The 71,258-nt window shown below is 47.8% G+C and overlaps 4 protein-coding genes across 7 annotated transcripts in view; 3 read left to right on the forward strand and 1 right to left on the reverse strand.

The window, feature by feature from the left end:
- Positions 1-569: 569 nt before the first annotated feature.
- On the forward strand, positions 570-29,552 carry LOC116939023 (guanine nucleotide-binding protein G(I)/G(S)/G(T) subunit beta-1-like). 3 transcript variants are annotated; one of them, XM_032946891.2, is made up of 11 exons: positions 570-786; positions 2,790-2,883; positions 4,904-4,942; positions 7,660-7,766; positions 12,304-12,367; positions 14,452-14,558; positions 17,054-17,109; positions 18,251-18,317; positions 19,319-19,520; positions 25,131-25,347; positions 25,978-29,552. In XM_032946891.2, the coding sequence occupies exons 2-11, from the start codon at positions 2,827-2,829 to the stop codon at positions 26,082-26,084; spliced, it is 1,023 nt and encodes a 340-aa protein (XP_032802782.1). In that variant the 5' UTR covers positions 570-786; positions 2,790-2,826; the 3' UTR covers positions 26,085-29,552. The 3 variants fall into 3 exon arrangements, with proteins under 3 accessions (XP_032802782.1, XP_032802781.1, XP_075917493.1); XM_032946890.2 differs by lacking the exon at positions 12,304-12,367 and adding an exon at positions 13,318-13,381 and having other exon boundaries at positions 573-786; XM_076061378.1 differs by lacking the exons at positions 570-786; positions 12,304-12,367 and adding exons at positions 1,412-1,510; positions 13,318-13,381.
- A 6,533-nt stretch (positions 29,553-36,085) lies between these two features.
- POLR2H (RNA polymerase II, I and III subunit H) lies at positions 36,086-40,465 on the forward strand. Its single transcript, XM_032946899.2, has 5 exons — positions 36,086-36,222; positions 38,241-38,324; positions 38,461-38,554; positions 38,862-38,945; positions 40,295-40,465. Exons 1-5 carry the CDS (start codon positions 36,150-36,152, stop codon positions 40,410-40,412), a joined length of 453 nt encoding a protein of 150 aa, XP_032802790.1. The 5' UTR covers positions 36,086-36,149; the 3' UTR covers positions 40,413-40,465.
- A 3,646-nt stretch (positions 40,466-44,111) lies between these two features.
- On the forward strand, positions 44,112-50,921 carry MICOS10 (mitochondrial contact site and cristae organizing system subunit 10). Its single transcript, XM_032946901.2, has 4 exons — positions 44,112-44,399; positions 48,797-48,844; positions 49,984-50,093; positions 50,692-50,921. The coding sequence occupies exons 1-4, from the start codon at positions 44,336-44,338 to the stop codon at positions 50,725-50,727; spliced, it is 258 nt and encodes an 85-aa protein (XP_032802792.1). The 5' UTR covers positions 44,112-44,335; the 3' UTR covers positions 50,728-50,921.
- A 12,571-nt stretch (positions 50,922-63,492) lies between these two features.
- Positions 63,493-71,258, reverse strand: part of LOC116939032 (potassium voltage-gated channel subfamily A member 3-like) — a 20,281-nt gene continuing 12,515 nt past the window's right edge. For both annotated transcript variants that reach the window (XM_032946905.2, XM_076061398.1), the window contains one exon: positions 63,493-67,595. In XM_032946905.2, coding sequence (XP_032802796.2) covers positions 66,090-67,562 — 1,473 coding nt within the window. In that variant the 5' untranslated portion in view covers positions 67,563-67,595 and the 3' untranslated portion in view covers positions 63,493-66,089. The remainder of the gene's footprint in view (positions 67,596-71,258) is intronic.

Below are 71,258 nucleotides of genomic sequence, written 5' to 3' on the forward strand. Positions count from 1 at the left end.
CAGGTAGATGTGTGTGTGTGTATTGTAGCAGGCAGGTAGGTGTGTGTGTATTGTAGCAGGTAGGTAGGTGTGTGTGTGTATTGTGGCAGGCAGGTAGGTGTGTGCGTGTGTGTGTATTGTAGCAGGCAGGTGTGTGTATGTATTGTAGCAGGCAGGTAGGTGTGTGCGTGTGTGTGTATTGTAGCAGGCAGGTAGGTGTGTGTGTATTGTGGTAGGCAGGTAGATGTGTGTGTGTGTATTGTAGCAGGCAGGTAGGTGTGTGTGTGTATTGTGTCAGGCAGGTGTATGTGTGTGTGTATTGTAGCAGGCAGGTAGGTGTATGTGTGTGTGTATTGTAGCAGGCAGGTAGGTGTGTGTGTATTGTAACAGGTAGGTGTGCGTGTTTGTATTGTAGCAGGCAGGTAGATGTGTGTGTGTGTACTGTAGCAGGCAGGTAGGTGTATGTGTGTGTGTATTGTAGCAGGCAGGTAGGTGTGTGTGCGCGGTGCTTCCGCGGATTTCTAGGCGCCTGTGAACGTCAGTGCTGCCGGGTCCGGGGTTTGAGTCGCTTAAGCTCGTAGAGGCGGAGAGAGAGAGAGGGAGGGCGTGTGTGTGGGGGGTGTGAACGCAGAAAGACTTAACACAGACACACGGCTTAGAGAGAGAGAGACGCTCGCACACACACACACGGTGGGGTAGTGGGACAAGGCGAGAGAGAGACGCTCACACACACACACCGGGGGTAGTGGGACAAGGCGAGACAGAGAGAGACGAGGCTCAAGCAGTTCGAAGAGCGGAGCGCAGCAGGTGAGTTGGACATCACCGCCGTCTCCTCTGTGTTTATCGCTCTTCCTGTTCGAAAAGTGCCGGCCTTAATAGGTGCTCGCGAACACGAGAACGAGAGAGATGTTTGTTGTTGTTGTTGTGATCACACACTGGGATTTTGTGTTTGTGTGTTTGTGTTGTTAGTTTGTAGAGAATTCGTTTTTGGTCGAGGTCAGGACGTACGTCGAAGTGTTCTGGTTTCGTTTCGTACGTGTGGTGTGTGGCGTGTGTGTGGTTGTATCGTTTTTACCTTTATACAGTGTGTATATTTAGATATATTTCCACGGGTCGATCTCTCTCGCTTTGTGTTATGTGTAACGATATGTCACGATGAACGTCATATATGTAGGATATGTTTTTCGCAGGACTTCAAAAAAAACTTCAAGCGACATTTACACCCTTGACGCTTTCCCATGCGTTCTGCATTGAGATAATCGCGTGGCAAGGCAATCCCATATATATTTTTTATATTTCTTAAAACTTTTAATTCTCAGAGCCCGATTTAGCCAAATTAAGTTCAAAACGAAAAGTAATGACGCAGCTTTGCGCGCGCTGTGATTGGAGGCGCAGCGGAGACAATCGACTTCACTCCACTTGAAAACCCAGTTTAGTCACAGGACAGCAAGCTGCCTGGATTGGCACACAGGACCACAACAGTGCTGAACTCAGCTCTTCGACCTCTGTAACGTTGAACTTCCTTCGAACCGTACGTGGCCAACGGCGTTAAAATCGGTGGTGCGGGATGATGGTACATCTCTTTTTTTTCTTCTTCTTCTTCTTCCACGCAGAGGAGATCTATCGATCTTTCTCGCTCTCTCAACTTGGTTGTAGAAATACATTGGCAAAAATTGCCGCGGGCCTAATTTCGTCACGATGTTGCTGGGGTTTTTGTAACGTCAGAGCACGCGTGAGTTTCCCCCCCCCCCCGCCCTCTCTCTCTCTCTCTGAAGATAATGTTGCCGAGAGACCAGAGGCTTTCTGTATATTTGCTTTCTGGAAGAGACCTACCCCCCCCCTCTACCCACCCACCAGAAGCTATTGCCATCGTCTAAAGGTCCAATCCGGGGCCGGTCCCTGGTGATCTGTCGTTTTCCACAGACCATGCCAAATCAGAGGTCGGTCTTCCGTATCTTTTTTTTCCTCTACAGAGGGCCCCCTCCGTATCAGAGTATTGTCTGTTAGTCTTTTGGCTACACAGGATGCGTTTGCGAATGTAATTTGCAAGTTTCATCCTTACCCGTGGATCGATAGTTCAATTTGAATGTGCAATTGTATTGTGTTGTCTTGCTGTGGTCTGGGACTGGTTTTTGCTATTTTTCTGCCTTGTCCAAACTTGGGAATTGGTGTGCTTAAGCAATTTGAACTTATGTACTTAATCTATTTTACGTATTTATTTTAGTCATTTGCTTACCTTTCCAATAATTTGCACTCCTGTCGTTTTTGGTATTTGTTGTAACTTTCTGACCCGCTCCTACTGGACATCTGTGGAAAAATAGCTTCATAGCTCATGGGATTTCTCCAGGATAAATAAAGATTTATGATTCTCAGGATGTGTCATCCATACTTCTGAAACTATGGGACACTTTGCGTCTGTAACGTGTAAACACAAAAGCCATCGGTTGAGTGACTCATTCTGACTAGCGTAAGACCGTGGGTCTGTCAGTCGGCTGTCTGAAGAGCCCAGTCAGTGACTGGCCTGTCAGCCTCTTTTCTAGGGACCCATTCGGAGAGACCGGGACCGTCTACACATTGTGTAAATACTCGACGAGAGACTGCACCGTCAAATAACTAGTCTCTCGAGACCACTGCCATTTTAAAGACTTCACCAGAGACCGGGGATGATAATGATAATTATGATGACCAGCTGGACAGGGCGGTTACAGCATGTAGCCACCTGTGCCAAAAAAGGCGATTTGGGCCCGAGAGACTCTGTGAGGCTGTGTTTGACGGGACACGTTGCTGCTGCTGCTGCCGCTGGTGCGCAGGGACGGTGCCTCGCTCTGACCGCACCGCTCGGCCACCATGAGTGAGCTGGAGAAACTACGCCAGGAGGCGGAACAGCTACGCAACCAGATCAAGGTGCGCACCCTTGATCTACGAGTAGCATCATCAGCCTCGCCTCGGCACTATCACGAACAACATCGTTGGCACCATTGGCATCATTCTCAACATTGTCGCCACCACCGTCAGCACCAGCACCACAACAACACCATCGACGGCACCATCAGTGGCGGCGGCAGCTTCTTTTACGTCATGACCGCCATCAACGATACCATGAGCAGCATCCTTTAAATCACCATCGGTAGCATTACCAGTCCCATCAGCAGCGGCTTCAACAGCAACATCAACCAGTACCATCGGTAATTATTTTTAAACATGACTATGAATATCAAAGACATCGCCAGCAACATCAAAGACAAAGATCCACCGTATAGCCTGTAACAGACTGTTGGGGCAAGTGCTGTTAGCGAGGCGCACCTATGAAGGCCGGCACGGCACGGCACAAGAGACGGTGGGTGGCCAGCACCACACCCGGCCACCTTTGTCTCTCTAGTGGCGATGTTTACAAAACCGCACCAGGTACTCAATTGAGGCTCAGTCGACCTAGAGGACGCCCAGGACTGGTTAAAATAATTGTTACTGGTGGTGGCCGTGAGTGGGAATCGAACCCAGGTCGCCGATTTCGTAGCGCAACATCCTAACCGCTGCACTACTACTTCCCTGCGGCATCTTCAATGCGACCACCACTAACCACCACCTACACCACTGTCACTCATCACCTTAACCGGCACCACCGCTGAAATCCTCGTCATCATCCTTCAAGTTCATTTCATCGATGCCAACTCGGCGTGTAACGACGCGTCGATATGTCACTGACAATCGATTCTTGCACTCCCAACACAAATCAATTAATTGTGCGTGTTCGCGTCAATCATTTCCCATTTATTCACATTATAGATGAATGTTACATTTCGGCTCGTGGACTGAACAAAACTGAGAATGCGACAGCAAACAACACGTGTTAAAAAAAGTGAATATGAAGGCTTTCACAACCAAAATGACGATCCGTAATTCGTTTATTTTGGGTTGCATTATCGTGTATTATGCCAGTTTTTTGTTTTATTACCACAACCCTATAGAGTATATCAATTAGTCACATGGGCAAATGTGCTAGTTGATTTGTTTTTTTCAGAAAACCGGAACATTTGTTTACAAGCAATAAAACGTAAAAATATTTTTCAAAAGTTTGCAAAGAGCGAATCGTAAGGCGTAAAAAACACAATTGCACAAATAAGAATTAATTATGATTGGAAGGTGGCCGGGCGGCAGAGAGATCCGAGCGCCAAGCTGGTACCCCTGGGACCCTGGGGGCCACTCGTGATCCCACTGGGGGCCACTCGTGATCCCACTGGGGGCCACTCGTGATCCCACTGGGGGCCACTGGTGATCCCACTGGGGGTCCCCATGCGTGCAGATATGATGGCCTCGGCTCGTTCACCAAACGGCCCTGCACGTAATTTCGGCTTGAATCTTATCTCGAGAGCTAGAGGGAATGGTTCTGACTCTCGCGCAACGAATATTACCCCTCTTTGGCAGAGCACACGTGGGAAGGTGCTGCCCCCGACTGCGTCGAAACATTATTTCACAGGCGGTAGCTCTGTGATATCCACTTCTGCGGGGGCTGTTCTGTGACATGAAGGGTTGCACTGCACTGCTGTGCGAGCAATCCCAGTGGGTGCTTTGTCTCGCGACGCGACGCCGATAGCTGCATTCGGGAAATAAAGTGGGTGGTGAAAAGCTAAAGTATATTGAATCAGGTCACGAGCTCAATTCCTGAGAATTAATCTACTCGCTGTGTGGGGGGGGGGGGGGGTTGGGAAATTGTTACATTGTATAGAATTTGCGAATTTAATGTTGACAAGTAATAAAGTGGCAGATTTTTTTTGTTTGCCATGTTAAGGGCAGGACCACACACACCACCACCGCCGCCACCACCACCACCACCATTGCCATCAGCATCGCCATCAGCATCGCCTGCCGCGCGTGTGTGTGCCCTTGGTTTCTCAAGATCCCTGCCTGTGCCGTTTGTGTGTCACAGGAGGCCAGGAAAGCATTTGCGGACACCACCTTCGCACAGGTACGATTGCCCCTTCTTTCCTGTTTGTAGGTTTAACAGTTTGATATTCAGTTTAACACGTAGGCTTTCGCGACCAATATTATTCATAATAAAGGTTTTTTTGGGTTAGATCGCGTTATTTATAAATGTGTCGTAACCCTCCACCACCCGGCACGGCCAATCAGCAAAATAAAGTGTCACGTTGACAAAAGACAATTAGTTCACTACTTTAGCCCACCGGTGTGTTGAAGAGTGAATCCACAACATTTACAGTTTGAATAGTACGACGTTTCGCTGGTAATTACATCCAGCATCATCGGACAATTCGCCAGAATGGTAAAGCCCTCCACTTACTCTCGGTCTTAAATAGAGCAGCAGGGTGATGTCATCATTTAACTCAGTTTGATATTCTTTAAAGATAATAGTTTGCCAACATTATTCCAAAAACAGGCAATATTTGGCCAACGTTCCCCCCCCCAACCCCACAAAGGTTATAAGTATACTGATAAAAAAATAACATCATTTACAGCCCTTTGTCAATCCACTGCTGGATGAAGCAATGTCGGTTATGGTGATTAGTTCATCGTACTTAGCCACGCTGGTAAATGTACATTGTTGAGTAATTAATAATATCCAAGCAAGTGGTTATTTGGCTGACCACCAGACTGGTCACATTGGTTGGCTATCGGCATGGCCAACAATCATCATCTTCTTGCCACAAATGAACCACGATGCCATGGCTATCTCGTCAAGGAGAATGAACCATCACGCAAACTCTGCTCATCCTTGCAGCGGCTTTTGGCTGAGCCATTGAACATAGACGGTGGTCACTGCATCGCGCACTTTCAGATCTGCTTCTGCGGCCGTCTGGAACGCTCTTCCTTCCAACATGAGGAAGACACTGGAGTTATGCACTTTTAAATCATCTGGATTAAAAACTAATTTCTGTAGAACTGATTTTTGTGTTTAGTTTGTTATCTTCCCTCGCACCTCCGGTTATTGCGGTTGGCTCCGGGTCTGTGAATTAAGTGAATTAGTAGGTTGCCCTTGCCCTCACTCTTATCCTCACCTTAACAACTCACTGCTCACTGTTAATTCGAATTTGTCATTGTACCATGACAAATCTAAAAATAATCTGCCTGAGCCAATTTGCGCAGGGTCCATTTGTGTTTGTGCGACAACTTGCCATCTCGCTTGTGATGCGGTTGTTTTTGCTCTGTTTTCTATTTGCTTCATTGCTGTATGTTATTTAATTTGTGCTGGTTTTGGCATTTTGCTGACCCATGCCAGTCGTGCAACTTAGACTAAACCTGGTCTCTCGAGTTCTCTCCTGTTTAAACAAAGTAAACTCAACTAAGTACGTGTGGTATCACATGGTTGAAGTCAACTAAACTAAACCAAGTATGTGCCGTACATAGCACTTTGTGGGAATTCGACATTTCGTGCCCTGTGAAGAGACGGTTCAAGTGCCCCGATGCAAAGGGTTCGATAGTTGCTGCAATGTTCTGGGTTTTCTCCTGCATGTGTAAACACTTTTTAACTGGCTGAAATTAACGAAATCTGTAGAGGACTGCAGAGCTTGGGCAATTGTTCTCGCTGGCTCACCGCGTGGCTCACTTCCCGCTCGTCTCTGCTTCCTTAGCGATTGTGAAATGCAATTGGCAGGAGCGACGCTATATAAAACGAAACATCACTTTTACTGTGATCAAGATTATAAACGTTTTCCATTAATTATGCGAAGTCATTGTATTCTCTTCACTATTTTGAAGATTTTCTGAATACTATGAATGTTATATATTTGGCCAGCGCAGGGGTTCGACTTGTGCCTTACTTTAAGGAGGGCGTGGGTTTGATTCCTCACTCAGGTGCCTTTCTGTGTATGGGTTTTCTCTGATTTCTCTAGTTCCCTTCCATAGCAAACAAACCATACTGTGTAACTGGTATTGGCCAAACATCCCAAAGCTGAACATTTCCTCAGAAAAAAATGTCTTAATTGGGATCACACATAGCAGCAGCAACATCACCGTCCTCCTTCAAACACCTGGCTGTACCCTCCTTGAAAGAATCTAGAGACTCGGTGAGGTTTTCCTGGTTAAGCACAATAATAATGGATGTGATTCACATACCTGTCAAACCCTTATCAGACCAATTCAACCCTTAGTGGTCACCCCGTGTCCTTATAGATCTCAACATTCATCCTACAAAGTTCCATCACAAGGGAGAAACACAAACTAATAGACAAAAAAATGCCCGTATTCAAACGGCTGTACGCCGTATGGACCTGAGAACTAAATTTCCCTGTACAAGAATACGGATGAAGCGTATGGGTTGACAGGTATGGATTTACATCCACGCATGCATTGACATTACCGCTCCTGGTGTGTGTAACGGTGGGGAGTGGCGGTATCCCGGTAAACGTGCCCAACGTCGGCTCAACCTTGGCGCATGGTTGGATTTTGTTGGCATGGCCCAACGGTTCCACGTTGACTGGCAGGGTAGTTGGCACACAAACGATTCCCGCTCGCATCCAACATCATTGACGGATATCCGAACCGGTCCTGGGCCTCCCCTGGGTCGACTCGGCCTTAAATGAGCGAACATCGGGAACTGGGGAGACACTAGCGGACGGACCTGCTGCTGGCCACCACCCTCCTTTGTGTGTTGTGCCAGCCTCTACAGGTGGCCCAGCAGTGAGTTAAAGGCTACCTGGGGGAACGTTTTGTTTTGTGTGGCTGTAGGTCACAGCCAGCTTGGACCCCGTGGGGCGGATCCAGCTGAGGACTCGGCGAACTCTGCGCGGTCACCTCGCCAAAATCTACGCCTGCCACTGGAGCACCGACTCACGGTACACACTGGTGTATACACACATACACGCACATGTGTATGCGCGCTCGCATATCTACAACGGCAATAACAACCACCGTTCGGCACTAAGTGGCAGTGACGTCACCACGGTGCTTGTACCAGGCTATGTGCATGTGTGTGTGTGCATATTTATATGCACACACACACATGCACATATCTTCATGCACATATACACATGCATATTTATACATGCATGTATATACACATGCATGCATATACACATGCACACATGCACACACATGCATATAGGGGCAATCCATTCAGTACGTACGCATGGAGCGGAGGGGATGGTTAACCCAAACGCGTACGCTTGCGTATGGGGGGGTCTACTGACAATGTACGCGTAGGAAACGGGGCGGGGGGGGGGTGAAGCCTCGATAATAATTTGTCTACATTGGCCTTCAAATGAGTTAGATAGTCCGGAGGGTGGACGATCTGTTTGCTTAAACACATTAATCTTTTCAATCCTTGATCGTTTCTGCGTGGATTAAATATCGGCCGTTCTATAGGATTCGGCGGTGGGGGGTGCGTCAGGCGTTCGTACGCAGGTGGGGGGGGGGGGGTAAAAAGTCCACGTGCGTACAAGGAGGGGGGAAGGGGTCAAGTTTTGACAGATTTTTGCGTACGTTCTAAATGGATGGCCCCATACACACACAAAGACAAAGATCCCCCGTACAACCTTTAGCAGACTGTTGGGGCAAGTGCTGTAGGGAGCACCGATGAAGGCTGGAAGAGTACATGAGGGGTGGGTGGCCAGCACCACGTCCGACCGCCTTTGTCTCCCAAGTGGCGATGTTTTTGCACACCGCACCAGGTACTCATTTGTGGATGAGGACCGATTCAGATCATTGTCACTTTGTGTTGGGCAATGAGCGGGAATTGAACTCGGATCGCCGGGTTCGTAGCACAGCGCGTTAGCCACTACACTACCGCTTCCACACACGTACACACACATGCACATACACGCACACACGTAAACATCTGCTCTTGTGAGAGATGATGTCGTGTGGTCTTTAAGCTCCACTTTGTAGCAGATGGCTCGCTATGGTAAATTCACGCTGAAGTTATGAGTGACCTTAACAGAAATCTGTGTACTCTGTGAAAACCGGCTCATAGCCTTAACAGACTAGCGCGGTGCACTACGAACCCAGCCACCCGAATTCAATTCCCGCTCATGGCCAACACCAGTGACGATGATCTGAACCTGCCCTGGGTCTCCCCTACATCGACTCGTCCTCAAATAAGTACCTGGTGCGGTGCGTAAACATCGCCACTTGGGCGTGGTGTGGGCCATCCCTCATGTGTCGTGCCGGCCTTCATAGGTGCTCGCTAACAGCACTTGCCCCAACAGTCTGTTAAGGTTATACGGGGCAGGGGGGGGGGGTCTTTGTCTTTTGTGTCACACGTGTAGGCTGTATGTGCTCGTGTGGCCATTTGAAATCGAGCTTGTCACTGTGAATGCAAATCCTCGTGTTTTGGTGTGTGTATATATAGACTTGTGGTATGTGTGTGCGCGTGTGTGTCACTATGATGACTTCACCTGTTTACCCAAATTACCTGGGTCTGTACCACCCCTCCTCCCCCCCCCCCCCCCCCCCCGTGACCTCTTCCCATTGAGCCTTCACTCCACGCAGCCTCGGCTTGAACCTAGCCTGGCCACCCCAGGTCAGCGATGACATCGGCGGACCTTGGTGGCTAATGATGGCTGTTTACTGTCGTTGAATCAAAATAAAAAAAAACAACGGAAATATGTATTTACACTGGAGGAATCTGATGAGCTACAAATCTCATTTTCACAGACTTGTTCCATGTGTTCCGTATGTTGAACGACACTTTCTGGCCTTTTGCTCGGCTCACAATGCAGGCAAAGGGGCGGGGGCTACCACGACAGTGGGCGTGGCTACATGGAGTTTTTGGGTGGAGCTAGTGGTTGAGTGGGCGTGGTTGTAGAAAAAAATGGGTGGGGCCGTTTGAAGGAGGGAGGAGCTACCAAACCCGGGCATGTGTCCTCGCTGAGCCTCCCAGATGTGGTAGCTCTTACGTATGTACGTTGAAACTGATTTCGTACCGTACGTAGCCAACCGTGCTCATCAGAGTTGCAATGATATGAAATACAGTGAACTAAATCATCCATTCTGCTCATAATATAAAAAAAACTGAGCTTGGAGTTTCTCGTGTGGGACCAGCAGGGGGTGAAACTGCAACACAGCTCACAGGCCTGAGGCCAGAGGGGCCCAAGCGCCGGGCTATGAGGGCCTCATTTCATTCCTTACTGCGGGGCCCATGCCATCCAGGCTCCGGCACCGCGTGGGTCACCCCTCGAAGCAGCAGTTTCCTTCCGCACTGTTGCATCACTGCTAGCGATCGTTTGACTTCTGGGGGCAGCCGTGGAGCTTACAAACATTTCACAAAAAATCGTGTGTAAAAGCTACTCAACTTTTGTGCATTCTGCTAAAAAAAACATCAGAAGTTAATAAAGAAATGCGTTGTGGGCCACTTGTCTTCGCTTATCACCAAAGTACATTTGAGCAAATGCAGTGATGCAGTGATAAACAGCTTTGTACCGGTTTCATCCTCATTACGAATTATCGCTGGAGTATCGTCACCAATGCTCGCTACCGCAACATTTGCCTCTCGGCTCATTTGCTTGGTATTCGCCAAGGAAGTCTTCAACTGAAAACAATTGTCTCAGTTGCTCGTCGCACATGCGATGGTGCCTTTCAAACGCGTTCCGCTCGGCGTGCGGTTCATGCAAAGCGTGTTCCGCACAGGCTGCTGCAACTTGAATATCAGAGGGAGACTTCCCCATTGAAACGCATCGCTTGATGTTGCACTGTTGCTCTTTTTCCATGATAACCCACAAGGTTCCACCCCTTGCTCACAGGCCCTGCTCGTGTGAATATCATTGCCGAGTCATGCGACTCCCTACGTGTGTTTGTGGAATTGTGGAGGAAGTGAGAATGATTTCGGGTTAAGCTTGAACACGAAGCTCATTTGATTTATATATTTTTTTTACACAGTTGTTGAACACAATCCCACAGGCCCCAAATAGTCGAATGGTCAGGAACAAATAGCGCTATTAAAATTATAATGGATAGGGAGATTCTTATTATTATTATGAGAGCTTTGGAAAAGCAATGATGGTAATGCATTCCAAAGCGCAGCAGTGTGAGTGAAGAAGCCGAAAGAGAAGTGTTAGACCTGCAGTGTAGTGGGTGTATGTATATGTGTTGAACTTCTTTCACACCTCTTGATTGGAGGTGCGGGTGGGTGAGTGGGGGTAAGTGAGTGTGGGTGCAGTTTTGACCTGCAGTGTGGTGGTTGAAGACGGCACGGATGAGACAAATCAGTCTGGTAGACAGAGTATTTTTTTTACCGTCATATTTTCAATGTTAACTCAATCATCTGCCACACGTTTTTCCTGGACCTCACGCGATATGCTCGCGGGCAATCCACAGTCACGTCATCCCAAGAACGATGCAGGCGTGTTCGATTTGGCAATTAAATGGCGTTATCTTACGTCGCGTACCACACTGCCATGTAAGAGCATTTAGGCAATGGGTGCATTATCGAGCGTCGTGGTTCTCAGATTTGTCTGATTATGAGCATTTTTTTTAGCTAATTCTTTTACACGTAACTTTCACACAGAGCACCAGATACACAAGGAAAATAAATACACGTGTATGTCAATGTTATACGAGTGGACGTAAGGCCATGTAGCCACCATGCGACAGTCTCGCCTTCCAGCACGTGCAACAGGTCCACCCGGCATGCCCCGACGCACTGCATAGCTGCCGTCCTGGTCAGCAGAGACCCAACTACATTTGTGTCAAATCTCAACTCTCAATTGACATCGGTCACTCTCACAAGCATCCGCATATGCAGCCCACGACTTAATTTCATAACATCCGCACGTGGTGTTGTCGTTTATTGAACGCTGCAAGCATCTTGGGGTTGCGCTAATTGGGTCCTAGAGGAGAAATACATTTGGCCTGGCACCGCTGTTTCTAATTGTAGTCGCGCCGAGTCACTTCTCTCAATGGAAGGGCCCTCTCTTGCAGTGACGGAAGTGGCCGAGCTGTGCGTCGACAATGTGAGCTGCTTGTTGTGTTTAGTTTGTTGTCCATCCACCGCACCTCCGATGAGCACGATTGGCCACGTACGGCGCGAAATCAGTTCGACATACGTGGTTGCCCGCCAAAGGTATTTATTTGAAAGTCGTATTCAGTCCTTGGCAAGGAATCAGTTGCCCACCCATTATCTGTGTGTATGGTATTAGATTGCAACCCAAACTATGGACTGTACAGAAAACCACTGTAATCCGCACTTCTTCAAGGCAGAAGGAGGAACAGCAAAACTTCACAAACTCTCTCGTGAAGCCCTCTCGTCGTGGCCAGCAGCAGACATCGAAGTTGGCACTTAGCTCTTGAACGCATTGCTGCTGCCATACGCAAGAATCTAATATATTCGCTACTCTACGTGTGTGTGCATATGTCTGTCTGCGTGCCTATGCGTAGAAATCTAGTGAGTGCCTCGCAGGACGGAAAGCTGATCGTGTGGGATACCTGCAGTACCAACAAGGTATCGCGGTGTGCACGTGTATGCACAGCGTGTACCCACGTGTGCGCACGGCGTGTACCCGCACGTCGTTCCACCGCCCTCCCTCCCTTCCCAGTCCATCGCTCCTGTGCCTCCACATTTGCGTCTCATTTGTGTTTTGTTGGCATTCCCGTGAGCGCGTGTTGTTGTGTTCAGTGGTTCACCTGCATACATGCGAGCACATGTGACAGGACAGTTGTGTGTGGGTTCGTGTGCATTTTTCCGGGTTCATTTGCGTCTTGTATTTTTGTGATCATTCGTATTTGCATTTCCTTCACAGTGTTTGAACTTGCGACCGTGTGTGCGCGTGCGTGTGTGTGTGTTTAACCTCACTGTGCCGTTACAAGGTCCACATCTCGGTGTTTACAAGGTGCTGTGCATGTTGCCGATTTCATCACATTTGTGTTTTTGCTGCATCTGATTGACCATGCCATGTGTGTCTGTGTCTGTCTCCATCTCTATCCTGTCCACCTGCTTGTCCACCTCCACCTCCCAATGTCAAAACGTCTCAACACCTTCACCTTCCAACACCTCTTCCTCACAAAACCACTACCTTCCAAAACATTAACTTACCAACGCCTATCATGCCTCCAACAACCAATTCCTCTACCTAACTACACCTAAACCTACATATGTCTCTACCTATCTTAACCTTCATTAACCAACACCTCGGCCTCCTGATATCTCCACCTATCAACACTTCCCAATGTTTCCACCAACAAACTCCTCTCTCTGCCAACACCTCTATTTACCAACACCTCGGACACCCCATATCTCCACCTACCAATAACTCTACCAACCAACACCACTCTCCCAATGCCTCCACCTACCTACACCTCCAATTATGTCCACCTACCTTCTTCCTCATTGTCTCCCCATTCTCTCCACCTCTCATCTGTGTTCCCTACTCGCCCCCTCTGCTTTCACCCCAGCTTGTTAGTGAGTGCATCCCAGGACGGCAAACTCATAGTCTGGGACACGTATACTAACAACAAGGTAACTAGGCGAGGCTCTCACCAGGCCTCACTGCAATTTGACAGTGTTCCTTGAAAACAAAATGATACACCATACCCTTTTAGTAATATCTTAATGCGTCACCTACAATGACCTCTTGACGTCCGGAAATTGTGACCTCACTCTTAATGATCTCATGAATATGTATGTGAATCATGTATACATTTTTTGTTACCGATTGATGCCCAATTACCCTGGCAGCATGAACATACACCAAAACATTTTTTATTTCATTCTATATCTGTGGTCCGAGCCCAGTGGCGACCCTGTTTAATACTGCCGGGGGTATTAACAGTAAAAACTACACGTCGTCTGCTTCATAATGGACGTTCGAGATCCCTGAACGTTAAAAAAGTCAGCAATGTGCGCTGGCATCACAGTCCATATTCGCCAAGAATAAGAAAAAGAACTCGCAAATTACTTAATTGCGAAAAAAAATAAGCCCACACGCAACAACGTGCAGGGCCCTGAGACTCGGGCTGTCCTGGGTCAATGAAGGACAATATTGTTGCTATTATTATTAAAGGCCACACGTTGTCACGGTGGAACAATGGAAGTAACAGCAGAGGTGTTTGGTTAGCATCCCTCAAGAGTCTACCTTGCACACGCGCCGCCGTTAGTCCCACAGTCAGCCATTTCCCCGTGGCTGTCTGCCAATTGAGACCGCGTATCTGGTTGAGACAAAATTAAGTGGAAAACCAAATTAAATCACGTGTGCTCTGTGCACCACATGCATTTGATGACCGGGATTAGATCTTTAGCCCGCTACTCCTGACAACCCAAGTTTAATCGCGTGCTGATGAACCCCGGATTCAAACCCACGAGTTTGGCGATGCTGGTGCAGTGTCGCTAACTCAGTCATGAGCCTCATTTTTGAAAGCGACACACCCAGACCCAGGACTTAAATCCAGGCCCGGAGGGGCATTGGGCTCAGGTGACCCTGACATGTACATTGTGGGTCCTCTTAAATCACCTCACCCCCCCCCCCACGACTTTATAATGTGATGACCTTGACCTCATAAGCTGCTGACCTGAAGCCCAATCACCACCAGGTCCATGCCATCCCGCTGAGGTCGTCATGGGTCATGACGTGCGCCTACGCCCCCTCGGGGAACTTCGTGGCTTGCGGAGGCCTCGACAACATGTGCTCCGTGTACAGGTGAGCGGGGAGGGGGGGGCATTAGGCCAGGGCTATGGCGATGTATAGGTTAGGGTGGGTGGGTCATTTCAGCAGGTTTAGGGTTAAGGATGGGGTTAGCGTTATGGGTAAGGTAAAGACACGGTCAGTGGTCACGTTAAGCAATTGGAAGGTCACGAGTTCAATTACTTGTTGGGCGTGACTCAGCCAATCATCTCTCCGGGGTGAATAAAATAAGCACTTAGTGGGGAGGTCAGCAATCCCGTGGAATCACTTGCTCCTGCCATAGTAACATTTGAATTTCACTCACTGGCCCAGGGCTCTTCGTGGGAGATGAGCGCAACCTCAATGCTCATTTAAGCAGGGAATCAATTTTTATTTTAAACTAAATTATTCAGTGATGCCGCTGTGTTGGCAGTGGTGCGCAAGCACAGGACAAAAACTCCCAATGCATCCCATCAAGAACACCGTATGTGTGCGTGTGGCCTCAAAGGAAACTATATAATGGGCAACGTTTCCGGCAATGGCCCTTTTTCCACAGCACGTTTTTTTAAAACATGTTTTATGACAAAGTACTGTGCATTATAGACTCTAAGTTTTTAAGTCAAAATCCTATAGTCTAGATCGGGCGTCAGCAACCAAATTAACAAGAAGAGACATTTTTTTGTTCGAATTTGGAAAAAAAACCTGGATCATTTCAAGAGCCACAATGCAAATGTGAATATGAGACGGTGGTCCTTAATAAATAACGTTACGAAGCGATCCTCAAAGAGCCGCATGCGACTCCAGATTCGCAGGTTTCCCGACCCCTGGCCTAGATGCTCTCTGTGGCGGTGATCTCATTGGCAATCCCTTACGAATGCCATCATGAGGAATATTTTGTGTTGCTTACGTTACATAGATTCATATAACGCCTCATTCCAGGGTGCTTTACGACAATTGTAAAAATTGTACGTGAGATGATGGTGGTTGAAATAAAGAGTGGGGTTTTTAATAAAAGTGGTGGTGTTGCTATGGTGACGGTTAGGAAAACAGGTGGGAGTGGTTAAGGAGGGGTTGTGGTAGGCCTGGTCGTAGCTGGGGGGTAGGGGCAGGGAGTAGCAGTAGCATGGGCTAGGGAGAGGAGATGGGGGTTGTTTTAAGGGAGGAATGGAAGTAGGTTAATTGTCATCTCGTGGTGGTGCAATGTTAACTTCCTCGCCGGGTATACAGGAGGTCGTGGGTTCGATCCCAACCCTGACACCTGTATACTTGGAGTTTGCATGTCTCTCTCTTCCTGTGATTGCGTGGATTTTCCCTCCACATTTAGAAACATGTATTTTAGAGTATTTGGCTGCGATAAATTTCCACATTATAAGCCACTTCGTTGAGCTGTTATTTGTGACCAGGTCACTTCTGCTAAAGAGCCATATAGCTCAGTGGGGCTTACCTGGTAAAATAAAAATAGTAAATAACTTCACGTGCAGTGGGAGGTATTTTTTTGCATGTGTACACCCAAGATCCCACGGGGAAATAACAACCCCAAAGTGATGGACCATAACAGATGTAGTTCTTCTCATTACTATGTTTACTTATCTACTGTGACTCTTTTGAGATGTCTGACGAGCGTGGAAGACTGGACCACATACCCTCGAGATGAGAGCTCTCTCTAATTTAGGCCCTTCTGCCGGCAATGCAGTGAACAGTAATTTTCAAGGGCTGTACCTTTATCTTGAGAGTTTAATGAAGGTGTGGGTTAATACATTTATATCCACATTCAAATGCAGGGTTATGATTCCTGGTTCTCTCAACCACTCACCTGGTGTTCAAACTAAATTAAATTATTGAAATTTGGCCATATAAGGCCAACGTGGAAATTTATAGCAGCCAAATACTCCAAATGTATTTTTTTATAAATGTGGAGGGAAAAACCGGAGGTACCCAGAAAAAAAATCCACGCAACCACAGGTAGAACATGCAAACTGCAACTGTACAGCAGGTGTCAGGATTGGGATCTAACCCACGACCTCCTGTATATCAGGCGAGGTAGTTAACATCTCGCGAGTGACAAGTTATTAATTGTGTGAAGATAAAAGTAGATGGTGTATTGATGACGACAAATCAGGCTGATGATGATATTCATTGCACAATGGCTGCATTTGCGTATGTGTTGCATGCGTTGTGTATTCACACGCTTGGGGAGCGGTGGCACAGTGGTTAGGCCACTGCACTATGAACCCTGCGAACAGAGTTTCGATTACTGTTCCCGGCCCACATCGGTGACGATTATCTGAACTAGTCCTGGGCATACACTAGGTCGACTCGGCTTGATGTGAATACCTGGTACAGTGTGTAAACACCAGCAATGGGGAAACAGATCTGGCCAGGCGAGGCACTGGCCACACCACCCCCTCGTATGCCGTGGTGCCCTTCATAGGTGTTACTCGTTAGTAGCCCTTGTGTCAACAGCCTGTGTAGGCTACACGGGGGATCTTTGTCTTTGTTCACACACTTGTCTGTGGTTTTGTGACCCTCAGTCTCAAGTCGCGTGAGGGAAATATAAAGGTCACGCGTGAGCTTCCCGGACACAATGGTACGCACGCGCACAACAACAACAACAGCAGCCGCCATTCGCCACTAAGTGGTGGCGACAACACTACAGTGCTAGTGCCAGGCCAGGTGCACTTTGAGACCATGTGAAGTGTCGAAGGATTGCTTCTGGCAGGAGGTCACGGGACAGACCCAGATGTTATGGGTTAACTGTCTGAGGTGACTGGCAGAGGCGCACATAAAGACAGAGATTGCCCCGCATTGCCTACAAAGGCTGTTGGGGCAAGTGCTGTTAGTGAGCACCTACTAAGACCGGCCACGTTGCAGGAGGTGGGGATTGAATGGGCGAGCGTCACATTTAAAATTGGTGCTGTGGTCTGTTGTGGGGCTACGTTTCAGAGAGCAATGGAGGCAAAATCAAGTGTTGTGCTGTACTATTGTCCAATGTCTACGCCCATTGCCTCTATATAATGTCTGCAAATGACATGTGATTTATATGTTAATGCTCAAACCTGTAAATGACGAGAAAACGGATTTGTAAAATAAAGCGAGTGCAGGCCGGAAAACCATACATTTCAAACCATAAGTTGTTTGAAAACGTTGGACTGCTGGAGCGAACAAAACTGCACAAATGACACAGAACAAATGATAAATGCCACTGAGAGATGGTAAAAACAAGATAGAAAATGTGTTCCCCATTGAAGTCGTGAAGGCCAATCAAATCGCCTGAAATCCATGGCTTGTGATTCGTGTGCCACAGACGGCTACATTTACTGGCCTTGTGCTCGACTCGGAATGTAGGTAACAGGGTGGGGGCTACCTGAGCAGTGGGCGTGACAACGTGAGTTGTGGGTGGGGCTAGTGGTTTAGTGGGCGTGGCTATAGAAAAGTAGGTGGTGCTGTTTGGAAGAGGGAGGACCTATCAACTTGGCATGTGTCATGGCTGAGCCTCCCAGAAATGTGGTAACTCTTACATATTGATGCACATACAGTACATATGCTCTACGTATGTACGCTGAAACTTATTTTGCACCGTACGTAGCCAACCGTGCGCATCGGAGGTGTGGGGGAAGGACAATAAACTAAACACAAAAAGCAGCTGCTCATGGATAGGCGAAAGGTTAACCTGCTGGTGTTTTTTTCAAACCCGTTGTTTGCGTTGCGTCTCCGCGTTTTGCCCTCAGGGTATCTCTCCTGCTGCCGCTTCCTCGACGACACCAAAATCCTCACCAGCTCCGGAGACACCTTATGGTTACTACGAGCAACAATAACACAACAATACACAATACGTTACAATACAGCACAAACAACAGAGAACTCCTTTTTTTACAGCAAACAGCGACAACGACATAATTTCAGAAGAGCTGTTCATACGGCCCTGGATTATGTAACGCTTTCCAACATGAGTCTGTTCTTCAACGAGCTTTGCATTAGCCCATTTTGTGGCAGCAGTTCGTGTCCAGATTTTTGGACAACCCTTCAATTTGGCTGATTTTTTGTCCATCTGGCAAGTACCCAAGACTCCACGTATCTTTATGTCGTGCACAGGTTGCTTCATATTTGATCGTCTCCATTCGTGCCTCCCACCCCCACCTTTGTTAATGTATAACCACTCTCAAGCTGACTTGGAAAGCGTGAATACCGCAACAAATGAAATGCTACGACACCACAGCAACTTCAATAATGGTGCAACAGCACGGCAACAGTTTATCAAGCACAGCGATGCAACAAAATCGTACGACGCAACAACAACATTACGCCGCGTAGATGCCACGAAATAATAATTTAGCGCCATTGTGGAGAATATTAAAACAAAATTTATTGGCGGCAATTCATCTTCGTAATATCTGTTCCACCACTAAAAAAATATGTTTTTTTAATGTGTAGTGACAGATATATTAAGGTGATATATTGTCTGCTAAAGCATTTGGTGTAGATGAACCTGAGGGTTGCTCATCTGCCCTCTGCTATTGTTGGAGGGTGACTGCCTCAAACTACCCAGTAGCGTCTTTCATGGGCCTCCTCCACAGAGGCCGATCTTGACACCGCTGGTACTGGTCATCGGCAAGTCCACTTAGATCCTCTCACACCACATCAGCTCCATCTCTTGTTTTAGCCTTTGCCGTGCCCATTTAGTACCCTCTATCCGGATGAACAAAAGCAGCCTGGGCATACGGTGGCTTTCACGGGTCTCACCAGTGTTTCACTGTTACCCCACTGTGTCCCCTTCCCCTCCCCCGCTCCCCACGCAGCTGCCTGTGGGACATCGAGACGGGCCGCCTGTCCTCCACATTCATGGGCCACACGGGCGACGTCATGTCGCTGTCGATGTCCCCGGACGGGCGCATGTTCGTGTCGGGCGCGTGCGACTCGTCCGCCAAGCTGTGGGACGTGCGCGAGGTCAAGTGCCGGCAGACGTTCACGGGGCACGAGTCCGACATCAACGCCATCAACGTGAGTGGCGCCACCGCGTGCGCTGCCCCATTAACGCGCTTGCAGCCAACGGAGACCCGGCAGCTTCTTGTGACTATAAAATGCATGGCCGTAGTGGAGATAGCGGCGATGGTGGCATTGGTCCTGATGGCGGTAGTGGCGGGAGTGGAGATAGCTGCGATGGTGGCAGTGGTCCTGATGGCGGAAGTGGCGGGAGTGGAGATAGCGGCGATGGTGGCAGTGGTCCTGATGGCGGTAGTGGCCGTAGTGGAGATAGCAGCGATGGTTGGCAGTGGTCCTGATGGCGGTAGTGGCCATAGTGGAGATAGCGGCGATGGTGGCAGTGGTCCTGATGGCGGTAATGGCGGGAGTGGAGATAGCGGCGATGGTGGCAGTGGTCCTGATGGCGGTCGTGGCCGTAGTGGAGATAGCGGCGATGGTGGCAGTGGTCCTGATGGCGGTAGTGGCCGTAGTTGAGATAGCGGCGATGGTGGCAGTGGTCCTGATGGCGGTAGTGGCCGTAGTGGAGATAGCGGCGATGGTGGCAGTGGTCCTGATGGCGGTAGTGGCCGTAGTGGAGATAGCGGCGATGGTGGCAGTGGTCCTGATGGCGGTAGTAGCCGTAGTGGCGGGAGTGGCTGTGGTGGCTGTGGGGGCCGTGGTGGCCATGGTGGCAGTGGTGGCTGTGGTGGCGGTAGTGGCCATAGTGGCAGGAGTGGCCTTGGTGACGGTGGCCGTGGCGGTAAGGGCCATGGTAGTGGTGGCCATGGTGGTAGTGGTGGCAGTGGTGGCAGTGCTAATGACCCTGGTGGCAGTGGCAGGTGTGGCGGTGGTGACAGTAACCATGGTGGCGGTGGCTGTCGTGGTGCATTGGTTAGCGCATTGTGTTACGTGCCAGGCGAATATTTGAATTGAGCCTGGGCCCTTTTCTAGGTCGACTCAGCCTGAAATGAGTACCTGGTGTGGTTTGTAAACATCTGCACTGGGGAGACAAAGACAGCCGGGCATGGTGTTGGCTACCTACCACCTCGTGTGCCGTGCCGGCCTTCATAATTGTTTCTAACAGTCCTTGCCCCGACAGTCTGTTAAAGGCTACATGGGGATTCTTTGTCTTTGGTGTGGTCTGACTCGTAACCAGATGAGAGGACACGTGATTATCATCAGTAATTAATCATCAAAAGGCTGGCTATTGCATTCTTAATTTAAGCTGACAAAACACATACAATGCAACTGCTATTAGCCAAACATCCCAATGCTCGAATAATCACCCGCAAATTACTCTATCGGGATTACATGGAGTAACGTCCCTCCCACCCCCCCGCTAAGTGTGAAAAGTCGGCAGAACCCTCCATGATAAAGAGTCTCAAGACCCGTTGCAGCTTTCCTGAGTGAACAAGTTTCAAGAATAAAATGCTTCTCTAAAGACAAAGCAAATGGTAGCGTTATGAAACGGGGCTCCTGTAATCGCATCGCAAGTGGACGGTTGGAGGAGAGAACGCGGAGGTGGCAGAGGACTCTGTGTGCCTGGGCAGCGATGGCCGTGATGCAGTGGGCTGTGAGAAAGGGAGGTCAAGAAGAGCAGCGTTGCTTTAGCAGGCAGGTTTTTGATTGGCTAGCGAAACCACTTTGGAAGAGGAGAGAGATAAGAAAATAGTGTTTGAGGCAGCAGTGCTTATTTGTATTCCTGTGTGGATCAGGGCCATAACTAAGCAAACACAGGTGTCCGAGACGGATGATAGGAATTTTTGCGGCAAGATGGGATAAACAATGTTGCAATTCCGGAATTGATCGTGGTGGTGAGATGTTAACTTCTTCACCTAGTGTACAGGAGGTCCTGGGTTCGATCTTAACTCATGACCCCTGTACATTTGGAGTTTGCACGTCTACCCCGTGATCGCGTGGATATTTCCCAGGGTCCTCCAGTTTTTTCCTCCACATTTAGAACCAGCAGCGTTCATTTATAGTATTTGGCCGGTAGAAGTTTCCACAAGGGTAAGGCACTTAATTGGACTATCGCTTGTGGCCAGGTCGCTTCTGAAATAGAGCTACATAGCTCGGTGGTTGTGTTACCTGGTAAAATAAATAAATAGTTTAATAGTTTATAGGTAAGTGGTTGGAGGTATGATGCGGAAAAGGTCTCGCTGCGTAGGACGTGTGTGGAGGATGGAGGAGGAGGAGGGGGGTCGGTTCCCAAGACCGGCATTGGAGTGCTGTCCACGAATCCGGCAACAAACAAACAAACACTCTGAAGCAGACCTAAGACGAGATGGTGGGAGACTGTTTGAGCTGATCTTGGAGTCCCCGTGTCTCCTGTGCTGCAGCAGCATGTGGGGATCTGGCGGAGAGGTTGGGAAAAGTGTTGGCAAGGTGCGGTGGCGGCTACGGCTGTGGCCATGGAGGCCTCTTAAGCTTGAGTAACCTTGACCAGATCACTAAGAACGCGCCCGTTCTTATCGGATCTCGGAAGCTCAGCAGGGTTGAGTCTGTATGTATGTACGTTGAACTTCTTTCGCACCGTATGTAGCCAACCGTGCAAATCGGAGGTGCGGAGGAAGGACAGCAAAAAGCATTTTCAAAGAAATTAGCTTTCAATCTTGGATAGTGCTAAGCTGACCCATCAGAGTGCTTGCAGGGCTACACAGTGGGCAGCAGAGGGCAATGCCGTAACTGTCCATTGTGTGTCCGATACTTCCAATGCATGATGGTTCGTCGCATTCACCAATCCGCACTGACCAGCGGTTTGCGAAGTACACATGGTCAAATAACCCCCATGACCTGCACGGCGTGAGGAGGCCCTCATCCAGCAGTGGATTCATCGTTATCATTATCACCACCATCATAACAACCGTGAAGACCAACACCCTTACAATCATTACCGTCCTAACCATCGTTACCATTATAATAATGATCCCACTCATAATTATCACCATCAATCACCCCTCCTTATCTCATTCGTATTGCCATGAATAGGGCACCATTGTTTATTTATCAAGTAAAGTCTCACTAAGTCTGCAGGGTCTTACATTGCGATGTTTGACATATTACATTATTGTGAGTTTTGTGTCGTCATCATCTACCATCATATTGACCATCACCCCTCCGGAGCAGTAAGAAGGCTCTAGGACACAGCAAATAGTGAGCGGCAGAGACACTGTCTGATGTGGGGGCTCACACAAAATGTGTGCGTGTGTGTGTATGTGGTCACGGTGGGGAGCGGTAGTGTAGCAGTTAGAGCGCTGCATTACAAACCTAGGGACCTGGGTTCGATTCCCGCTCACGGCCAACACCAGCGACAATTATCTGAACCGGTCCTGGGTCTCCCATAGGTTGACACAGCCTCAAATGAATGCAGTGTGTAAACATCGCCACTGGGGAGACAAAGGCGGTCGGGTGTGGTGCTGACCACCCACTCGTGTACCGTTTTGGCCTTCATAGGTGCTCGCTGACAGCACTTGACCCAACAGTCTGTTAAGTCTATACGGGGGATCTTTATCTTTGTGGTCAAGGTGTGCTTGTGTGTGTTGGAGCGCATGTGTATTGGTACGCGCATGTGTTGGTGCTTGTGTGTATGAATGTATGTTGAACTTCTTTCGCACCGTACATAGCCAACCGTGATAATTATCGGAGGTGAGTTCAAGGTGTGTGTGTGTGTATTGGTATGTGTGTGTTTGGTACGTGTATGTTTGTGCGCATTCAGAGATGTTTGTGTGTTTGGAGTTCGTGTTCAGAGTGCGTTCATGTGTTCAAGACATATGTTAATGTATGCTTGGGGTGTCCGTATATGGGTAAGGACAGTACAGCTCCTCGTGGCCGTGGTTACTAATTGACGCGACATGGTCTCGTAAGGATAAGCACGTGACCTAAGTGGTCGTAAATAATCATTGAGAAAGGGACAGACAGGCCCAGATGAGGTGAGAGAGAGAGAGAGTTCGGGAAAAGGGGCGTGGCCGGGTCGAGGAGTGGATAAAAGCCGGCGTGGAACAGGGCTCTGGGCTGCTGCTGTGGTGGGAACCAAGGGAGAGTCGTCGTCGTCTTGGAGTGGGTCGTCTTCATCATCTTGGATCGGGCATCTTGTGGTCTTGGAAGGCTAGAGTTACATATTGTCTCCGTGACTACTACGCGTCCGCTCCTGTGCAGTCAGCCAACTACATGGGGGGCGTTGCGTAAGTCACAGAAGTTACCCAGCTGTATATAGTCCAATCGCGGTTACCCGTTAAATTATCAGTGAGTCGGCGGACTTTATTCACAATAAAGAAATATATAACTGAACAAGACGGTGTCTCTGAGAGCTACATTACATATGTATGGTACGTGTGCTGTGTTTTCACTGTGTGTGTGTGTGCTTGGATTGCATTTATGTGTTCAGGACGTGTGTGTGTGTCTTTGGTGCATATGCATTTTTTCGAGGGGTGTGTTCGAAGCACATGTTTGGGGTGTGTATATCAGCTAGGGGTAGTTTAAGGTCTGATTACGTGGGAAACATATGTTAGAGACCAAAGGATTTTGCAAAAATACGGCTTAAATGCTTAATGTTCAGGAGAGTAGATTGTGACACAAACCCCTGTCCATGTGTATGCACACATACACCTGTTCTTAACCCAACACCGCAGTCGAATCATTCCCGAATTCCCATGCGAATCAAAGGTGCACGTATTCCCAACGAATCCCGTTGTACATTCATGGACTTAAAATTATTTTATTCAATCTACATTGTCAGAGCGATGATATCATCTCTCTGACCTCTATCTGGCTCAAACGTTATCTCTCTCCCTATCTCCAAGCGTATCTCCCTCTCCCCCACTCACTCACTCTCCCACTTTCAACTCCACTCTCTCTGTACAGTAAAACCTTGGATTGCGAGTAACTTGGTCTGCGAGTGTTTTGCAAGACGAGCAAAATTGTTAAAATGAATATTAATGTGATAAACGAGAGAGGGTCTTGCAATACGAGTAGTGTACGTATACGCTTTGTCTGCTGAGCGTCACGTGATCACAACTGATATACAAGTGCTTTGATAGACGAGTGCTTTGGATTACAAACACGTTTCCGGAACGAATTATGCTCGCAATCCAAGGTTTTACTGTATATTTACTCCGTATTCTTTTCACCATCTTTCCATCCATGTCGCCCTCTCTCTCTTCTCCAAAGACAAAGATCCCTCGTGTAGCCTTAACAGACTGTTGGGGCAAGTGCTGTTAGCGAGCCACCTATGATGGCCGGCACGGCACCAGAGGGGGTGGACGGCGAGCATCACGCCGAACCGCCTTTGTCTCCCTCGTGGCAATATTTACACACCTCACCACGTACTCATTTGAGGCTGAGTTGACTTAGTGGAGACCCACGATCGGTTCAGATAATCATCACTGGTGTTGTCCGTGAGCGGGATTTGAACTCGGGTCGCCAGGCTGGTAGTGCAGTGCGCTAAACGTGACTCCACTACTCCCAACACGCGCGCACACTCTCTCTCTCTACCTCTCTCTACCTCTCTCCCTATTCCTCTCACTCTCTGGACATCCGTGAAAAATCTCTTTACAGCTCATCGTATGCCTCCAGTATGAATAAGATTCTGATTCTGTTTTCCCATCTCTAACCCTCCCTCCCTCCCCTCCCCCCGGTGGTCTCCGCGCTCAGTTCTTCCCAAATGGGCAGGCGTTTGTGACGGGCTCCGACGATGCCACGTGCCGCCTCTTTGACATCCGCGCCGACCAGGAGCTCTGCGTCTACGCCAACGACGGCGTGGTGTGCGGCGTCACGAGCATCGCCTTCTCGCGCTCCGGTCGCCTCGTGCTCGCCGGATACGATGACTTCAACTGCAACATCTGGGACGGCATGAAGCAGGAGAAAGCCGGTGCGTGCATGGTTGTGCGGGTGCGAGTGCGTGCGTGTGCGAGGGCGCTCGCACGCGCGTGTGCATGTGAACGCGTGCGTGTGAGCGTGCACGCGTGTGTGTGTGAGCGTGCACACGCGTGTGTGTGTGTGAGCGTGCACGCGTGTGTGTGAGGGTGCACACGTTTGTGTGTGAGCGTGCACACGTGTGTGTGTGAGCGTGCACACGTGTGTGTGCGTGTGTGTGAGCGTGCACACGTGTGTGTGTGTGTGTGTGAGCGTGCACACGCCTGTGTGTGAGCATTATAGAGGGGATCTTTGCCTTTTGTGCTTGTGGAGCAATGGCTAGCGAGCTGCGCTCAGAACCCGCCGACCCGAGTTCGAGTTCCACTCGCGGCCACCAACACCAGTGACGATTATCTGAGCCGGTCCTGGGCCTCCGCTAAGTCAACTCAGCCTCAAATGAGTACCTTTTGTGCGATGTCTAAAATCATCGCCACTGGGCAAACAAAGGCGGCCGGGCTTGGTGCTGGCCACCCACCCCCCCATCGTGAGCCGTGCCAGCCTCCATTGGTGCTCTCTAACATCACTTGCCCCAACAGTTCTGCTGAGGCTGCGAGGGCGATCTTTGTAGCGTTGTCTTTGTGCGCAGGCGTGCTTGCGGGCCACGATAACCGCGTGTCATGCCTCGGCGTCACGGATGACGGCATGGCCGTGGCCACGGGATCCTGGGACAGCTTCCTCAAGGTGTGGAACTGACGGGCGCAGATGTGGTCCGGCACGGAGACGCAACATGGCTCTCGCGGGATCCAGCTCGCGGCCACGCGCGCACGCACACACACGTGGACACAGGCACACGTGGACAGAGACTCGTACAACGTACACACAGGCACACGTGGATATAGACTCGTGCAACACATCCACCTGGACAGAGACTTGTACAGCACACGTACGCACAAAGACACAGACGTGCATACACCAAATGTATACTTACATATACGTTATTGATTTTGGGGTTAAGCCGCGTGACGCTCTTGACCATGTTCGTGTCGTGAGACCCTCCATCACCCAACATAGCCAAACAAATTAAATTGTCACATGCACAAGCGTTTGGCACGCCAATTATATAATGTTTGTGACTGTTTTGTTTGTCTGGCTGTGTTGGGCGGTGTAGAGTCACGACACAAATTTGGCTGCGTCATTATTGTGGCTTAACCCAAAAATCTGTTACGATTCATAAATATTGTCTGCAAAAAACCTACGTGCTATGATATACGCATACATTTACACATGCAGCATATATGTACATAGATATGTACACACATGCACATATGATATACATATACAAACGTACATATACAAAAATGAGCCCAGCAATACACACATACGTATACACACACATCTTGCACACACACACACACACATGAACCATATCATCCCCAGCCAGGTTCTATCCACTGCTCGATGAAGCCCTCCCCCGGTCACCGCCATCCATCACCAGTTGCATGACGCCACAGTCCATCTCACTGCTGCGCATGACACTGGCACAAAAACACGCACGCAGTTAAAACACATCACGCATATTCAGCACTCACTCATACCTGCACAAAAACACAACCGTCCAAACACACTACAGGCACATGTGCACAACCACATTCTCACATGCTGTGCACATGACACACAATATGCACACTCGTGAACTTGTGTATAGCATGCCTGTCACCCAGAACACACACACACGCACACGCACGCACACGTAGGCTTTCACTGACCCTCTTGTGCGTGGTTAAAATAACACTGGCTGTCAAGACCATCTCTATCTATACGAGGAGGGCCCTGCATGGGGCCGTTTGACCATTTGCGTGTCTGAGTGTTGGGCTCAATGTGGGAGGAAACCGTAGAATCCGGAGAAAACCCGCCATACATTCGAGGGGGTACCACTCAGCGCTGCCATCTCCTGGCCACCTTGGAGCACCAATGCCTACAACACCTGGCAAGCCCCTTGACTGCCATCCATGAAAGCTCTAAACAAGATCAGTCATGCTAAGGCCCGTTGAGCCACAAAGCTCTGCTACAAGGGACGACCGCAGCTCAAGTCCGTGGCGACGGTCACAGGACATCGCAGTTACAAAGGGATCCATAGAATTACATAGAGGGCTATACATTTACATAGAGCTCTGCAGAGTTACTTCAGAGATGCGTAGCCGACAGCCCAAGACCGACGGCAGGGTCACAGGACATCATCGCAGGGTGGGAATGTTCAAGCTGGCAAGAGCAAAAACAACAATTGTTTACATGAAACCCACACCAGAACTTAGTGCAAACGGGATAAAAAATAAATATTACTTAAAAACAATTAAAAAGACAGTGTATGTTAATAAACTGTATATACACAACGGTATATAGGACTGAGCTGCAGCATTTGCGGTTGTAGGAGAATCAATCGTCCTTCATGGTCTTTAAGCAAACGTAACGAAGATGCTTTTGGAATTTAAAATTATGGAATATTAAACATAGAAATATATATATAAAACATTAAACATGACAGAACACGAAACGGCACTTGGTGGTCTTTAGTATAAACATTTTTTTTCGAGGGCAAATGATAAACCACATAATGGAGCTTAAATAACAAACAAAAATCACTCGACACAATTGGCAATAACACTGCGGCCATAATAGGAAAAAGTATAAGAGGTGACGTTTCAGGCAATGGCCCTTCATAGTACTTAAGTGAAGGGCCCATTGCTCGCAAGGTTGCCCCATTATGTGTTTGCTTGAAGGTAGTGTCATTGTCCAATGTGTGTTGAGTCTCTACATTGTGTTACCTGTGCTTGTACACCACTGCCAGCAACAGCATCGCCAAATCATTTGTTCATGCAAGCACTCACCATGCTCAGCTCTGCTTAGCTTCCAACATCTAATGCGTACAAGGTAATGTGGCTGTATGCATGTGGTATGCAGTACAAAGACAAATATCGCCCCCCCCCCAGTATAGTCTTAACAAATTGTGTTGGGGCAAGTGCTGTTAGTGAGCAAGCGCCTACGAGGGCCGGCACGGCACACTAGGGGGTGGGTGGCCAACACCACGCCCGGCCGCCTTTGTCTCCCCAGCGGCGATGTTTACACACCGCTAGAGGTACTCAATTGAGACTGGGTCTACCTAGGGCAGGCCCAGAACCGGTTCAGATAATCGTCACTGATGTTGGCCGTGAGCGGAAATCGAACTCGGGTCGCCGGGTTCGTAGCGCAGCGCGCTGACCGCTACACTCCCGCCCCCCAGAGATATGAAGTGCAGCGCACCCACACACACGTTCACATTGTTACTCAGAAAGTGTCGTAAACACATGCATTCAAATCTAGTGCACAAACCATTTCACTCATCTATATGCTTACACTTCACTACGCATTCACGGCGCATCTGAGATTCACGGAAACGTAATGAAGCACATAACGTGCACAGTATATATTATCGCATTATTTATCTACTTAGCGAATAGAAATCATGCATATGTTTGTTTAATCGTCATACACATATACATTACAGCGCATGCATGCCGACATATATACCCGCACGTTTATAATTACATACAGCCGTGCACACACACGCATAGCACATGCACACGTGTGCTAAATTAAATCGGGCACAATGTATAGATTATTCTACACGCATAGCTGCACATAGACTTCACATGTTAACATGACTGTTATTGGGAGCATCATGTGTATACCCACTTGTTTGTGTACATACACAAATACCTCCACTGTAGTCATAAGTCATTGTCCGATTAATAGTGCCCATACAAAGACACGCGCGCACACAATGTTGACACTGCTCAATGGGTTAAAACATTCAATTCCATTTCATATCGAATACAATGCGTACATTTGCACACCCTGTGCTCACAATCGGTGGCGTAGCGTGGACGGCATGGGCCCTGGTGCAAGCAATAAAATTGGGCCGTCCCTATACAATTATCCCCCCCCTCCACTTCACGGCCCTCTTGGTATCCCGGCTCCTGGACCTCTGGCCCCATATGCCTCGGTGCAATTGCACCGCCTGCACACTCGCGAGCTACGCCGCTGTTCACAATGTAGGCTCGTATGCGCCACTCGCATGTTCCCCCTTCTTGTAGGCAAAGACTGGTGTTGTGTGGGATGTGTGTTGTTCTTGTAAAGTGCTCGTGGTTTATTTAAAGTAAAGAAGTACTTGCAGCAAATCAATAATGAATTTGCGTGATTTTTTGTAACGTGTATTCTTTTGCGTTGAATTCCCGTTTATGTATATTAAAACAAAAAAATGCTTCTATGAATGAAGAATCATCCTGCACCTCATAACAACGGTTTGTTTTTAGATGAACACCCTTGACACCAGGGCGTCTCAAATCCCCCTTATGATAAGCGACTTGCATCACATCTCAACACATTGGAAAAGTCACACCCCCCTCCCCTCCCCAGTGGCAGCTGTTTCCACGGTTCAGCAACTGGCCTGCAAGCGGGCATCAGTCTGCCAGTCGGGAGGCATGGAGCGGGGGATGATGTATCTGTGTAATCCCAATCGGGTAATGTTGCACGTTACTTTTCCACAATGCCAGAACGCGGTGGTATACTCATGTCGAACGACATCAGTGGAATCCTTTCACGTCCACTGCAAAATCGGACGGTGGTGCGCAATTAATGGTTGTGGTCCCTGCAATAATAACTGGGGTGGCCTGCTGGATTCGAACCGCGGTCTTCTGAAACAAGAGACATCGTGCTACCGCTGGGCCGTGCCCCCCCCCCCCCCCCCCCCCCGTGGAAGGTGACGCAACCACTTCTGGAGTCGCCTCGATCGCAATCTTTCACCAAACGTTGGAAAAAGGTGCTATTAACACCCTACATGGAAATTGCTGAAAACCTAAAAAGGCAATTAGGATTACATTGGAGAGGGAAATAAAGTTTGTTTACTAGCGGTGTCCAGGTGGTCCAAAGGTGTTCTGTGCATTCCTTTTGTGTTTGAATCCCGCTCAGGGCCAACACCAGTGACGATTACACTGTGTAACAATTTTTGTTTGTTCCTGGGTAGTAAGTGTTATTTCCTAATTGCTTATGCCTCAAAAGTACAGAAAAATGGCTATTATTCCTCACAAACTTTGCTTTTGTGAACAGGACGGTGATATTTTGAAATGTACCTATTTTCCAGAACATTCCAGATAGATTCAGTGTATAGTATAAATACAGGGGCCTTAAGCCCACCAGTTCAGTTTAGTTCCAGCTGCCGAAGTGGATATATCTTCCTTTTTCTGAGATGGCATCAAGAGGCTACAAGCATCCAGCAGACGCATTTTTTCTGTCTGCGGCCAATTTATCAAGTCGAGCGAAAATTACTCTGTGGAAGCATCTGCTAAGATGTGTGAGGCCGACAAGGCATATTTCGGCATGCCTGTTAGGGATCAAGACAATCCCTGGGCACCTCATTTCACTTGCGAGCAATGCAAAAAAACTCTGGAAAGTAAGATAGACAATTGTTGCTCGGAATTTTATGTTATAAAATTTTGTTAAATATTTTAAATTGTGACAGTTTTTCATTTTCAAATGTTTTACGATTTTCAATCTTATTGAAAAAATATATGGTATATGAAAAATGATGCGAGAATATTTTGCACATTAGTCATGGGTGAAATAAATGTATTTTTTTAGGATGGTAAAGAGGGGAAAAGAGAGCCATGAAGTTCGCTATCCCAAATATTTTGAAGGAATACATTGACCACTCAAGCAACTGCTACTTCTGCATGGTGGACCCTTCCAAACGTCGGACTGGCAAGAATGCACCTGCTATCACGTATCCGGACCTTCCTTCATCCATCGCCGCGGTGCCACACTGCCATGAGCTCCCCGTACCCACTCCTCCAGAGAGAGCAGCCGTCTTCAGAAGAGAGCAGCAAGTCAGAGAGCGAGGAAGATGTTGTAGATCCAGATGACAATTTGGGAGGTGGAGCTGAGGAGACAAACCCATACTACCCCAACCAAAAAGACCTCAACGACTTGATCAGAGATCTTGGTCTCGCCAAGTCCAATGCTGAGCTTTTGATGTCTAGGCTCAAGCATTGGAACTTGTTGGATGAAAGTGTGCAAGTCGCAGATCAGAGGAAGCGTCACCAATATTTTTGCAGCTACTTTGGGCTCTGCTTCTGCCACAATGTGACCAGTCTGTTCGAGGCAATCAGAATTACCTGTAACCAGAATGAGTGGCGCCTCTTCATTGACAGATCATCCAGGAGCCTCAAAGCCGTGCTGCTCCATAATGGTAACAAGTACCCGTCTCTTCCCCTGGCTCACTCGATGCACCTCAAAGAGGATTACAACAGCATCAAGACATTGCTGGACGCCTTGAAGTATGATGAGTACGGTTGGGAGGTCATCGGAGACTTCAAAATGGTGGCATTCCTGATGGGTCTCAGGCGGTTTTACCAAGTTACCCTGCTATCATTGCCTTTGAAACAGCACAGACACCAAGGCGCACTACCACAGTTGGGACAGGCCACAGCGGACCGAGTTCTCTGTGGGGAGGAACAACGTCAAGTGGGAGCCACTGGTGGACCCCCGGAAGGTGCTGATGCCATCACTGCACATCAAATTGGGCCTTATGAAACAATTTGTTAGAGCTGTAGATAAGGAGTTGGCAGCCTTCAAGTACCTTCAATAATTCTTCCCTAAGCTGAGGCAAAGGTGAAAGCCGGTATCTTCATCGGACTACAGATAAAGAAGATCCTGGAGTGCAATGAATTCCCTAAGACGTTCACTAGTAAGGAGAAAGTGGCTTGGAACAGCTTTGTTGCAGTGGTTCGTGGCTTCCTGGGCAATCACAAGGTTTAAAACTATGTGAAGCTGATTGAGACTGGTGAAGAACTACGGCACAATGGTCTGTAGGATGTCCCTCAAAGTCCATATCCTTGATGCTCATCTTGATAAATTCAAGGAGAACATGGGAGCGTACTCGGCGGAGCAAGGCGAGCGCTTCCACCAGTATATACTGGACTTTGAACGCCGCTACCAAGGATAGTATAATGAGAACATTTCAGTTTCTTTATTTTGGTATAGCCCTGTGAGCCATTCGGCTCTTGAATCGGGCGCAACCACAACAAACAAAAAAACAAAAACACGAACAATAAAAACATCTTAAAGTGACTATGTGACTATGTGACTGTGCAAACAGAAAATCCATGAAAAAAACCAGCAAAATATTCCTGAAAAAAGCACCGTACACCAACGCTGTGTGCAAAAAATCCCAGTGGGATGCAAGTCAAACAACAACCACAAGAAAACTTAGATTAAGGCCATCAGTCTAACTCCGTACTGCAACAAAACAAACATGTCCAAACCAAAAAACGTTTTCGAAATCACCAAAAAATAAAGCTTGAATTGCAACGTAACAGTGATCATAGGGACTGTGACCGGATTTTTACAATAAACTACATAAATAACATGTAACACCAAATCCTAGAGCCATAGCTGGCTGCATGAGTTACTCCACAACAACAGAAGCATCAGTCGGAGTATCAAAATTTTCAATGCACCTTTAAGATCAGCACGCTAAATCAAAATACAGATAATACTTTGCTGTGTCATCCGGAGCGAAAACATTTTATTTTATTTTACGCCAATGAATAGCAGTGGCATATAGGGGTGTACAACTCCTCTAGAGCAGTTTTGAGAGAATATCTCATTGGTAGCGATTCAAGTTGCAGTTTATTGGCAATAGCATTCCAGACCCTGTGGGCATCAATAGCAAAGGCCCTTACTCCAGTTTTTGTACGGCAATAGGGAGTGTGAAGCTGGTAAATAAGCGAAGACCTGAGGTCAAATTTGTTCTTTGAAACAGAGAGGAGATCCAGCAAGTAGTCTGCGGATTCTTTTGTAAGTACATCGTGAATAAATAAGATCTGGTGCACAAGCCGTCGAACATTAAGAGATGTTAAGTTTGACCCAATGTAGAGATCATAGTGGTGAGTCCTATATGGGCAGTTCAATGTAAATCTTAAGGCCGAGTGATAGATGGAATCAAGCTTCTTCAGTACAGTACTTGGGGCTGATTTATACACGATGTCACAGTAGTCAAGGAGAGGCAGTATGGTAGCTTTTATCAATTCCAAACGGAACATTGGGAGGAAGCAGTGCTTGTGTCGATACAAAATTTTTATTTTTGTCTTTTTACCAATATAATCAATGTGATCTTCAAAATTCAGTTTTGAATCCAGGATGACCCCAAGATACTTATAGATCTTGACTTGCTTTATTTGATAATTATTAAAGGAATGTAAATGGGGAAAAATAACTTCCTGCTTTAGTCCTGGTGGCTCCCAACTTTGTGCCCTCGTTACTCCGTTGGGGTGTGGGGGCCGACGTCTCTCGCTGGGATCTCGAGGCGCGGGCGAGCCATGTGCCAGTGTCTCAGCACAGATCTCCCACCCACTCAACCACCCACAAACTCAACCATTCCTCCACTCACCCAAACCAAGCATCCCACGGTCTACCCACTCACCCACTCACTCGCCAACTCAACCACCCACTCACTCAACCACCCACAAACTCAACCATTCCTCCACTCACCCAAACCAAGCATCCCACGGTCTACCCACTCACCCACTCACTCGCCAACTCAACCACCCACTCACTCAACCACCCACAAACTCAACCATTCCTCCACTCACCCAAACCAAGCATCCCACGGTCTACCCACTCACCCCACTCACTCGCCAACTCAACCACCCACTCACTCAACCACAGTTGGGGGCTGATTCGTGGAAGCGCTTTACAGTATAAACGTAAATCTCGAAAAACTACTAATTTCTAAATCTTTTGTCGTCATTTTTGCATTACTCTAGTATAAATACATGTTAATTTTGATTCATATGATTTTTTCTGACTTTATGTGAACGAAAAGACACAAATTCGTCCGTTTTCTCATTGAAAATAGGTAAATTTCAAAATATCACTGTTCTGGTCACAAAAGCAAAGTTTGTGGCAAATAATAGCCATTTTCTATACTTTTTAGGCATAAGCATTTACGAAATAACACTACCTAGGAACAAAAATTGTGTTACATGGTATTATCTGAGCCGGTCATGGGCCTCCCATAGGTAAACTCAGGCTCAAAATGGGTACTTGGTGTGGTGTGTAAAAATCACCACGAGGGAGACAAAGGCGGTCGGGCGTAGTGTTGGCCACCCACGCCCTCGTGTGCCGTGCCCGTCTTCATAAGTGCTTGCTAACAGCACTTTCCCCAACAGTCTGTTCAGGCTATACGAGTGATCTTTGTCTTTGTGTGAACACGCCTATAAGCACCCATGTACAATGTTACCTAAACTCACTTTAGAACTGCTTTTTGTGTTGAGTTTGTTGTGCCTACCCCCGCACCTCCCATTAGCACGGTTGGCTACGTACGGTGCAAAAGAAGTTCAACGTGCATACAGAGGTCAGAGTGCTGAGCCAGCGTTGCTGAGGTCCTGTGTTCGAATCCAGGCAGCTGCCCTGTGATGAAACTGCGTTTTCTAGTGGAGCGAAGTTTAACACGTTGGCTTTCGCGACCAATATTATTCATAATAAACGTTTTTGGGTTCGATCGCGTTATTTATAAATGTGTCGTAACCCTCCACCACCCGACACGGCCAATCAGTCCCGACACATTCATAAATAAGGCGATCTAACCCAAAGACGTTTATTATGAAGTGGAGTGAAGTTTGCATTTTGACCACAAGTTTTGTGGTTAATGCAGGCATGATTCCTTGTAAAAAAAGGTTTCAGTTTTGTTGCCAGAAAAAAGGGGAAAACCCTATTATTATATTTTGGTACTGGGAAAGGAGGTCTAATGACATTTCAAAACCGTTCATTTGTCAACTCCAACGTTTGGTGCACAGTGAAATCTACAAATTATTTTAAAAAAACTTTTGTCAGCTTAATTGGTCCTAAATAAAACCATAATTTAACCCACTACAGTATATTTTCCTAATTGCAAAAACCGCGGTAATGACTAGGTTGGTGAGTTTTTGGGCATAGGAATACACATTGTGCCTTAGTCGGACTCTGTGAGCCACACAGGCACAACATACCATGTTAATTCAAACGTGCCTTAGTCTGTCCACGTAAGTAGACATACACAATTGGCCATTGTAAACACACATTGTGCCCTAAAGTCCACCTGAATCCTAAGTAAAAACTAATTTATAATAGCACAACACTCCTTATTCCAGAATCCACATAAACCCAAATGTGGTTTAAAGCATTAGTCCAGTAATGGGAATTGGCATTTACGTGAGCAAACTCTGGACCGGTGTCAACATTCTGGGCCTCATCAGAAGTCAGGTTTTTATCAACCAATGCTGCTGGGTCACCAGATGCCACTGGCAAGATAACTTGCATATAAACCATCGCGTGTCTCACGTGGGTTACCACCTGCCCCAAGTCTGACCAGAGGAATATGTGAATCGTTATGTGTTTTGGGTACCAAAAGACGATTTGTAATGAGATGCGTTGGAATTACGCGAACTGTATTCTGGTTTTGATACACTCAGGGTCAAGGGAGCGAGCAATTCGACTTTGTTCTTTTGATATAGGTGGCAACCTATACCCCGAATCGTACTTATCGCATCGCGAAATGAAATCGCTTCCAAACGATTCGATTCCATTGCCTGCTTCAATCCCTACACAGCAATCGCTGGTCATAATCGATACCGATCGATTTTTTTACCCTCCCCTTTGATGTAAAAGGGAATCGATTCGGCTCATTATAAAATCTCCTTAGGTCCTTCGCCGATCCGGCCGACGTCACTGCGAAGGCGCGAGAAGATGGCGGGCATCCTCTTCGAAGACATCTTCGACGTCAAAGACATGGACCCCGAGGGGAAGAAGTTTGACCGCGGTGCGTCTCCCTTGCGTCTCCCCACGCGGGGCCGTCAGCGGGTGGTTCGCGCCGCCGAGGTCGGGTTGAGTAGCGGCGGCGTGGTGTGGCGAGGTCCCCCACCCACCCATATCCCATTGCCAACCACGTGTCGGTGCTAGACTAGAGTAGGCCGCGGCGTGTTGGGTTGAGTTCTGGAGAGGGTTGTTGACTTTGTTCGTGTTAGACGCGCTCATACAAACGTGTGTGTCTCTGTCTCTCTGTGTGTGCTTCTGTGTCTCTTGTCTGTTATCGTGTGGTTGATGTTGGTGTTGTTTGAGGCAGCCGGGCGTTGTGCTTAGCCACCCCAACCACCTCTCGTGTGCCGTGCCGGCCCACGTAGGGGAGCCTACTCTTGTTCCTACAGTCTGTTACAGGCCGTGCCGGGGTGGGGGATCGTTGGTGGCGAGCAGCAGCTGTAGTTTTACATCGAGGTGGTTTGATGGAAGATAATTGCGTCAGGAGTAGCGGAGTCGTCAACGCTTTGGGGACGCCCGATTCCGTATCGGTGAATCCGGCGTTGAGTTGCGTACACGTTCTGCGGTCTGTCCTTGGATGACCACAATTCTCCACGTACTGGAGAGTTTTAATTTCCCGCGTGTGCATCGTCAACAGCTGTATCGCCATCTGCTGCAATGATTTTGTTTCTCGTCGGGGCCAAAAAGTTTCGCGCGGACGGTCGAGCCCAGGCGATTTTCTGTGTCACGTCGTTCGTGATGAGGCGTTTTGTGACTTCTTGTGAATGGAGTTCTTTGTGTCTCGTTGTCCGTGTCGGGTTCTAGTCTCTCGTATGTGTTACACACGTTTGATAATAAAGTATTAAAGCTTTAGTGACTGCGTAAAATTACTCATTGGTTTTTTTTTTCGGTAAAGTCACGTATGTAGAAATACAATAAAATTATATTTAAACAAAGAAACAATCACGACGTTTCGATCACAACGCAAGCGATCTTAATCAGGTGTCAAGAACAAATCACGGAGGTAAATACAACAAAAAGATGAGAGACGAGAATTCAGGTTTGTTGAATTCAGGTAAATACAACAAAAAGATGAGAGACGAGAATTCAGGTTTGTATTTACCTGAATTCAACAAACCTGAATTCTCATCTCTCGTCTTGTTGTATTTACCTCCGTGATTTGTTCTTGACACCTGATGAAGATCGCTTGCGTTGTGATCGAAGCGTCGTGATTGTTTTTTGTTTAAATATAATTTTATTGTATTTCTACATACGTGACTTTACCGAATAAACCAATGTGTTACACACGTTGATCGGTGCTTATGTCCCATCTTTGTCCCTCTACCCAGCCTCTGCCTACCCACGTTATCAGTAGAGGGCAGTGCAGGAAAATCTATTGTACGGCTTTAATTCTCGCGCCGCACTCGGTGTGAAGTATGGGTCAAGTAATTCTAGTTTTTAAGATTACGTGACTGCAAGGATTCATACTTTGTTTTTTTTCGGTAAAGTCACGTAGGTAAAAAAAGATGAAAAAACAAATTAAATCACGACGTTTCGGAGGCAACACGAGCTTCCTTCATCAGGTGTTAAAAAATGCACAATAAATCCTCCACAGTTATTTTGCTGTGTTTTTTTACACCTGATGAAGGAAGCTTGTGTTGCCTTCGAAACGTCGTGATTTAATTAAGTTTTTTCATTATTTTACCTACGTGACTTTACCGAAAAACCCAACGAGTATGGTCAAGCAACCCCCACGACCAGCATGGTATATGGACGGAATCATTCAGCTGTGTATGGAATTAAAAATGTTTGATTTGTATAGCGTTTCTATACAACTGAATCTCAAGATGAAGTACAAAAACAGGCATCGTGTGCTTAATTTTGAAACGGAAATCGTGGGCCCCGTACTGGAAAATCAAGGAAGGGAACCCTCTTGAAAAAGAGTTGAGATGCGGCGAGGCTTTGCTGGCTTAACAAATGTAAGAATGCACGTGAACATTGTACGCGTGCACGTTGTGATTTGACTGCTGCTGCGTCCTGCAGTTTCCAGGCTGCACTGTGAGAGCGAGTCGTTCAAGATGGATCTCATTCTTGACGTGAACACGCAAATCTACCCCGTCGACTTGGGTAAGTTCGCAGCCACGGCCTTCACACCTGCCCCTCGCGTGCGCTGACTGGGGGTTTTTAATGACCGACTCGTTCGCAAGACGCGCAGGCAACCACCGTCTTGTAGACTTGAACGAGGCGTCTCGTCTCTGTGTAGCGGACAAGTTCCGTTTGGTGGTGGCCAACACTTTGTACGAAGACGGAACTCCAGACGATGGAGAGTACAACCCCTCGGACGACCGGCCGTCCAGGTACACATGTGCGCACATTGGATATGTATATGTACACACACATGTATTATATGTCCTATGTGCGCACATGTACAGCGCATTTGCATACGCGTATACTTACGGGCAGGCACACAGTACATACATACTTAAATGATGGATACTTACCCGAAATATTTAATCTTGAATGTAAGAATTAATTTTATCTGAATTATTACATGTCTAATGTGCACAAACATGTAAGTACGTGTGTATACATACACTTGCAGGCATGCACACTCGTACTCGGAACACCTATGTTGACTGTGCGTGCGTTCTCTGCTGTGCGCAGGGCAGAGCAGTTTGAGTACGTCATGTACGGCAAGGTTTACCGCATAGAGGGCGACGAGACGTCCACTGAGGCTGCCACCCGCCTGTAAGCGACCACGCACGTGATTACACCTGACAAACACGTGTGCACACAGTAGCCTAGGGAATACGTATTCTGATTCTGAAAAGGGGGGAGCGCCCTGTCGAATTTCCCTTCTTTTTGAACCCCGGCCCCATGCTCCTCTTGACTTGTGGACCCCTGTGCAGTTGCACTGCCTGCACCACCCGGTAGCTACTCCCCTGTGCACACGCCACACATGTGCACACCTTCTCAATCGCACGTTGCAGCACCTACAGAAAAGTGTGGAACGCAAGTTCTCTTTGAAGCATGCTTTCTGACCCTGATATGACGTCGCATGGCTTAACGTCAGTACTTTGGAGATATGAGTTGGTGGGTCACGTCGACTTATCAGTCTTAGAAATCCACTGGGCTGCTGCGAGGTGGCCAGGAGATTGCAGTACAGAAAATAGGTTGTAAACCCATGTATGTGCACCTTTAACCAAACTCTTGCTTTTATATTGAATGGGGCCCCATGATTTAGATAATGCTAGTCTTAATCTAGCAGTGTTTAACAAACCTGATTCTACTAATGAGACCCCGAAGGTTGAAACTGGTCCAGAATTTGCTTGTTTAACTAATTTTGCTCGGTGTTGTTGCTCTGGAAGGCCAACACTGGACAAAAAATATTGTATTATGTGTGGACATTGTTCTGTTTATATATGCAGGCCTTTGACAATTATTTCCTCGTGTTCATGGGTTCTCTGCTGGTGTTCTGGTTTTCCTTTAGTACCTATGCACGCAAATCACTTTTAAATGGCATTGAACAACCATGCCAGTACAGGACTCTCTTAAATTTAGACTTTAATGAATCATAAATTATTGTATTGTTGGCCCTGATTCAAGGCTGTAAACCTGTCCCTTGGTTTTCAGTTTCAAGACAGAGCCTATAATAATTCTTTCTTTGGTCTGTGGTCATTCCTGAACTACTATGGATTGACTCATTCGTTTGAAAGTTACAGTTTACATGCAGTTCCACTTGCAATTTGCACAGGTTAGCTGACACGTGCTATGGATTTAACCATGGCGACCCGATAGTTCTTTTGAGCGAAAAGGAAGGCATGCAGCATATACTTAAGCCCTCTGTTCGTCATTATTTGAGTAAACAAAATTCCTGCAGTACCTCCTCGGGAGTTAATGTATATTATATTGAGTTGGCTTTCCTATTCTTTATTTTAACCAATAGCTGATCAAAAAATATGACGGCCTACTTAAAATTTGGTGAAATGATCGCAACGACGAGCTTTCCGAGCCTGCATTTGGAACGCGCTTGTTTTTCTGACGTTGAATCGCTAATCGAGCCTCCTCATTCCCCTCTTTTAACCCGCCCCCCACAGGGCTGCCTACGTGTCATTTGGGGGGCTGCTCATGCGCTTACAGGGCGACGCCAACAACTTGCACGGGTTCGAGGTGGACTCCAGGGTCTACCTGCTCATCAAGAAACTGGCTTTCTGAGCTGTGAGCGTGCGTGTGCCAGGAGTGAATGCGTGTGTGATGTTATTTGTAAAGTAATTGAGTGAGGAATGACAGCGAGAGTGGGAGTGCACACTTTGAGTGTGCACGCGAGTGAATGTTACGGGGAGTGACTTGTGGCAGTGGGTGCTCGCGCTGTGAATGCTAATGGGAATGACTGTGATTGCACACTGTGTGTGTGAGTGATTGTGTGTGTGTTGAGATTCAGCTATCACTTGTCACCGGTGTTGAACACCACATCTAATAATGGAACCATGGAGCCCCTCCCCACCTGGCCAATTTGTTCCCTCTGCATAGCTTGGCATCTGGGATCCTCCGGCCCATGTACCCCGTTGTAGTCGCACGACCTACATGTCTGCATTCGCACACTGCCCCTAATTGCACACTGACATCACCTTTTGTCTGTGGGAAGTTACGAGTGGTTTTGATCCTTAGAAATTATCCCAATGACCCAGGTTACACGTTGCCCTGTGGTGCTCAACACCAGCAAGGAGTGATATTTGAAGTTTACTTGTTTATAATTGAGCACCTGGTGTAGTGGTGGGCGACAGCTTGCATTAGGGAGACCAGACTTCTGGGTTTGTGTCCTGACACTACATCCTTGCGCATCCACCGTGTCAGCCTCAGATTCTCGTTAACAGCACTTGCCCTAACATTGTGTAACATGTATTTGTGCCTACATCTCATCACATGTATGCACAAACCCTTTGCAGTGTTGTCAGGTACATGGAAAGTTGCTTGCACACAATAATGCGGAGTTAAAATCTGACTTGTGCTTACACGCACACCCGTGTGTACCTCCAATAATGGATATCGTTGCCTAAAATAGGCACCCCAAGGCGCAATTGAGCATGTTTTTTTTTCTGGAGCATGTGTCGATGTGTGTGCTGTCATATTTATATTTCGATTAAAATGATTTACATTATTGTGTTATTGTGTGTATAACTGTCTGGTACGTCCAAGGGACACCACTGGAAAACAATATATACCTAGGGCAGGTGATGAACGTGGACTGAGATAAAAAGGATGAAATGAAGCGTGGATGAACACGCTTTTGAAAAGCTTCACTTGATAATGAAAAACAACATACAAATATATCTAATTACGTGTTTTTAAGTTGGTATTACCTATCATAACTCATGAACATGGACATTGATGAATAAGATGGCAGCTAAAACTGAAGTTGCAACATGCATGTCTGGGACTACATTACAGGATGAGTGACGCATTGGTTGTCGAACATGCAAGTTAAATACAATTTTGATTGAGGAAAGTAGGCTTGGGGTGGGATGCATCCATAAAAGGATCAGTGGCTGGTGAATCTGGATACCAACCGAAGGGCAGCCAAAGAAAATGTGCCCAAGAGGATGTCCATTGTACATGTAGTGAGTCCAACTGAGTCGCAGACTGCTTGGGAGCAACACACTTTATTAAATTCTTAGCACAACATACTCCAGGATATTAACACTATCGGGTGGTGACCACCCAACTAACCACGCTACGGCGAAACTAGACGGTTCCACTATCCCGGTCCTGACCACAAGCTGGGTCCCGGACCGCGTGGCTGGAGGCTTCTTCAAGCTTGACGTGGATCTCCTTCCAGAACCCAGAGCCCCCACAGGGCCTCCCTTATATCGGGCCGGGCTGGAGATGGCTCCAACTCTCGCCCTGCCCACCTCGATCTCTCGTCCTTGCCCGAAGGCTCTCGAGAGTTATTCCTGGACCATGTGACCACCCATTAGCCCCCTCCTCCGGTGGCCCCCCTCCAGTATCATCCGGTCACATGTCCCCAGGTCAGCCAGAGTATCATGCCCCCAACGTAACCCCAGCTGTCTTGACTCTCGCTCTCTCAACGGGAGCCCGCGCCGCACGCTGTGCGCGGTGCCACCACGCTTCACCAGCGCTCACCGAAGCCCCCACTAGGGCTGGTGCTACACTCCGTGTGTCCGGGGTGTAGTACCAGCCCCCACTAGGGCTGGTGCTACACTCCGTGTGTCCGGGGTGTAGTACCAGCCCCCACTAGGGCTGTAGTACCAGCCCCGACTAGGGCTGGTACTACACCACGTGTGTCCGGGGTGTAGTACCAGAAAGTGGCTTATCACGTGGAAATTGATAGCAGCCAACTACTCTAAACGCGTGATGTTGATTCTACATGTGGAAGGGGAAAACTTGCACGACCCGGAGAAAAATCCACACGACCACGGGGAGAGAGACCGCAAACTCCAAATATACAGCAGCAAGGCGTCAGGGTCGGGTTCGCAAACTTGTCAACCCATTGTCAGTGCCTTAACTTATTATACAGACCAATTCAGACCTTGTTGGTCACTCCCGTGCCCCCTTTTAACTATCAATGTTCACCCTACAAAGTCCCATCACAAGGGATAAACACAAATAGACACCATTACTACACTCACCACTACATACCTGTCAACCCCTTATCAGTGCCCTACCTTATTACAAACCAATTCAGACCTTGTTGGTCACTCCCGTGCCCCCTTATAACTATCAACGTTCACCCTACAAAGTCCCATCACAAGGGATAAACACAAATAGACAATCACCATTACTACACTCACCACTACATACCTGTCAACCCCTTATCAGTGCCCTACCTTATTACAAACCAATTCAGACCTTATTGGTCACCCCGTGCCCCTTATAACTATCAATGTTCACCCTACAAAGTCCCATCACAAGGGATAAACACAAATAGACAATCACCATTACTACACTCACCACTACATACCTGTCAACCCCTTATCAGTGCCCTACCTCATTACAAACCAATTTAGACCTTATTGGTCACCCCGTGCCCCTTATAACTATCAACGTTCACCCTACAAAGTCCCATCACAAGGGATAAACACAAATAGACCAACATAATTTTTTTTGAAACTTCTGTACGCTGTATGGAACTGAACACTCACTCTTCCTTGTTCAAGACTACGGGGTAACCCGTATCGGTTGACAGCTATGGGATGGAACCTACGACCTCCTGTATACCAGGCGAAGGAGATAACCTATCGCCACCGTGACACCCCAGTAACAATCATTCGGTATGTAACAATCAACTACAGTATATGAATTCCAAATTTTGATTTAAAGCTTTCGTGACTGCAGGGATTCATATTCTTGGTTCTATCGGTAAAGTCACCACCACGTAGAAGGGAAATAATAAAATAATAAAAATATAAAACAATAAAATTCTCACGACGTTTTGACTGCAACACAAGCAATCATCATCAGGTGTGAAAACCACAGCAATATTTTTTTATTGTTTTATATTTGTATTGTTTCCCTTCCACGTGACTTTACCGAAAGAACCAAGATTATATATGATTTTTTTTTAAACCTCAACACATTCGTCAATAACACTGTGCCACCTTGAAAGGAAACGATCTATAATAGTAGACGTTTCGGGCAATGACCCATCACAGCACCTGGCAATATATCCCCAACAGCTTAAGAAAATAAAAATAAAACCAATCAGGAATCGACAATCCCGCGTTAATCGAAACGTTCGCCCTTGTACGCGATTCTTGACCGCACGTAGCACCGCGATATCGAATCGGATCGGATCGCGCTCCGGAAGAACACGAATCCCGCTTCGCTCGCTCCGCACGCACGCGCGCACGCGAGAGCGGTGGCGAACGACATCGATTACGATTCGTCAACAAAATCGTTCAACGGTTGTGGAATCGACGAGAAGGCGATTCCCCCACCTCTCTCTCTCGTGAGTTCGCATTGTAGAGGCAGCGGACGGACTGGGAGTTTGGTGACCCCAAGCGTGGCGAGTCGGCCAACTCCTGCTGCGCGTTCCCCTCCTTGTCTCCCCCGTCTCTTCCCCTTCCCATCGTCTCCCTGATCTTCTTCGTCTTCTCTTTAGCAGCAACAACAAACACGCAATGTCCGAGCACGAACACGGCCGCAAGTGGGACAGATGTCTGTCGGACGCCACCGTGAAATTCGGTGAGATGATTATTTTTTGTTGTTGTTGTTGTGTGTGTGTGTGCTTGGGTCATTTGTGCGCTGCACTTTGCACGATGCTAATTCTGTTTTCATGGCGGCGTGGGCAACGTGGATGTGTCTTGTCTTGTCTGCTGGCCACGGCCGACAGGGCTTCCTTCAGGAGAGAGATAGATGGAGAGATGATGAGTTTTGGTGTCGTGTTTTTTTTGTTTGCTGTTCGTGCTTCTACAACTCTTTGGGGTAGGGTTGTGCGCATGGCCCACAATCTCACTGCCGTGGCGGCACTTCGGTCTTGAAACATTTCCACTCCTTCAAGATGCGCGCCATCGGCCTGCCAGTGATGTTTAAATGCCCTCGGATGCATACCGTGTCCAACCCACACACGGCTTAACCCCCCCACCGTATTCTGTTTTAGTTTTCAGGTCCATACGGCGTACAGCCGTTTCAATACGGGCAAACAATTATATATATTTAAAACAAAAGTCGTATTTGTTGTTTGTGTTTCTCCCTTGCGATGGGACTTTGTAGGATGAACTTTGAGGTTTGTAATGGGCACTGGTTGACCAATAAGATCTGAATGGGTCTGTAATAAGTTCACAACGCACGCGAATTGGCGATGCGCTTTTTTTTTGGATGCCACTCGCCCGCCAAACACGAGTCGACACTTTGACGGGGGGGGGGGGCTGTCATTGAGGAGGAAGGTTAGGGGGGGGTTGATGGTTGTGGTGGTGGTGATGGTTGTGGTCGTTGTGGTGATGGTTGTGGTGGTGGTTGTGGTGATGGTTGTGGTTGTGGTGGTGGTTGTGGTGATGGTTGTGGTGATGGTGGTGGTTGTGGTGATGGTGGTGGTTGTGGTGATGGTTGTGGTGATGGTGGTGGTTGTGGTGATGGTTGTGGTGATGGTGGTGGTTGTGGTGATGGTTTTGGTGATGGTGGTGGTTGTGGTGATGGTTGTGGTGATGGTGGTGGTTGTGGTGATGGTTGTGGTGATGGTGGTGGTCGTGGTGATGGTGGTGATGGTGGTGGTGATGGTGGTGGTTGTGGTGATGGTGGTGGTTGTGGTGATGGTGGTGGTGATGGTGGTGGTTGTGGTGATGGTGGTGGTTGTGGTGATGGTTGTGGTGATGGTGGTGGTTGTGGTGATGGTGGTGCGAGTGACTGGTTGTGGTGATGGTGGTGGTTGTGCTGATGGTGGTGGTGATGGTGGTGATGGTGGTGATGGTGGTGCGAGTGACTGGTTGTGGTTGTGGTGATGGTGGTGGTGATGGTTGTGGTGATGGTGATGGTTGTGGTGGTGGTGATGGTTGTGGTGATGGTTGTGGTGGTGATGGTTGTGGTGATGGTTGTGGTGGTGGTTGTGGTGATGGTTGTGGTGATGGTGATGGTTGTGGTGATGGTTGTGGTGATGGTTGTGGTGATGGTTGTGGTGATGGTTGTGGTGATGGTTGTGGTGATGGTTGTGGTGGTGGTTGTGGTGGTGGTTGTGGTGATGGTTGTGGTGATGGTTGTGGTGATGGTTGTGGTGATGGTTGTGGTGATGGTTGTGGTGATGGTGGTGATGGTTGTGATGGTTGTGGTGATGGTTGTGGTGATGGTTGTGGTGATGGTTGTGGTGATGGTTGTGGTGATAGTGAAACCGCCGTCGCTGTGAAGGTGAAACCCGTCCGCGCGCGGCCTCTGCGCCCAAGGTCAACGCGAGTCCCGAGTTGCCCATTGCGGGCCGCACTGTGCACGCGGTGGATGATTTTGAACTCTTTGGGTTCCACGGGGGCCACTGTACGTGGTCACTGTACGCGGTCACTGTACGCGGCTCAATGTGCCCCCGAGTCGGGCTACTGCACGTAACGCACTGTACGCCGCAGACCCCCCCCGGCACTGTACGCCCCAGCCCCCCCCCCCCAACACTTCGCCGCAGCCCCCCCCAGCACTGTACGCCGCAGCCCCCCAGCACTGTACGCCCCAGTCCCCCCCCCCCAGCACTGTACGCCGCAGCCCCCCCTGGCTTACAGTGCGCACTGTACGTGACAAGTGCGTGCGCTGTACGCGCTACGAACCCGACATGCCGAGTTCGATTCCCGCTCACGGCCACCAAAACCCGGTGACGATTTATCTCAACCGGTTTGTGTGTCTCCTACCCTCGGTCGACTCGGCCTCAAGTGTGTACCCGGTGCGGTGTGTAGTAAACATCGCCACTGGGGAGACAAAGGCGGTCGGGCGTGGTGCTGGTAGCCACCCACCCCCTCGTGTGCCTTGCCGGCCTTAATAGGTGCTAGCTACTCCCTAACGGCACTTGCCCCAGCAGTTAAGGCTATACGGGGGATCTGTGTCTTTGGTGTACAGTATGCACTGTGTCGTGCGCAGGCACGGGTATTGCCCATTTCGTGACTGCACGCGGTGCACTGATGCAGGTCACTCCGCACCATCATGTGCACTGCATACACTGGGCGTGGTGGGAATGTGTTGAGCATTGTTGGTGGTGGTGGTGATGGTTGTGGTGATAACGGTTGCGGTGATGGTGGTTGTGATGATTGTCGTGATTGTGGTGGTCGTATGGATGGCAGTAAGTGGTGAGTAATGGTGGTGATGTTTATTGCTGCGAGTGTTGTGATGGTTGGTGTCGATGATAGTCGTGGTTGATGATAATTGTGTTGATGGTTGTGGTAGGTATTAGTGATTGTGATGATGGCACAGCAGTAGTGCTGATGGATTTTGTTGGTGGATATATTTATGGTTCTGTTAACTTTTGTGTGCATAGTACTACTTGTGTTGGTGAACGTGTTTGATATCAGTGTTAATGGTGCTGGTAGTTGTATGGGTGGCCGTGGTTGTGTTTGTTGCGTGATGGGTGTTAATGTTGTTGATGTATGCTTGTGTTAATAGTTTGCTGTGTGCTGCCAGTCTTGATAAGTGCTCGCCAACAGAACTTGCCCGAACAGTCTATGTGGTCTACACTGAGTAACTTTGTCTTTACTCGTAACTTAGTCTTTGCTGATTATAGTTGTCTGGAAAACAAAAACATTCACCTTCATATGGTGTTAGAAGGTAACAATGTGGAATTGTGGTGTCTTTGCACAATGCCACTGGGGGAAAGGTTCACGTTAGTTGACTGACTACCACATGGCACGCTCACATCCACTGCAGTGGCAAATTACTAGGCAATTATAGAAAACAAATAAAAAATAGTATTTGGTTATTTCGGTAACGTCACGAAAGAACCAAAGAATATGAATTCCTGCAGTCACGAAAGTTTTAAGTAAAACAAATATAAGTTTGTGCTGGTAGCCAAGAGGGAGACATACATTGATAACGTCCCTTTCGCCAGACATTGTTTAGTGGAGGACTGAAGATCCCTCCTTGGAGAACCTCCAGAATCGGCAGGAAATGAATCAAATTCCCCGACTGCCATTCCTTTGTCAGTAGAATGACTGGCACCACCTGGAACCATGCAAAATATAGGAGTTCTTCGTGGACTGGTTTTCCTTCCTGTCACCATGAAGGATGGACAGTTATCTACTGGCAGAAGACTAACAGACAACATGGAGTGGCACTTATGACTAAAAGCATGAAGGGTGTGTGAAAGCCTGGTGGTGAGGTTTTGGGAGGCCATGAGTCTCAGGCTCTTGTGGACTCTGCAAGATCACCTTGCCAGGCTTGAAACATCGAGTCACCTGCCTGTGAACCATTCTTCGCTTATTCAGACTGTATTGTGTTAGACATTCACAGATCCTTGAAAGCTCTGGACACATTGTCAATGCGCTTGTCCGGCAGGAGAAAATGCACTTACTGGGTCATGGTAGCCGTTGTGCACAGCCAACACATTGTCCAAGCAGCTTCTGTTTGGCCAGATTGGTACAACACGGGCTAGAGAGGAGATGGGCTGATGTGGTACAGGAGGACTTTAAGCTGAGTGGACTTGACAATAACTAGTACCGATTGTGTCGGGAGACTTGTGAAGGATGGTATTGGGCATTTGGAGACAGCTCCCCTCCAGCAACAATGCAGAGGAGGATGAGCTATGCTCACAACAATGAACAGAGCGCCTGGTGACTAAAATACAGCTAGGTGGCATAGGAGCGCAGTTAGTGCATCTCGGTCATGTCACCTATAACCTGTGTCTTGCCCTGTGGCTTCATGCCTATGAGACTTAAGCACTTACGGCCTTAAAATGCAATTCGTCTGTTACAAGCTCTGTGGTAACATCACTGCCACTTAATAGCGATTGGCAGCTATTATTGTTGATGGTAGATGATCAGTGTTTGTGTTTTTGACAATTGGTGGTTGCATTCATGTTATTAATGTTGGATAATGCTCGTATTGACAGTATCGCTAGTAGTTGTTCTATTGATGGATGTCTGTGGTGTGAGAGTACTGACACCATTTTTGACTCTGATCCACAGGTGCTGGTCTTGCTGTGGGACTTGTGTTTTCAGTCATCTTCTTCAAGAGTGAGTACACATCAGCACACCCAACATCGACCATAACACATCACCATACAACATCACCCATCGTCATCCAACATCAGTCATCACTACCCAACACGCACAGCTCATGACCCATCGTCAACTGATTAATAAGCTAATATTAAGGCCATGAGGAGTGAAGACAGTGGAAAACACGCTGTGTGACAAATTTGGCTTCCTGAGTTTATGGCTAATAACTGCCAAGTGATATCTGAACCAGTCCTGGGTCTCCGCAAGCTTAACCTAGCCTTAAATGAGAACCTGTTGTGGTTTGTGCACATCAATAACGGACATACAAATGCTGCTAAGCATGGAACTGGCCACAACAGAATATCTTGTGTCATGCTGGCTTTCATAGATGCTAACGAACAGCATTTGTCCAAACAGTCCCAATAGGCAAAATGGTTATTTAGTATGTGTGTGTTTATTATGTGGCAGTGTAGCAGTTAGCGTGCTGTGCTATGAACCCGGCGACCCGAGTTCAAATTCTTGCTCACGGCCAACACCAGTGACAATTATCTGAACTGGTCCTGGGCCTCTCCGAGGTCGACTCACCCTTAAATGAGTACCTGATGTGATGTATAAACTTCAGCAATGGGGAGACAAAGACAGCCGGGCGTGGTTTTGGCCACCAACCCTCTCATGTGCTTGTCGACTTTAATATATGCTCATGAACAGCATTTGCCCGAACAGTCTGTAAAAGGCTTTTTTCGGAGATCTTTGTCTTTGTAAATGTACTTACATGTTTCGATTTAAAGCTTTCATGACTGCAAGGATTAATCTTCTTTGGTTCTTTCGGTAAAGTCACGTAGAATGAGAATAAAATAATTTGATAAAATAAAATAACACAATAAAATTCTCACGACGTTTCGGCCACAACACCAAGCGGCCTTCATCAGGTGAAGGGACGAGACTGTCTGGTCTCGTCGTGAGAATTTTATTGTGTTATTTTATTTTATCAATTTATTATTTTATTCTCATTCTACGTGACTTTACCGAAAGAACCAAAGAAGATGTACTTATATTCATATTCTTAGCTCTTTCGGTAAAGTCACGTTGAAGGGAAACAATAAAATAATAAAATATATATATAAAGATGTCCTTACATGTGTTTATGTTTACAGGGCGGGCATGGCCAGTGGTGTTTGGGGCGGGGTCTGGGTTTGGCATGGCGTACTCCAACTGCCAGCGCGACTTTCAGAAACCATACCTCGTCCACGGGGCATATGTGCAGGTATGGGCACACAAATAGACACATGAGTAGGCGCATGGTTAGTATCATTCGTAGACACAGTTACACAGATGAGTAGACGGCAACAACTGCCCATCGCCAATAAGTCGTGATGATGTCACCACGTTCTTTTTATGCCACATGAAGTGTTAACCCGTAACACCTAGGCAGACCTAGGCAGGCCTAGGTGTTATGGCTTAACAGATGCACCACCTATTTTCATTTTGCCAACTTGCTGTTTTAACCACCTGGCACGATGCTCATTGTAGTGAACATTGCTCTTCTGCCATCCTTTGTTGCTGTCACGCCTTTCACAATCCCTATTCCACAGAGGAAAATCTTGAGACTCCACTGGTTTCAGTCGCTGGCGAGTCCATGAGTAGACACACATGGCCGCACAAATAGATGCACACACGGGCACATGACTACACACAAGCCTATGCAAAGCATAGCAGAACCCTTATAAAAAAATCGCGAGACTTAAGCGAGGCTTTCGTGGGTAAACAAGTGTAAGAAAGTAAAATCATAAGTCAGTGATGGATTTTGTTCAATAAGTAATGATTTTTGTGCTTAATCGGTGATGTTGGTTTTGTCTCTTCAGGACGATGCCAGCAGCGCCACGACAGTCACTGAATAACGACCATTGCTTTAAATATTAAAGAACTTATGCATACTCGCACACGAGCGTGTACACATACTCGCACGCCCACATGGGTGTGAACACGCTTGTTCTCGCTGTCATCGGCACGGGATTGTGTGCGTTTGTACACGCACGTGTGCCTCCGAGGGATGTCTGGTGATCTGGTTTAAATAAAGATATATTGGCTCTTATTGTATCTACTCTTACTCGTATGTGTTGTGGATGCTTGCTGCCGTGTAACGGTTAGCCCCAGACATTTAAGTTATTTGGTGGTGACAGTGATCCTTCTTGTTCTGTTATGAATGCTCTAAATATAAAATTGCATGCTTTCTCAGTAATTTAAAAACTAAACATTTTTTGACCAGGTGAGGTCCACTGAGTTATAAAGCACTTTTTCAGAAGCGACTTGGACACATGATTTCCCAACGAAGCTTATCATGTGGAAATTTATAGCAGCCAAAGACTCTAAACACATAAAGGCCGTAATTATAATATATATTGGGGGGACACATCCCCCTCAATATTCAAATATGCTCAAAATGTCCCCCCCAATATATTGCTATAAAAAAATGTAAAAAGTAATAATAATTGCTATGCTATGTAAATAAAAACAATTTGCTAAACCTTGGCCACAATATCTGAATTTGTATTCATATAAATCAATGCATATATTGCTGTTTATATGATTGTGGTTATGGTTGTACTTTATTCATCCCTAATCTCAAACATATACACTGAAACAAGAAATGGTAAAAAAGTAAAAACAGCAATGTAATACAATACACTATTAGACATTGTAAAAAAAGTTCATCCCATGTGTTCGTGAATTTTTAAATACTTTTGGCAGGAAATGAGTTTTCAAATTTATATATTTTTCTGGGTTGGGACCCCCAGGAAGATTTGGTCCCCTCCAATATTGACTCCATGGCTACGGCCTTGAAACACGTTTATACATTTTAAGGGAAAGACTGGAGGGTCCTGGAGAAAAATCCACGCAACCACGGGGAGAAAATGCAAACTCCAAATATACAGGCTTCAGGGTTGGGATCATACCCACAACCTCCCGTATACTTTACTGAGGTTTATTACCAATGTAACCTTTCAGGATATTAAAGTAGTTTCAGTGCAGTGCTGCATACTTAATAGCTGTGATTTAGATGGAGGTGTACGTCTAACCCTTCTATTCCACCTTTTCCACTCAGTCTTTCTGGCACTCACCCAGGATGAAATACGGAGACTAATATTGGCTACAAATAATATCTCGTTAACACCAAAAGCCACAGCTAAATTTGCTGTCAGTTGCGAATTCCTAATCCTTCATTGCAAGGTGCACTATGGCAACATGGATATTTGTATGCACCTGCCATGCCGGTCCACAGAGTTCCAGTCTTGGGTCCTTGTGGTTCCTTGCTCTGGAGAGAAAACGAGTTGCCAAGGAGTGCTGGTCGAGAGTACAAGGGCATTGCTCATGCAGAAACGGCCTGGGTGCATGAATGCCGTGAACTCCACACAGGAGCAGGTCATAGATGTGTGGAAGCAAAGGTAGATGGACCCTGCCAAGGTGAGTCGTGTTGTCAGCACATAAGGGTCAGTAGAGGGTTGAGCCCGGGGACCGATTGCAGCACGCGCCAATACGATCGCCGCCTAAGGTGAATCGCCGCGTTGTTACCTGGACCACATGGCTGAGAGTCACCGGGAGCACGCAGTGGTAAACCGCCTTGCTACCTGATATTACCAGCCTAGTGTTTACTATGATGCTAAAATGTTAGCAAGTGAAAGGTTGCTTTGCATTTACATACCTGGGCGTCCCAGTTCCCTGTCCCAACTGGATCCAAGCGATACACCGCTTTGTAATAATGCCTGCAATTCCCTGCTTCCTGTCCCACTAGATCAGTGGTTCTTTCTGGGGGTGTGAGACATGGCCAGATTCTTTTGGAAAGTATATCATCAAAGCAACTTAAGCACAGGCACGTAAGTACTACTTTGTTTAATCAAATATGTATTTAGTAACAATACATTTTTTTGGTTCTTTCGGTAAAGTCACGTAGAAGGGAAACAATAAAATAAAAAAATATATATTTTATTATTTCCCTTCTACGTGACTTTACCGAAAGAACGAAGAATATGAATCCCTGCAGTCACGAAAGCTTTAAATAAAAAAATACATTATTTAACGATTCAGAACCAAAAGGATGCAAGGCTGCAAAAAAAGGTTAAGAACCACAGCACTAGATCATGGTTACAAGGTAAGCAGCGTTACACTTCTAACCGTGTTTCTCTGATTCATTTTCACACTGGGACTCCAGATCACGATCACAAGATAACTCGGGTTGGACTTAAAATCCTGTGGGCTCACAGAGCACTGGCCTCTTTGACTCGTGTATCACTTTTACCAGGACCACTGGCACCCTGTGTCTCCTTGTGTCCATGTTTGTCTCTTAATCCAAATCTTCCAGGGGGTCTGGGGGTCCCAACCCTGAGACTCTCTGTGTGGCTCTGTGTCTCCCTGTCTCACTCGGGCGCAACTCGGTAAAGGAATTTAAACATTTACATTCCCAATAATCATATGTTCCCGGCGCGGACTCGGTGTCAACTGCATTGAGCGGGGCTGGTTCGACAGGGTAGCCGAGAGAGCAAGCTCCTGGTCGTTGAGGAGGTGCCGAGAAGACATCTCTTGAGGCAGGGCGTCCAGACAAGGACAGGTTGGCCACGTGGCGAACAGGCCGTGCCACAGCACCCCAACCTTCTCCTGGTAGACTCGGGTAAATACACAGTCTTCTTCTTGGTTGGCGACAAGGATGTAGAGGTCCCTGCCTCGAAGCGGACGCCACATGAATGTCTTAGTGGTGCCGCACACGATTTCAATGCCGTCAACAGGCATTTCATATTTTGTTTGTACTTTCAAAAAAATCCCTCGACAACATATACAATTTGTCGTATAAAAATGAGGCTTAAGACTGCCTTTTATTTGGATTAAAAGTTGTAAAACTGAAAAATCCGACCGGCTTTTGAGGACAAATACAGACACACGTGTTTGTCAATTAATTTTTTTAATGAGTGGTTTGTAGGATAATTGCACACGTTTAAGTACATGCCTTGAATTTTATGTAAATAATTGGAATACTGTTACTATTAATATGTTTATGATAACAGTGCATGGTGCCTTTATTATTTTTAAAATATATACTTTAAAAGGATGAAACTCATGTTCCTTTTTATCTAAAAGCAAAAATCCCGGCAACCACAGCGGGCAGTACCGTATATATCAAAGTGTGCAGGCGGTGCAACTGCACCGGGACACACCAGCCAGAGGAGCCCAGGTGCCAAACCATGAAGGTGGGGGGTAGTTGATGGGTTGGGGGGCCCCATTTAATCCCTTTCACCAGGGTCCAAAACCCACCACGTGATGCCACTGCCCAAACGCGTCCCTTAACCTCCATACGATACGTGACTTATTGTACTTATAATCATGCCGAGTGTATTGACACAGGACATGGGGAAACACAGATCGATCTAAAATGTAATTTAAAAGTGCAACGAAGCTGGCCTGTCCCTACCTGTGTTGAGTTATAGGTGGAGCAGCAACTGTAAAGACAGGTTCCCTTTGGATTCGTCCTTGATGCACTTCTTCACAATGCGCCCCTCTACATTTGAATATCGTGAGGCCTAAAGCAGGGCTCTTCAACGATATATTCTAGCAGGCCAGAACACATTTAATGTGCTGGCAGGCCACCTAAGATCTTACATCGCATGGACAAACATGCAGTCACGTAGCATTGCGCCTTCACAGCATCTGTACACTTTTGACTGCTAAAATGTGCCTCTTGCATTCAGCTTTCATCGCCCCCTATATTTATCTTGCTTTCATCTCACTAATCTCCATCTTATTTACAGCTCATCTCTACCTCTTATCAAATTTCACAAAGCTGTTGTCTATAGCACTCTCACCTGTCTCTCGTTTATCTTGGGCTCGCTTATATGCACCCCTTGCTCATCTCTCTCACCCATCTGTATCTTTATGGGCCGTTCTTAAAAAAAGAGCCTTCACGGGTCACATGTGGCTCTTGGGCTTCCAGTTAAAGAACCCTGGTCTAGAAGGAACCCAACTACATCCGTGGAAAACTGAAGAGTCCACAGATGATAAACGTGATTCAGGAATATTTTGCTGTTTTTTTCATGGATTTTCTGTTTGCATAGTCACATAGTCACTTTAAGATGTTTTTCTTGTTCGTGTTTTTGTTTTTTTGTTTGTTGTGGTTGCACCCGATTCAAGAGCCGAATGGCTCACAGGGCTATACCAAAATAAATAAACTAAAAACTAAACTAAAAATGATTGCATGCGATGATTTTCATACTGAGAAGACCTCTGCTTATGAACACGAAGGGTGATTAAAGACCCACCTAATCTCTGAAGACCGTCACTCGAACAGAATAGCCATTTCATTTGTAAATGTATTAGCTCACAATTACAATTTGACTTGTTGACCAGGAAATCCCAAGATGGCAACAGATCGTCGAGTTCATCTTCCGTTGTAGTCGCAATTAAAGTCACGCCAGCTGCTCTATGAAGTGTTTGAGAACTTCGACACGAAGCTCTCCGCGATGAGACACAACTGCAGACGTTTGCAAAGTGATCCTTCTCGCGGCCATCGTGCGATATTGATGAGGCAAGGCTTCAATCGTGGCTTATTTGAGACACGGCAAATGGTGGCCCAGGTTGAACTTAAAACATAGCCGCTGATAAAATAATTAATCTTCAGCAATAACCCTGCACTCTCTGGTTCTCTCGGTAAAAATAAATCACGACGTTTCGATTGCAACACAAGCAATCATCATCAGGTGGGAAAACTACAGCAATAACATTTTTTGCTGAAGTGGGAGAGAGATGCCGTGGTAAGAGGTTATATAGGTAAGAGGGGGGGGAGGGAGGGGGTAGGGGAAACGTTGCCTGGACGCTAGGAGAGGGACGTGACGCTGGACGGGGGGAAGTGGGCGGGGCTGGAAGTGGGTGGGGCTGAGAGAGCTGGGGATGCGCGGGGGGGGGGGTGCAACAACAATGCCACTGCAACAACAACGCCAATGAAGCCAACAATGCCACTGCAACAACAATGCCACTGCAACAACAATGCCAATGAAGCCAACAATGCCAATGCAGCAGCAATGCCGAACGCTGGGGATGCAATTAACTCGGCAAAATAGACTAGTGCTCGGCAAATACGATGGAACAACCATAAACAGTTAAGGTTTTACCTGGTTAATAACATCCTTCCAATGATTGCTCAATTTGTATCCATCTTCTCGGTTGAAGTTATGTCTATGTTTATATATCTGAATGGTTCATGAACAAACCTTTGATAGTAGCTCGAAGGTTTGCAGAGTACCTTGGTCTCGGAAAAAACAATGTCATGCGAGCCCACTGCGTTATAACAATGGTCAGCCACGGCTGAGGTATTGGTTCTGCCGTGTTTCAGATCTCCTTGTGCTCGCGAACACGGTCCGAGACATGTCGTTTTGTTTCCCCAATGTAACAGCCACCGCAGGTACAACTTAGTTTGTAAACTCCAGGATATTGCATGTCAGGAATGACATCCTTCACAGATGGGATTAGATCACGGATTTTGTGTACTGTATTGAATCGGACCTGGATCTTGTGTTTGTTTAAGATTTTGGAAATCTTTTGGTCACACCTGCTATGTATGGTAACGTAATGGTTTTGATCGGCTTCTCAGGAGGTTGTTTCTCGATGGTTGGAGACACAGCTTTGCGAGTAACGCAGTCCGAGTACCCATTCATCTTGAGGGCCTGGTGTATGTGTTCCAGTTCACTGGCTAGGTGGTATTGGTCGGAAATGCCCTATGGTGTAGTGTTTTGATGAGGGAATTCTTCTGTGCCAGATGGTGGTGGGAATCAGGTTTCAGATAGGAATCTGTGTGGGTGGCTTTCCTGTAGACAGAGTGTCCCAATGAGCCATCAGGTCTCTTCTCAAACAAAACATCCAGGAAGGGTAGCTTACCATCCTTCTCTACTTCCATGGTTAATTTGATGGATGGGTGTATGGAATTGATGTGGTTGAGAAACTGGTTCAATGCTGGCAGGCCATGTGGCCAAATGACGAAAGTGTCATCTACATATCTCTTCTACAAGGAAGGACGTAGGGGGGATGTCTGGATGGCATCTGTTTCAAATTTCTCCATGAAAACATTAGCTATCACTGGTGATAAGGGGGGACCCATGGGGGTACCTTCATTCTATTTGTAGAAAGTACCATTCCAGGTGAAGTTAGTGTTGGTAAGGCAGTGCCTAACCACAGTGGGTACATCAGGATTAAGTCCATGTTGGACTAAGTCTTCAATTATTGCTAAGGTGTCAGGCACAGGAACTTTGGTGAACAGAGAGATTTCACTGTCCCCAGATTATTTGCTCGTCAGCTTTGATTGCCAGCTTTGTTGTTGATGATTTGCTCGTCAGCTTTGCTCATCAGCTTTGTTGTTGTTTCCATCATTACCTACCGGTTTACTGCTAGCCCCGCCCACATCCCCCCCCCCCCCAGTCTCACGTCCTCTATCTGTTCTTCCCCAACTTCCCATTTCTAGCCCCGCCCACTTCCCCCCCCCCCCCCCCAGACTTACGTCCTCTTCCCCTAGCGTTCACGCGCTCCCCCCTTCCTCGACCCCACACCCCCCACACCCCCCCCCCTCTCTCTCCCCCCTTGCCTCCTCCCCCCTCTCTTACCTATATAACCTCTTGCCACGGCAGCTCTCCCGCCGACTTCAGCATTTTCCTGCTGTGGTTGTTCCACCTGATGAAGATTGCTTGTGTTGCAATCGAAACGTCGTGATTTGTTTTATTTCATTTCTACCTACGTGACTTTACCGAATGAACCAAAGAGTATGGATTCCTGCAGTCATGAAGGCTTCAAATCAAGATTGGTAAGGTCGTGTCTGAGACGCCTGATTTCAAAGGCAGTAACTCTATCATGCTGCTGCCGTTTGTGATATAATAATGACGGTTGTGTTATTCAGCTTAGTTTCAATGAAATCAGCGTTGTTACTCTCTGACATGATTTTAACACATTCTTGACGAATGTGTTGGGAGTGTTTATTTTATTTAGTAAGTGGAGAAACATTGACCAACGTACTTGTGTTTCTCTCACGTGACCAGAAGTCCCACTCGGGTTGCCACCTCTGCTGATGTTTCTAGGAATGTCTGTTTTTTTTAGGTAGCTGTACAGGGCAATCTTCCAGTCTACTCAGGGCAATAGAAGTGTAGGATACTCAGGGCAGATGTGATGAGCACGGCTGCGATAACCCAGAATGGAAAAGCAGCACGTTGCTGACAGCAGAGCCTCACAGCTCTGCTGTCAGCAACGCTCGAAGCGCGACAAATGCCACTTCCTCCTCTTTGCCCCAATGAAACTTTTATCCCTTTGTGGACAGAGCATGCAATGGCTTCGTGACCATCGCAAGATCGCGCATAAAGCGGCGAGAGTACGAGGCAAAGCCGACGAAGCTGCGTACCTCAGCGACAGATGTGGGAGTCGGCCACGTCCGAACACAAGTTGTCTTTTCCAGATCCGTGCCAACACCTGACGCACTAACAATATGGCCCAAATATTTCACTGATGGTTGCAACAAATGACACTTCTGTGGTTTGAATTTCAAGCCCACAGCATGTACTTTGACGAATACTAACTCAAGACGATGCAAGTGTTCGTCAAACGTACGGCTGAACACAATGATGTCATCCAAGTAAATTAAACAAAATTCCCATTGCAGACCCGCCAAAACCATCTCCATGAGACGCTGGAAGGTGGCCGGGGCCGAATGGAGGCCTATAGGAAGCCCATTAAATTAGAACAGTCCCTGACGTATGCGGAATGCCGTCTTGGGTCTAGAGGTCTCGTCCAGTGGCAATTGCCAGAAGCCTGATAGTAAATCTAAGGTCGAAAAGAACCGCGCACCCAAGAAGGCGTCAAGAGAATCATCCATGCGGGGCAAGGGATATGCATCAGCCACCGAAATCTTGTTTAATTTGCGGAAATCGACACAGAAACGGAGACTCCCGTCCCGTTTCTTGGCTCGCATAATGGGGGCGCCCCAAGGGCTAGTAGAAGGGGAGATAATGTCCACAGCCAACATTTCATCAACGGCCAAGCAGACATTATCTTTTTTCCTTAGGGCTGAGACGCTGCAAATTGAGCCTAATAGGGGGCGAATTTCCTGTGGCTATGTGATGTTCCAATAGGGTCGTACGTCCAATGTCGAATTTACTCTGGCTAAACACATTGGTGAACCGTTCAATGAGCGCACGGAGCCGCTGGCGCTCCTCGGAGGACAAGAGGGCATTCTCCCGACACAGCGCGTTAATCCAGGACGCGTCAGTCTTTCCATCCTGCATCGCACCCGCCACAACTCCCCCAGCCGGCACGGCATCATCGGGTGGAGGAGCTGGGGCCACGTGTGCCAAAACGGTGCCGGCCGGAATCGTCACCCGCGAAGGACCCGAATGAAGGACCTGTAAAAACAGGTCCTGGTCCTTTGACACGGCCATAAGGGCACCCACCAAACAGGTCGTCCTCGAAAAGTAGTTAGAGGGGGACAACAGAATGCCCGCCTCTGACACCTGTAAATCCAAAGGTTTGCGTAACCTTAGCGGTACCAACATCTGTGACCCAGGTGGAATGGTCGTGGAATCCCTGGACAAAGCTCGCACACTGACCGCAAGGGGGGACAGCATGGTGGGAGACTGCAAAAAGTGCAAACGATGGCCTGATGGCATCTCCACACAACCTTGGTCCACGAGTATTCGAATGGGCATCTTGGACAAGAAATCCGTCCCCAAAAGGCATGGCACTGCCAACGCCCTGGAGACTAAGACGGGCCCATCCAATTCGATTTCGGCAATTCTGATTGATGCGACAATATGGCCCAAAATGCCCAAACTGCCGCCATTTGTGGCAACACACGCCCCTTGAACCAGCCGTAACGGACCAACGCTGTTTGGCAACAACCCAAAAATAAATTCGGATATAATAGTGCCTGATGCCCCCGTGTCCACCAAAACCCGCACTTCCACTCTCTGAACATAACCAGTCACCGCCGAGGAACCCGCTGTGGCCGCCACCACCCAATGCACGAACGCATTCCATTGATGGAGCTGCCTAGGCCACCCGGTGAATGGCAACGAAGGAGCACTGGGCGAAGCAGAGCACTTAGTGATGGCCGCGTGATCATGAACCCTAACCCTTCTAGATGAGTGAGGTGAGGGGTGGCGGCCGAATGATTGATGCATCGCAACTCGCCTGGGGCCCGGATGATGACGCTGACGTGGAGCCGGAGAACGATGAGGGCCTGCTGAAGGCCCCAGGGGCGTTACGGCAGCCCAACGCGATGTGGCTCTGCTGACCACAGCGGAAGCAGGTGATGGATGCCGACCCCTGCGAGCGACGAGCCCTCGCCCGCCACCGCTGCTCTGGCACCTCTCCCGCGTCGGTTGCCCACAATAAAGGCAGCGAGGCCATCCTCCTCCTGTGGTGTGGCAGCCCCCGCGGGCACCGGGATGCCCGTGCATACCGCCACACCGGCCGACTGGTGCAGGGCGAGGTGTGCCTGAATGTTCTGCGCCACTCTCAGAGATGAGATCTCGGCCTCCTCGGCGATTGCCAGAGCAATTCCTAGCTCCCGCGCCAGAGAGAGCAACCGCTCCAGGGCCAGCTAGTCCAGCGCCTCCCCGTCCATATTAGGGAAAGCTGCCCGAGCCAGCGCCAGCAGGGAGTTGCGGAAGGCAAGCAGTGTCTCGGCCTCCTCTCGCCTCCGCGTAGAGGCTGATGCAGAGCACACAAATACAGAAGCTGTGTCGTGGTTGGATGGGTTAGCTTCATAGAACCCTAATTTGTCTGACTCCCAACACCGGGGATTGAAGGTACTGCTACAGACGTTTGAAGGGGTTTTTAATGAAGGCCCTTATGACTTGGGCCGGACGGATGTAATGTGGCACCACATTGAAACGGGGGATGCACCACCGATCCGTCAGAACTCATACTGCATGGGGCCGGTGGAGAAGGCTCACACACAGAAAGGTAGATGAAATGCTACGAGCAAAAAAAAATATTCACCCTCCACCAGCCCGTGGCGGGCCCCGATCGTGCTTGTCAGAAACTCCGATGGATTCTTACGGTTCTGCGTGGACTTTCACTGATTAAATAAGGTTACTTTGGCAGATGCCTATCCGTTGCCACGAATCGACGATTCTTTGGATGCACTGGGGGGAGCCAAATTATTTTCTACCCTGGTTTTATAGTCAGGATTCTGGCAGCTACCTTTGGACGAGGACTCCAGGCACAAAATCGCATTCAGAACACCTTAAGGCCTCTTCCATTTCAACTGTTTGCTGATGGATCTCCAGTCAGCACCAGCCACTTTTCAACAGTTGATGGAGTTGGTCCTGACAGGTCTTCAATGTGTTTGATTTCCTTGGATGACGTCATCGTCTTTGGTCGCCCTTTTGAGGAACATTTACAGCGGTTGGCACTGGTCTTTTCACGCATTCAGGGGTCATGCCTGAAGCTCAAACTGTCCAATTGCCATCTAGCACAGTCCTCTTTAAAGTATTTGGTGCAAGTTGTCAGCACGGCAGGGGTGGCCACAAACCCTGGTAAGACTCGCTGTGTTTGCGAATCGCCCATACCCGTCTCAGTGTTGAATGCCCAGAGGTTTGTTGGATTCGTGTCATGCTATCGCCATTTTGTACAAGATTTTTCCACCATTGCGAAGCCACTCCATGCACTTACTGCCAAGGGTCAGAAGTTTCACTGGGGTCCTGAGGAGGATTTGGCCTTTAGGAAGTTGCGAGGGTTTATTTCGGATGTCCGCCACTGGCTTACCCCGATTTTTCGTTGCCTTTTATATTGGACACGGATGCCAGCGATGTGGGGATCGGGGGCATGTTATCGCAGGCTCAGTCTGGCCGGGAAGTCGTGATCGCCTATGGCAGTTGGGTGTTGTAGCTGGCCGAACAGCGGTACTGCATCATGCTCCGAGAACTCCTAGAAGTCGTACATTTTGTCAGTCAATTCCGCTCTAATACGGCCGGCCATTTGTGGTGAGGACTGATCATGCGGCGCTGCAGTTTTCATTGCACATTGAACGTCCTTCAGGCCAGATGGACAGATAGATTGAGAGCCTGCAGGAATTTTCTTATGACGTGGTCCACAGGAAAGGGGTGCGCCACGCCAACGCGAACGTGAATGCTTTCATAATAAACGTTTTTGGGTTAGATCGCGTTATTTAGACGTGTCGTAAACCTTCCACCACTCGACACGGCCAATCAGTAAAAAAGTGTCACGTTGACAAAAGACAAATAGTTCACTACTTTAGCCCACCAGTTTGTTGAAGAGTGAATCCACAACTTTGAATGCCTTGTTGCACCTGCCAGATGGGATGGCTTGCGCTTGCTCCGGGGGGGTCTGCTAGGTGCAGGCCTACTCCGACCGAGATGCCGAGCCTCGTGGTCGCCAATCGACATGCATGCAGGCTCCTCCTAGGCTACGTTGCAAGAATGGGATATAGGGCTTAGCCTGGAGGATTGATTGCAGTTGCAAACGGACGACATGTTCGTGTCGTTTTGTGCCCTGGCTCACCCTCACGCTCCCACAAGTCGAGATCTTGCTGTGACATCGTTTACTAATGTTGGGGGACTGCTTATGCGGTGGGAACTGGACACTCAGTGTCATTGTCCGGTTCTTCCTACTCCTGTATGGGAACGGCTGGTGACGGAGGTTCATGGTCGCCGTCTCCTGCACTTGGGTGAACGCAAGACGCTCAGCACACTTAGAAGTCGCTACTTCTGGCCAGGCATGGCAGCAGATGTACGCACATGGATAGCCACGTGTGCTGAATGTGCACGCCCGGTGACAGTGCCATGGCAATCCATCACCAACTCCCGGGTGAATGAGCTGGTGGCTCTCGACGTTTGAGGACCTTTCCCTCGCACTGCTACGTGGTCGTACATGTTTGCTTGTGGGTGTTGAGTATTTCACCTGATGGCCTATGGTGTGGCCCCTCGCCGATCAGACGGCTCAGTCCATTGCGGAGGTTTTCTTACATGGGGCACGTTGTGGACAAGTGTGTCCCGGAGAAATTGCTCACGGATCAGGGCCGCGATTTTTCCTCTAAACTGGCGCGGGAGCTGTGCAATATTTTGGGTACGAAGAAGTTGCGCACGTCGCCGTACTACCCACAGACTGATGGGATGGCGGAACGCCTAAACCGCACCATCACCGCGATGCTGAGCCAGATCGTCGGTAAGTCGCAGACCGATTGAGACCTGCACATTGCAATCCACGACGGAGACAGGTCACCGGGGATGAGGATCCTGTTGACGTCCTGTACGGGCCGTCCATTCGTGCGTTGTGTCACCCTGGCTCTCTTGTGGGGTTTTTTTTTTTCCACATCCCTCGCCGCTGTTACACTGTGGGTGTGTTGCTGCCTGCAGGATTGTCATTTTTGTTTCCACTTGAGGGGTGTGTATGCTTATGTTGTTTCCCCCTTTCACCCAGTTGTTGTGTTACTCAAGGGCGGGTTTTCATTTGGGGGGGGGGGGGGGGGTATTGCAGGTGTGCGTCTGCGCGCTGAGGTGGGACGCACACGCAAGTACGAGGGCACTTTCTTTATTGAGACACAATGATGTGGTGCATCTGGGCATTGTGCTCGCACGGGCACTGCTTGTGCAGCGGGGTTCCGTCGAGGAAGACTTTTTTATGGGGGGGGGGGGGGGGTATTGTAGGATACTCAGGGCAGATGGGGAAAGCAGTGCCTAGCAGGACCTCCCTCACCGCTCTCATATTGGAGGACGAGCCGTTGACCCCATGATGCACGGGAGGAAAGGCCCTTCGGGGGGACGTGATTGTAGGGGAGAGAAGAGAGTGGGGAGTCGCGCAGGCGGAGAGAGATGGAGATGGATTTGTAAGGGGAGCTGGAGAAGAGATATAAAGAGGGTTGATAGTTACAAGTCTCCCTCGTGGATTTCATTACACAAGTCCCAGTTTTTGTCAGGTGCCTGATAATGCATCACTCAAGGCAATACATTTGCATGCATTCATATGTAATTCCCCCTCACCCACCCCTCTTCCAATATGTGAGATATTCTTATTCACCATCATATGCCCAAGTCTTTTTGTACCTAATAGGTCGTAACCCTATGTCTAACAGATTCCCTTGCAAAGTCGCTCACAAGCAACCACCAGCTCTGTCCACGGGTGACTGTGGGAGGGAGTCAATGATGACATAAACATCTGGTACAGACAGATATCATGGAATGGCCTTCACACAACAACGGCGTGTTGTGTCGAGATTCCCACCACGATGACTACAATCCAAGGCTGGTCTCTCACGAGTTGTTTCAACTTCAGTACACAGGCAAACTAACGATTTATACAGCCCAATCCTAATCTAAGCCTCCGATTCTAAGCCATCATCCCAATTGCTCTTCCGTAGTCCCAAGAGTAATGCGCGTCCCTTGAGTTGCGTTTCAAAGCTACTTAATTTGAGTGCAATTGTCTCTTAACGCCAAGCTTACAAAAACCATAAATTGCTGCTGCTCATGAGCCAACTGGCTGATTGGACAGAGCCATCCTGTGACTACACAGCCGTGGGCTTGAGGATAAGACATTCACCACTTAAGAAAATTTTCTCCTTTTCAAATGGTCCACTCACGAGATAAAACTCTGAACAGTGATATTGATTCTTGCATGAGTCCTGTGAAATCTAACACAGTGACAGCTCGAGGAAGCCCTCCAGTCTACAAACTCCAAGGCAGACATCACAAACTACATTAACACATCTTCTTGGTTCTTTGGGTAAAGTCACGTAGAATGGAAATAAAATAATAAAGATAAAACATAATAAAATACAATTCTCACGACATTCCGGCCACAACACAAGTAGCCTTAAATTTTGATTCAAAGCTTTCGTGACTGCAGTGATTCATATTCTTGGTTCTTTCGGTAAAGTCACGTTGAAGGGAAAACAATAATAAAAATATAAAACAATAAAATGCTCACGACGTTTCGACTGCAACACAAGCAATCATCATCAGGTGACTGCTTGTGTTGCAGTCGAAACGTCGTGAGAATTTTATTGTTTTATATATATTTTATTATTTTATTGTTTTCCCTTCAACGTGACTTTACCGAAAGAACCAAGAATACAAGTAGCCTTCTTCAGGTGAAGGAACAGAACTGTCGGGACGACAGCGCTTCAATGAACGCTGCTAAGATTCGCAGCGTCTTTTAAGCTTATTTCCATTCTACGTGACTTCACCGAAAGAACCAAGAAGATGAATCCTTGCAGTCACGAAAGCTTTAAATCTATACATTAACACAGACTAGCAGTTCCCAGCCTCTGGTTTGTAGTCCACTGTCCATCTGCAAGGCCGTGGGTACACTGGCCAGTGGAACTGTTACAGATCCGTACTACGGTTGTTGTTATTTACAAAACATTTACCGACCGCCCATTGCACAATTATTTAGATGATTAAATAAATAGCAAGTTAATGTTTTTTATTGCTTGTTAATGAACAGGGTTGTTTTGAATGTTATGGCGGATGCTATTCCCACGTGGCGGTCAACGAAGATGTCTTGATTGGCTGTGGTCGGCGGGTCTAGAACGGTTGGGAACCACTCACTTATACAATTTACATTTCTAATGAGATTAGATATGAACATCAGTTTTACATTATTAATGCTTACTTGTAATTATTATTCGGCATGCATATATCATTACTACGAACGTCTCGCCAGTCGCTTATATATTAGAATTTACCAACGCAAAACGATTTAAAGTATACAGAAAAAAAGCAAGATGGCAGCAAGTTACAGGATGAAGTTAAGTGGCTTTCACCTGGCAATTAACTCATTCCAAGCTTTTCAAGTGATTGCATTGCATTAAAGTGCTTATGAGCATCAACAAAATCTCTCGGGCAAGCCGAGAAACACAGGACTTGCAAAGCAATTCATAGTGCGGTAATCATTTCATAATTGAAACTAATTCAAACAAGGCCATGTCGGTATCTGAGACGATAGATTATAAACACATACAAATTGCATACCATTCGAGATTTCCAAAAATAAACAAACGTCGGAAATATTTTCACAAATGTGTTAAGCATTCGGGGAAAAGAGCAATGTATGTATAAAGATGAGTAGAAAAGTAAACAAAAGATATGAAAATACTGCCAATGTATTTCAAAAAGGTAAATAACCCCCACCCAAAAACAAAACATGGAAAAACATGTAAAGTACACAGGCTACATGACTTTAAGACAAAAGGGTGGAACACTTCCAACCAATGGCCACGTGGCCTTCACACATCGGTGGGCTTGCACTGATGCTCAAAGCTGTTGGCCACATATGTGTGTGTGCGCGTGTTGTCGCTCTTGCTCATGGAGCCTGGTGCGTGGACCGGTGTGCTCGGCGCGCTCCTCCTCAGCGACTGGACGATTGACATCCTGGCAGCAGAGTGCTCCGGAGAGTGGGCCCTGCCAGAGTGCGAGTCGTCGACGTCGGTCTCGCGGTGGTAGAAGTAGTTGAAGTTGGACACGATTACGGGCACGGGCAGCGCGATGGTGAGCACGCCCGCGATGGCGCACAGCGACCCCACCGCCTTGCCGCCCACCGTCACGGGCACCTTGTCGCCGTAGCCAACCGTCGTCATGGTGACCACGGCCCACCAGAACGCGTGCGGGATGCTCGTGAAGTACGTCTTGGGCTCGTCCACCTCGGCGAAGTAGGCGGCGCTCGAGAAGAGGATGACGCCGATGAAGAGGAAGAAGATGAGCAGCCCCAGCTCGCGCATGCTCGCCTTGAGCGTCTGGCCCAGGATCTGGAGGCCCTTGGAGTGGCGCGACAGCTTGAAGATCCGGAAGACGCGCACCAGGCGGATGACGCGCAGGATGGCGAGCGACATGGTCTGCTGACCGTTGCCCTGCTGCTCGGCCAGCTCCATTCCGAGCGTGATGAAGTACGGCATGATGGCCACCACGTCGATGCTGTTCATGATGTTTTGGAAGAACGCAGTTTTGCTAGGGCATGAGAGGAATCGTGCCACAAGCTCGAAGGAAAACCACACGATGCAAAGGGTTTCCACCAGAAAAAATGGATCCGTGGCAAAACTGGCGGTTGAGGGAATTTCGGTGGCATTGAACTGCTCTTCTTGATCAGCATGGTCTCGGAACTGCGGCAGCGTTTCCATGCAGAAGATGAAAATTGACACCAAGATGACAACAACGGAGAGAATCGCAACGAGGTGGGCCGCACTCGAGCTCTCGGGGTACTCGAAGAGCAGCCAGACCTGGCGCTTGAGCTCCGACTCGGGCAGCGGCCTCTCCTCCTCGCGGATGTAGCCCTCATCCTCGCGGAAGCGCTGGATCGTCTCCTCGCCCAGCTCGAAGAAGCGGATCTCCTCGGAGAACAGGTCGAAGGGGATGTTGGCGGGCCTGCGCAGCCGCCCGCCCGACTGGTAGTAGTAGAGGATGGCGTCGAAGCTGGGCCGGTTGCGGTCGAAGAAGTACTCGTTGCGCAGGGGGTCGAAGTGCTGGGCGCGTCGCGCGGGGTCGCCCAGCAGCGTGTCGGGGAACTGGGCGAGCGTCCGCGCGCACGTCTCGAACTTCATGCCGGCCACGTTGATGACCACGCGCTCGTTGCCGTCGAGGAGGTGCGCGTGAATGTCCTCTCGCGTGACGGCACGCATGCAGTCACGCGTCTCGTTCGTCGGATTGTAGAGGCTGCCCGTGCTGCCATGGCCCGTGATGCTGTTGTTGGCGCTGGCGATGGTCATGGCTGGACAGTGCCTGGGAGGTTATGTGGAGATCTGCGAGTGAGGCAGAGAGGGAGTATGAAGCGGAGTACGTACATGTTGAAGTAATATTGAATAATTATTGGTAATTATTATTATTATCATCATCATCAGGTGGGTTGTTGCACTGTTGTATTGCAGGATCATGAAGGTCTTAAAATGCAGTAATCCATCTGGATCTTGCACGCAGGCTGATTTCATCGCTCCATCTCTGTGGTTCCAATCCTCTCATGTAGTGAGATTGACTTTCCAATAAATCTGGAAGGGCTAAGATTCCATTCTTTTGTAGGATAGGTTAGGTAATTGGGCTTAAGTCTAGAGAGTCATTAAAATTTTGGCTTTTATTTTAAGATATTATCGGAAATGTTGACGTGGATAAGAAAAATAAAAGTAGTTTTGGGAACCTGAATGTCGAATTGCCCGATGACGCTGGATGTAATTACCAGGGAAACGTCGTACTCAAAAACTGTAAATGTTGTGGATTCACTCTTCAACACACCGGTGGGCTAAAGTAGTGAACAATTTGTCTTTTGTCAACGTGACACATTTTTTACTGTTTGGCCGTGTCGGGTGGTGGAGGGTTACCACACATCTATAAATAACGCGATCTAACCCAAAAACCTTTATTATGAATAATATTGGTCGCGAAAGCCTACGTGCTAAACTGAATGGAATTACTCCGATACACATGGGTTCGATTATTTGTCATATATACGCCCCCAGGTTTTTTTTTTAATACGAACCCAAACCGAACAGTCCTTCGAGAGGTATACATGTGACCCAAATGCGCAGTGAACCAAAGCATCATGTTTTCGGGTATGAGACCTACAAGGTGACATTTGGATCTGCCACCCGGCCCACCCACCGTGGATGCCCCCAGATAGTTCAAGATGTCTGATTGCCCGGTAAAGGGACACAACCACGGGGTCAAAGTCATGGAGAATTGAGATTAAGCGGCCTTATCTTCTAAGAGTTGGAACGTGTTTTGGGTGAAAGGTTCCCCTAACCCAGTGCTTCTCAACCTTTTTTTCATTCCACGGCACCTTTTTCTGGGCTTGCTATATCTCTCAGCTCTGCATGCTATGAAGAAGGACCTTTGTCCAAAAACGTTGCCTATTGTATATATTTGGCTCTCTTAAGACAGTATCATTGCCGAAGGTGTTGGGATTGTGTCGATGTTTGTCTGAACAGCTATGCATTTAAAGCAGTGGTTCTCAATATTTTTTTTGCCAACTTTAATTTTGCTTCAACTGAGTGCCCCGTTGCCTGACCCAACATGGTTTTGAGAAATAAATGTATGAGTAATGAATATATTTTATCCAATTGTCCATTTTGCGAGGTATCCTAACGAGTGAGTGAGCTAATGGGATAGCGACGCAGCTTCTCGGCAATGAAAAAGAAATCGGAATGTCGAAAACAAGAACGCACAGTTAAACAACCGCAAAAGATACACCTTCCACCAGTGTCAAAAGCTCTCCTCTGTCTGCAGCTGTACTTCCAGAAGAAATAGATGCCGCACTGATGGTAACAAAGGCAGGTAAAGCCGCAGGAATAGATGGGATTTACCTGGAATTCATTAGACACCTTTGGCAGCAGAGGAAGAACCTGGATGGTTAAACTTTTTTCAAAAATCATCGCCACTAGCAAGCTACCAAGACTTTCGAAAAAATCAAAAATCATTGCTCTCCTCAAGCCAGGAAAATCTGATGATGACTCACACAGCTAAAGGCCAACCTTTTTTCTTTGTACAGCCTAATCTTTTCCTGGAAGCCACCATACCACCTGAGCAGGCAGGTTTTCAGCCACAACGAAGCAATTCTCACCAGGTCCTCGCCTTGACATCACACATCGAGGCAGCTTTCAGCATAAACAGAAAACAGCGGCTGCTTTAATAGACTTGTCCTCTGCAATAGGACACGGTCTGTCGCCGAGGACTCCTCTTTAAACTCGCCAACACCATCAAGTGTGAAAAAACGGTTTGCTTCATCGCCAGAATGCTCAGCGACAAACAATTTCGCGTCCATCTGGGAAACAAAGTCAGCCGCCCACGAACTCTATAAAATGGCCTACCGTACCAGCCCTGTTTAATATTTACACCAGCGACATGCCGGCTACATTAAGCCGCAAGTTCATTTACGCAGACGATCTAGCACTGGCCGGCCAAGCGACGACACCCAGCGCAGCTCAATAATATTGAACACCGACCTTAAGAAATTGGAAAATGATATCTACTCCTGTCGACTTTAGCCAAAACCAACCAAGACAGTGACCTCAGCGTTCCATCTCACGAACGCGGAGGCAAAAAGTACGCTGAAGATCGAGTTTTGTTGTAAAACCATCACCCGCAACCCACTCTCGAAATACCTTGGAGTGGCGCTCGATCGAAGTCTCATTTTCAGGCAACACATTAAGCAATTTAGAACAAGATAAAATCCGCACAAACATCCATAAACTGGCGGGAACTAGTTGGGGCTGTGATGTTCGAACAATACGGACTGCCTCACTCGCCCTTGTATATTCGACGGGAGAGTATTGCTCAGCAGTGTGTAGATGCAGCACTCACACTCGAGTTATCGACACAACTGAACATTGTAATGCGTGTCATCTCAGGTACGCTGAAGTCGACGCCAACCCAGTGGCTCCCAGCGCTCACCCACATCGCTCCACGGCAAATCCGTCGTGAAACAGCGGCCGTCCGGGAGTACCAAAAAATGATCGTCAACCCCCGCACCTTCCGATACATCGGGACATAAACCCAGCGCCGCCTATTCGCCTAAAATCACGCCACCCTTCTGGATCACAGCAGCCTCACTTCACGCCACAAATACAAACGAAGACGCGAGATGAAAGCAAGTCTGGTCTGCGGCCGACATCAAAAATAAACATCTCATACAGGACCCCTACCGTCGAACCTCCCGGTTTCAAGCTTTCACCTCGCCAATGGTCTACTATATCAACCGAATCAGCACCCATGCGGCCACCTGATGTACAAATGGCGCATCGAATGTTGCGGCCATGAATCCAAAACGATCAACCACATTCTAAACACGCTGCTGCTGCTGCTGTCTGCACTCCTTTATAGGAGGAATAGACGAGATCCACTCTGCTTATGAACAGACAATTGAGTGGATGACAAATCTACAATTGCATCTTTCATCTGCTGATATTTATCTACGTAAAAGAAGACTATAGTGAGTAACTGCATGCGAATAAAAACAAATTTATTGGACGCACTGCATGCGTGACATAATTTGTTCACGCTAGCTGGTTACTCTTGGAAACCAGCATTGTTTACGATCAATGAGTTTAGAAAGGTCTTTTATATCGTTCTAGGTTACAATATCGATTTAAATTTGATCGTAGTTATTTTCTATTCGCATATGCATACGTAATTATTCACTCATGACTAATTTATGGTATAATTCCACACATTTCAAAAGAATCACCTTACGTACCCCCTGAGATCTAAGTAGCCCCGGTTGAGAACCACTGGTTTATTTGGCCATTATGACCACTTCCTGAATGTTGGGAGACAAAAGATAAATGTAAGACTTGTCCTCCACACAACCTACAGATGTTGAATGCCTCGGTGATCATCAAATGTATCTCCTGGAGGAACACCAAGTCTGGTTGAAATAGATTAATATTAGTAAGTGCGCTGCCTTTGGACGGGGATGA

Source organism: Petromyzon marinus, chromosome 5, assembly GCF_048934315.1.
Source record: "Petromyzon marinus isolate PM22_M1 ecotype Great Lakes invasive population chromosome 5, UKy_Petmar_22M1.pri1.0, whole genome shotgun sequence".
Taxonomy (NCBI): Eukaryota; Metazoa; Chordata; class Hyperoartia; order Petromyzontiformes; family Petromyzontidae; genus Petromyzon; species Petromyzon marinus.

Bases quoted from the DNA above. Each gene is read 5' to 3' on its own strand.
- POLR2H (XM_032946899.2), top strand. From the start codon at position 36,150: ATGGCGGGCATCCTCTTCGAAGACATCTTCGACGTCAAAGACATGGAC. The intron at 36,223-38,240 runs GTGCGTCTCCCT...TGCGTCCTGCAG, and splicing joins GGGGAAGAAGTTTGACCGCG to TTTCCAGGCTGCACTGTGAG. The intron at 38,325-38,460 runs GTAAGTTCGCAG...GTCTCTGTGTAG, and splicing joins AATCTACCCCGTCGACTTGG to CGGACAAGTTCCGTTTGGTG.
- LOC116939023 (XM_032946891.2), top strand. From the start codon at position 2,827: ATGAGTGAGCTGGAGAAACTACGCCAGGAGGCGGAACAGCTACGCAAC. The intron at 4,943-7,659 runs GTACGATTGCCC...GTGTGGCTGTAG, and splicing joins CGGACACCACCTTCGCACAG to GTCACAGCCAGCTTGGACCC. The intron at 25,348-25,977 runs GTGCGTGCATGG...CTTTGTGCGCAG, and splicing joins CATGAAGCAGGAGAAAGCCG to GCGTGCTTGCGGGCCACGAT.
- MICOS10 (XM_032946901.2), top strand. From the start codon at position 44,336: ATGTCCGAGCACGAACACGGCCGCAAGTGGGACAGATGTCTGTCGGAC. The intron at 48,845-49,983 runs GTGAGTACACAT...TTATGTTTACAG, and splicing joins TTCAGTCATCTTCTTCAAGA to GGCGGGCATGGCCAGTGGTG. The intron at 50,094-50,691 runs GTATGGGCACAC...TTGTCTCTTCAG, and splicing joins TCCACGGGGCATATGTGCAG to GACGATGCCAGCAGCGCCAC.